Here is a 72,089-nt window from a genome sequence, read left to right as displayed (position 1 = left end):
GAAAATAAAGATCAATATGTGTATGATGAGACTGTTCAGAAAATTTGACTTCAAGGCACTCGTGCTCCTTGACTGGGTGCATTTAATGTAAAAACCCACTGATCTTAGGACATCTCTTCCTCAGGTGTCCCAGGTGATTCCATCACAGACAATAACCTCATATGAATAAATGACTTGACAACAGCCCCTCTGCCCATTGAGTTTTCTCAACCAATATTTTTTATCACTTTCCATCAATGTTTGGATTCTTTGAGGAATCCAGCCTATAACAAATGTGTCGTAGACGCTCTAACAAGAAAAGAACAGATGCAAGTTTAGTGAATATTGAGTTTTAAACTCGTCCTGCGGTGATTTGTGGCTGTGTCACTGCAAATATTTTTCAATGTCATTGCCTAAGCCCTGGCTGTCACTAACATGGTCAGCTGGGGAATAGAAGGCCTAACACTATGATCTTGGTATTAATGGGAGCTGTTGAGAGTGGCAAAGGTGATAAAGTATTGTTTAGTTATTGGTGCCATACTTTTGCTGCAGGACATTATTATAAAACATTGTGGTTTTTGTCAGATTTCAATCACCTCTCCAATAGCATACTTAGAAACTTACTGCAAAAAATATCTTTGAGGGTTTTGGGATTTTTTTTTTGTCTTTTTGTTGTCTTTTTTAATTTGGTTTCTTTGCTTTTAAACTGCAACTGGAACTAAGTAAACTTAACATCTTAAAGAAAAAAAAAAAAAAGATTTCAGACTTTCTCTGAAGTCCAGTTTATTTTCAGTTTAGTTGGAGTTATTTTTATGCAAATGCTTTAGATTGAAGGCTTAACTCAGACTGGGAGAAAAAAAATTGAATCCCTGCGATCTGGGCTGGATTGGCAGCTACTAAAGGCAATACAGATCAGCTCCTGCTCCAGACCTCTGGATATCTGGTAGTCCATCCTTCCTCCTGCTGTGCATGTATATTTTATACTAATGTTAATGGGAGTTATGTGTGGATATTCAGCAGAGAGAGCACACCCCATTTGGTAGGTAAATTTATGTGTCGCTCTTTTTCATTATTCCCCAGACCGGTACAAGGAGAAATAGAGATATAAGATTTATAAAGCTTCTACAATATCCTGTTTTGCCAAATTGTATTCCAGCAAGGGCATGACAGGATTACTTGCCTCACCCTTGACACCAGAGGAACACAAATTAATGGCTCATTGTCACTGTCATTAGGAGTAGCCCTGCATGTTTTTAAGTTATAATTTAAAACACCTGAAACCCAAGCTTTTATTGATAGCCAAGATTGCTCCATTTTAAACCTTTTGATGAATACATTCACTGCTACTTTAAATGAGGCACAGTCCCTCTTTATAAAAAGAGGATATAAAATTAGATTATGAGAGTTTATATAGCTTTTAAATATCAAGCTGTCAGGGCTTGTGCAGGTAGAAATATTATAATCGAAGAATGCTGAAGAAAGAGTTTATATTAGAGGGAGGGTTTTTGAGAAAATTCATACCAAGTAGAATATAATGGAGACAGTTTTTTGCCAGTGCTTTGGCTCTGCTGACCTCCATTTGCAGCAGAGATTAGCCTGATAAAGCCGACACAACCTCAATAAAACACTAACAATGGAAAGAAGTAAATAGAAATCATATTAAGCAGCAGCAATATTGCATGAATTGAAACAAAAATTTAGGTATAATAGCCTTGGTGGGTTTTAATATTGTTCCCAATCGCATCACAATATGAATCGTATCATAGTGATTCTAAATAACATTTATCATCTTTAAATCTTCTCTCCTAGAAGATGACTCACATTATTTGAGAGGGTTTTTTTGAAGAGTTCATACATAATTAAATGTGCTGGAAGCAAAGGGGACAAAATGCCTTGAGAAACAGCAACTTTTTGTTATATGTTCAATTAAATGCAACAATTACATATTTATTGTTATTTTGCTACCTTGCAGAAGTTAAATGAATAGAATAATAGAAAGGTATTACAGGACAGGACTCAAATAAATCCAGATAGGAAATTTTATTCAGTTTTCAATTACTGTAGCATTGCTAAATTCTGAGCACAATCTGTAGACCATGACAAAACGAAAAGATTGGTCAAAAATGCATTTATAGGGGATTAGAGGCTAAATATAACAGAAAGATGGTTCAATTCATTTTGTCAGAATATTATCTGTCCAAAGGACTATATCTTCATTTACAAGGGAAATGTTTAATCCATCACATGGATGGATTTTGCTTTTCAGGGGACTCTGGGGTTCAAATTGCAGGGCTCCACTTCTCAGTGCACCAGGACAGGCTTGAAATGGTCATGGAAGACTCCAGACTCAAAGGGGAGAGGTAGGAGACAATGCCAAACCCCAAAATTTTTACCATCCTAGCTCCAAAGGGGTGCTGGTGGCGACATGTTCACTCCCACCCATGTGAAAAGATCCCATGGCTGGGAAAACGCCAGTCTGTGTCCCCCTGAATAAAGGAGAGGTCTTTATTCACCCACAGAGCCACTTAGGAGGATTTAAATGCAAATGTTGACATTGAGGGCAAGGTCTTGGAAGTGAAGCAGGAGTTTGAGTTGTTTTAGGGTGTGTCTGAGTCAGGGCCTTTCAGACAGGATGCCCAAAAAATCCCTCTCTCTTATCTTGTGGGAAGCACCTTGCACAGGAGTCTGACTTCAGGACAGAGGTGCTGTGGAAGAGGTTTTACAGCAACTTCTGTGAGCCAGAGAGAAGTTTGAGAAGAGGATCCATGTTTACCCCTGAAAGAATTTTCTATCATGGTCATTGACATAGAAATCAAGAAAGAGAGAAGGATAAATAAGAGAAATTTGCAACTGCCTGTTCCAATAAGCACTTTGTTTATCTCTCCTGACCAATGAGTAAACTTGAGTTTTTAAAAAATGTATAGAAAACATGCATGCTAGAATAAAAACTGGTTTGAAGCCTTCTGGAAATGGAGTGTGCTGCTTTGTATTGTCTCCATCTCAATTATGACAGTCATGCATGTGGAGCCCAAACAGGGAAAGGAATTAAAGTCCAGAGGATGGATAAGGAATGAGGCTCTGGATAAGGAATGAGGCTCTGTGTGTCCTGCTGGCCAATGCACCTTCCAGTTCTGCAGGGGGGTTTGGTGGGTTGCAGCCAGGGGAACGTTCCCATTTTGTCCAGAAAGCCTGGCTGGTGCCTCATGCACAGCTCTGGGTGCTCTTGATGGCAGGGTGTCAGCAGGAGTTTGCAGATGGGCTCTGGTTTGAATACTCTGGACATCAATAGTGGCCTGGGGATAGCTGACATGAATTGAAAAATGAGAAATGTAGGATATTTATCCATTTAATATCATGAAGTCTGATACTGATGATACCTAACCAAGATCAAACAGACAGTGCAGTCTGTCACCTACAATTTATCACCTTTCACAGACTAGATCTAGCTGGCTAAATATCCAACTTTATTAATTAAAGGGTTAATTCAGAGGTCCTAAATAGGGGCCTATCTTTAGACTTTGTTTCTCTCTGTTTGTTCCAGGACATGGCAAAAAGGGTCATAAAAGTCATCTATAGGAAAAAACAGAGCAGCATTTGTGTACTGCACAATGATGTTTTGAAAATACAAATTGTAGGCATTCTTGACTGGTCAAAGAGTGGCCAGGTAGCATCCAGCAAGAAAAATTATATTGAAATATATAAGCACAGCTTTTTTTTTTTTTTGGTATTTTATGGTATATTTTAGTCTATTTTATGTTAGGGCATACACATGATGATTTTATATTTTAAGAGATGTAAGGACAGATTAATATATTTGGAACAGAGGTTAATAAAATGCAACAACTCAGTGAAGTGAACAATTAGATGGAATGAATAAAACTAATTAAGAATTAGTAATCAGCAATGAGAATAAGCTAACTCACTCAGATGGGTAATTAGCAAAAAGTGAATTTGCGATTTTTTATGTTTAATTTAGGTCTCTATAAAGTGCATTTTACATATCTAAAAATGAGTATCATATTTTTTATCCATGACTGTTCACAGACTATTATTTAAGCTGCTTCTTTCTGGCATCATGGCAAAAAATTAGAATACAGAAAAGGAAGGGCAGAAGAAAATATGCCCCAGGTATGGCAAGAAGAGATGAAACAGTCCATTGAAGAGAATGCAGAAGGAAGAGCAAATGAAAAGGAGAATGGCAAGTGACCAGCATGGCAAAATCCAGCCATGGACAAGCTGCAAAAGTCTTTCAGGAGATCAAGGAGGAACAAGACCAAAGAGTGATGAGAAAATTAAGTTTTTGTCATCAGAGTCTTCAGAGAAGAGGAAAGGGCATTTCTCGGAGCAACGTCATGAGTGGATTTTCCTTTGGCCCACACAAGAGCTAAAAAAGCAGCTGCTACCTCTGTGAGTACACAAGACATTTTCTCTGGGACTCTGAGGTGGTCAGTAGCCAGAATTAATCTGTTCTTTGGAGGGGCATCACCTGCCAGTAGCTTTCTGTCTAGGAATCAATGCAATTGCCAAATTGTGTTCTGGTAGGGGATAGAAAGAACAATTGCTCATTCCCAATCCTGTTCACTGTGAGCAGCCCTGAATGGTGACTGGTCAAACCAGCTGAAATCCTCCTGGTTTGGGAGCAGAAAAGAACCCTGGCATGGCCAAGGGAATAACCTCTGCTTGGTTTTGGGTCCTCCACCCTCAAGCTGCTGAGTAGCAGTGGGAAGCTACCACGGCCCCATCAGGAAATTTGGGATGTCCCAGGGATGACCTTTTGAAAATTAATTTGTTGGTCTTTACTGGGCTGAGCTGAGAATTGGGGGGGTGGGAGCTCACAGCAGGTGTGGGCTCAGCAAACACACGTGGTGCCCACTTTCATTCAGACACTCTGATTTAATGCTTCACTCTTTTCAATGGAAACCAGGCACCACCAGGACAGTGAAAGTGGCAGGCTGCTGTCCTGCCTTCTGCTTTTGTCAAGGAAAAAAAAAAAGAGGAAAAATATAGCACATAGGAACAATTTATTTCTCCTATAAGAACAATGAACAAGCTGTCTATTTTTGCCACAATTAAATAGTTCTTATTTTCATTAAATTTTCCTGGTATTGATATCTTTGGGCTCTTAGGAAAAAAAAAAAACGCTTTTTTAACCTTGTGACTTTAAATCTCTGTTATTTGTACTCAAAGTATAACTGTACACTATTTTTAAGGTTATTTGAGACATTGTAGCAGCAGAAATTAAATATACTACTAACTTTTAACGTCTTCTATCTAATTTGGACACCTAAGCTGACCATTTCTGGTGTATGCATCAGTTCATTAATACCGGAAAATATGCTATCAAACAGACGATCAAATTTCATGTAAAATAAGCTCCAGCATTAAAACTGTTCCTGGTATTTTATGTGTAACTCTGTGGGTAGATATATTTCTTGCTACCAGAGCAAAACTGATTTGTGTGATGGTTCCCCATCACGAAATCACTTGGAAGGTTGTGAGATAAAATGTCGCTTAGGATAATGTAATTGGCCTTAAGGTACAGGAGTTGAATTATTTTCAGTGATTTATAATCTGGAAATTAAAGACTCACTCATTTTCTAATTTAATTCCATCTTCAATGGAAAAATGTTCACTCTGAACTAAATTGGCGAGTAATGTTGCTAATTCAAATGCAGATGCAATTTCGATTCTGGTAGCAGTTTGCTGTGATTGACGAGTCCCCAATGGATCATAATGATTCTTATCTCCCAATCTCACAAATTCTCTAGCAGTTGTGATAATAACTTCAGCTAAGGAGAAAAGGCAAAAAATAAATTCTCTGCTGCACTGTCAATTCAGGCTTTGCTTTTTTCCTGACGTGGAATGGGGTTTATTTCAAATCTATTGCATGTTGGAGACAAATATGAATCCTCATTGCTAAATTCTGTGTCATCGTAAAACTGCAGTATAATTGTTTACTGATATTCTTGTCTCTTCCTTTTAAATATTTCTAAAAGCCATATCAGATTTCTCATTGTTAATTAGCTGAAGTTATATTTAGGGCAATTTGTTGGTAGGTGCAAAACATTGAGGACACACCCAGCAGTTTGGTACCACAAGCAATATTTCACATTTTAAAGTACTTATTCTATTTCAAAACATACTAATTTGTCTTTTATTTTCTTAATTATGACACTAGAACTTGGCACAAGTTATGGTGATGCCATGACTATAAAAATGGAATTTTCTTTGCCAAAGACAGGCTTGGAGTGGTTACAGATTTATTTCTATTTCCACAATGAACTCCCTTTGATGGGACAGTGAATCAGATAAAAGAAATGTGAGGCCTTGAAAAGTAAATGGTAGAAAGACTACAGAAAGAAGTAACTTGTAAGGGAATAATATAGCTAATTTCAGGACATGATGGGGAACATGAGGAAGGTTACTTCTTCTCATGCATATCTTAACATTTTTGAGGATTTATTATTTCAAAGTCTTAATGATTTAATGGTCTTAATAATCTAACTCCTATAAAAGCCAGTGCCTGATATCTTTATTTCAGAAGAAAAATCTCTCTTTCTGGGGCAAATCCTGCTCTCCTCCTGCTCACCCACTTCAGCTGGGTTTGCTCTTCTGAGAGAAGCTGGCAGAGGAGAGGGTGAATACAGCATAATTAAGAATGAGGCAATTAGACTCTCAGCAGACCTGACACATTCTCACAATGGAAAAATGTGAAGTTACAAGAAAATTCTTCCCTTGGAAAGTGAAACCCAAAGAAGGGGTAAGTGGAAAGTCTTGTGAGAAGTTTTCACCTGTGGTTGGGGACGGAGGTGCAGGTGAGAGGTTGCCCCAGCAGGTAGCACTGCCTGGGTGACCTGGGACAGCCACCAATCCAGCCAGGTGCAACCTCTCCTTCTGTGGGATCAGACCCATCCCACGTCCCTCAGCACTGGAAAGGTCTTGGAGAAACAGCCTAACAAAGGGAAGAACTGCCCAGCTACACATGCCCAGCCAACGTGACCTACCCATCTCTTATTTGCAGGAATGTATTTTTTATTAAATATTTGCAACAATAGGTTTCATGATTAAATTCCTTGTCTTTCCAGTGCAATAAAAGTTAAAATACAAGGGAAACCAAAATACAGTTAAAACACAATTTTTCTACTGAAGGACTAGGAAGACACTGAGGATATTTGACTTGAACCAAATAATCCACTTTACTGGAAAGAGTGTGGATCTTGATCCATTGCACACCAAACTCAGCAGAGGTGAAAACACCACATTTATTTGGGTTTTGTTTGCAATGGTCAGGCTGAGAGCTAAAATGATGGAGCTCTACCAGCTTTGCACCCTCTGGGCCAGGTTGTTTGTGTCATTAAAGTATTGACAGTGCTGAGGATCAGTGGAAGTGGAATATTGCTGAAAGATCAAAGAGTGCCCCTTTGAACACACTTTATTGCCTTTTTCATCTTATCAGCACTTGCCATTATTAACCTGAGGATTTCTGTCTGAGTGGGCTGTGGAGGCAGGGGATATCAGGGGGAAGCAGTGGCAGGAGGAGGACAGCTAAGGTGTGGAAGAGATAAGGTGATGTGTCCTTCCCTTTCACCCACACACATTACATGTGTTCATATAAATAAATACCCCAATATAATATAAATACCCCAATAAAAGTCACAGAGAGCAGAAAGTCCTCTTGGAGAAAAACAGCAAATAGTGGGATCTGCCCAACGAATGGCATTGGCTGTGACCTGAGAGAGAATAAACCAGCACAACCTGATGTTATCTGTCCATTTGCCTTGCACTGTGAGGAGAGACTGTGCCATGGAAAATAAGTCTGGAACCCTGTGAGGAGCTTTTAGTGCATAATGGAAAAATACTGCCTCAGTTTAAGGAAAAAAAAAAAGAAAAAAGTACCCAGCAGTGGATTTCAACACCCAGTGCAGCTGGTTTGGGTGGAATTGCATGCCAGATGTCTTTCTTTCATTCAAGGGTTGTAAGTTTTCCAGAATAAGATAAATATGTATGTTCTCCCTGCATTTTATGGAAATCTTCCTGCTTTATTTTTTTTTCAAGGAAAAATATAACTCCTAAATTGGAGCTTGGAATTATTCCCCTTGATCTATGAACTTGGCAGTAGAGGCAGAGCTGCTGTTCTTGCCCATGACAAGGATTTTCTTCATCGTACTCAAAAAACTTCTGAAACTTTTTTTTTTTTTTAATTAGCTGCTAAATGAATGGAAGCATCCAAAAAAAAATACAATTTTTACCGTCATATTCAGAATGCTGTAAAAGTAGGGAACAAGTCTAGATAAAACAGCAGAAACCACAGAGGACATGAGACTCAGTCTCTTCGCTGGCTCTCCCTTATGGATGGTACAGATTTCATGGGGCAGACCTGCTGGATGGGACCAAGGTAGGGCCATGCCCTGTGTCAGGAGACCACCAGGACATGGATGCACCTATTACAGACTGGATAATTTCCCTTCTTTACCTCCTTCATTGCCACTTCAGCCACTGAAAACAACACCTGCTCCTGAGCAGCCCCTTCCAGGATTGTCCTCTGGTGCTGGAAGGACACCTGGACCAGGGGTGTCCAGCCAAAGCCACCTGAACTCATAACTCTGAGGTCTGCTCCTAAGTGAGAGCTTTGAGGTACCACCACCAGCATAACCTCGGAGGTCAAACAAGGTGTGGATCTGATTTAAGCTGGGTTTAAATGAAGCAAAAAATCCCAGAGATTTCTGTTTGAGACTGGTCACCCTCGTATCTAACAGCCCCAGTGCCAGGGAGACAGAGAACATCATGGTCAAGTGGGAGAAGGGATTTTTTGGTAAATTTTGTGGGTGCAGAGGTGGGGACTTACACTGAGCATTGGCACTCAGTAATTCCAACAGCTGAATGCCTTTAAAATATACTGCTGTGCTCATAATGGCTTGCCAGTGTTTCACATTAACCTTTAGACTATTTGAATTTAACTCTGTAAGTAAGCTAGATAGCTTTCTAAAATGGTAGATAATATAACAAAAAAGGCGCAGACGTGGATGAAGATATGTGAGCAAAGCAGTTATTAAAATTAGAATGATTGATGCTATTATATTCTGAGGTGTCCTACATGGGCAGATCTAAGTGGCTGTTCTCTTCAATATGCATATGCAGCTGCTAATTGGGGGGCAATTAGTAGGTAAACTAACCCAAACTACACAAATAAACACAGGGCAACAGGAAAGAAAAGGCTGCTGTTTGATACTCCACAGTGTGCTGGAAGAATCCATGGGCTCCAGGGCCTAAATTTGTTAATAAAATCAAGGAGTTAAGTTTCCTTGTCCGAGACTCACATGCAAAACAGGAATATAAGCATGTTCAGCAATGAACTCGTTTGTGGCAGCATGTCAGACACCACAGACCTTCTGAGGGGATCAAAAGGCTCCACTAAAAAAAGCTGCCAAGAAATCAACTCAGGTTTCATGCTGCTGGGTTATTTTGTACCCTCTACATGTGTTAGTGGTTCTGGATGTCCTTTGAAAAGTTAAGGACTTTCTGCTCAGTAAGTGGTTAGCTGGGAATATCATTGCATCACATCATAACCCACTCCACCTGCACATCTTTAAACCAGTTTGGCCATGGCAGTGGAAGCAGAATTGGGAGATACAGGGGCACATCCTCCTGATCCATGACCAGAACTCCCTTTTATGCACTAGCATGGAGAGGAGAATCCATCACAGAGAGCTGGGGACCATCTCAGACTCACACAGCAGCACGCTGACACTTCTCTCATGCAAAATAGGAACTTGCTTTCCTCCTAATTCCCTGATGAAATCCCTGCCAGCCCAGAAACTCACAAAACTCACGCCCACGCACCAGGAATGATGTGTGGGAGCAGCAACTGGCAGAATTACAGTGATGAGAAGCAGAAATTGCAATTATTTGGAGGTGGACTTATCTGTGAGGAAGCTGGAGGTCACCTCCTTATTTACACAAGAGGACAGAAATTGCCACCTGACAGAAAAGATAAAATAGAGAAAATGAGGCATAAAAGTTATCTAGTTTACTTATTAGCACTATATGTAATTGGATGGAAGTAGCAGGTTTCAAAAATTTGTCTTACTGTAATGACCATAATTTTTTAGAGATCGAAAATGAATCTGACTAGAAAATACCATTAAACTACCAACTTGCTTAAAATTTAAAGGGTAATTCACATATAATGCTTTTATTTAATAGCCCAATTTACAAAACGTCTAAAATTAATGCAGATCTTTTCAGGACAAAATCAGCTGTAACTGCACCAACTAATTTTTGCTCATTTGAACTGAATTATTAATAAGAGAGAAATATACCATATGTTCCCAAAAGAGCTGGATACATTTATTTCAAATAAAATTGCCGTGTTTGGTGGAATATAAGAGGTTTAAATGCTTTCAGAGAAATGGGTTACTTATATACTGATTTAATAGAGTATAAATCAGACTGCATAATTAGGGACACAGCTGTTTCCTAACCTAAAGCTGCCAGCTTTTGTTGGTTAAGTTCCTTTATCACCTGCATGGCTTTAATCAGCAATAATTTGTTCTTCTTGTGGAGCAATACAAGTTAATCAATAATTTTGCTGTTTGTACTATACTGGAAAAGGGCTTTTATGGCAGGTTTAGCTTAAACTGGGCACACGTTCTCCTGGCCTATTCACTTGATTTATTTAATTTTAGGATGATCCTGATGGTAATTAAAAAATGAAAGCATTTTTGGTAGCTAAACCTCTGCCTGCACAGGGTACAGAGATATATTGGGTTAACTTTTTAATGCATGTTCCTAAGTTTGCACTACATTCACATTTGGGCATAAATCCCAAATCCTTCTGTAAGCTAAAATTCCATGGAAACTTCTCCCTTTTTAGCATACCTGGAAATTTCCATTCTATCTGCTCCCAGAAACAACAACAAAAAAAAAGGGATAATGACAATTTCTCTTCTATTCAGTTTGTTTTAAAGAGTTCCTTGACCAGATATCAAAACAAGAAGACTCTGTGCATAATTGATCTACAACTGGAATTTACTCTTAACCAACACATCTGGTGACAGCACCACATTGCTGGGCCATGGCTTCATTCCTAGAAGGTCAACAAGGGAAAGATTTTTATAAGTGAGTATATTTACGTCTGGTTTTCACTCATTTTGTGCTGCAATGTGAATTTAGGTGAGCAAAACTGTTCAAACTGATCTATGCATTATCTTCAAATGGGTTATCTGGAGGATTATACTTTTTAAAACCCACATCCATGATACAAAAAGATGGGAGACTTTCCAGTCCTTTGACATCCAGATGAGCCAAATACCCAGGGAAGAGTGATGCAGCTCAGATGAGCATGAAAGAAGCAAAGTTTCATTTGTAAATATTTTTGTTTTCCTACAGAGCTATTCACATCTCATATTTCTCCTCTTCTCAAGAAAGTTTTAAACCCTAATTCAAATCCCATCAAGTTCCCTTTGGCTTTAGAATCTTGGGATTAGGGGGAAGACTATGGGTAGGTCTGCTTTGAGCTGAGATTTATATAATACATAAAATAGATTTATAATATATTCATATAAATCCTAACCTCTAAAAATATCCAGACACATATATATGTATATTCTTAGCTGTTTGAACATTGGATATGGTAATTTTAAAAGTCTTGAAGGAAAAATGGTAGAATGTGATATTTCTAAATCAAATTCTTAGTGTTGGCTACTTTCAGCTACTTGTTGAATATTATAAAAAAGCAGCATATGGTACCGATTTAAACAAATTATATCTGAATATTGTTATTTACATCCCAGTTTTCTCTAACTAATGCAAGCCCATAAATTCACCTCTGCAAAAGGGGATGAATTTCCCAGTCTGCTGCAGCACCATGGAGGCTCCAGTAGCACCACCTTCAAGTAAGAGGATCTTCCTTAACTGCACATGTAACTGTATTTTTATTTAGGGGTGGGGGAAAGAGATGGAAAGGGCTGTGAGTGATTCCTGACACCAGGTTTATAATTTAAATAGTTATATTTGAAGTGCATCTGCTCCTTCCAGCCTTTCCCCTTGTCTTCCACAGGGTTACACGCAGATAATCACATTCCTTCATTTTAGTGCCAGAATATTCTTTTAAAACCCCAAAGAGACAATATGCAACTTAAAGTAGAAAATTGGCTTCACTCACAAATTATGCATTAAAGAGACTTTGTATCTCACTATATGTCTTGCTCAGAGGGAACTTCCACGTTCGTAGATTCCAGCTGTGCGAGGCATAAAAATTTTATGCTGTAACTTTTACAGACTAAGAAGGACTTTCTCCACAGTTTCAGTCATTTGAGGGAACTGTCACTAAAGAGCAAGCTCTGTCTGACACCTTCTAATTATCTCTCTGTCCCCGAGGAGAAGGATAATGCCACCAACGGGGACAATCTGGAACTTCTCACCAGCTGACTGAGAAATGTCCCAGTTATAACCCAAAAATGTCCCTTCCACTCAGGGCCAAAGTCAAATACATAAATGCCAACCATTGTAGAAGTAAAGAAAACAAGTTTTGCAGTGTTTTTCTTTCCTCTGAGAGCTCACATCACCACTCTCTGGAGATTTCCCTATCTTGTTTAGATCTGCGGTTTCCTATAGAGAACTGCCTTCACTGGCTTGATGCTGATGTAGAAACCATGGAAATGTTGTGTCCAAACTCGTTCTCCACATGCTCCAAAACACAGGTATGGCCACACACATGTGAGCCATCCATTGTGTGGTCCATGGACACCAGCAGATGCTCCAGGAGCATCACTCTGCCATCAAACACACATCTGAATTCCCCTAAAAATCCTTTCCCTGGGAAATTGTTGAAGTTTTGGTCAACAGAGTGAGTCCTCAGCTCTCCCATGGTTGAAATACATGAATTTTAGTTAATTTTCCTGTTAAGCTGTTCCTTCTCCCTGAATGTTCTTGCAGCCCTCTTTCAGACTATTTTATTCAGATTTCCTAGAATGGTTTGGGTTGGAAGAGACCTTAAAGATAATCTCCTTCCAACCTGCCATTTGCAGGGACACCTTTCACTTGGAGGGCCAAACCCACCTCAGCAGCCTTGTGTAATGCTTATATTTTCACCATTAAGAGTTAAAACACCCCAAAACTCCTTCCTAAATTTGAGTGTCCAGAGATACTCTCCTCTGCTGACTTGGGACTCCCCTCTGCCCCTTCCTCATGGAAGGCATGATCTCCATGATTTTATCTATAATTAATTTTAATTTTTCCCTTACTGTTCCAAGAAGCATAGTTAAAAGTAATGGAAAAGTTACTTGGGATTATTTGGTTTATAATGTTTATCACATTGCCACACAATATATGTTATAGGTTTAAATCAATATATGCAAGTAAAGAACCAGCAATTAAACAACTGCTGCTTTCTATGCACAAAAAATGTGATTTTTCTCCTTCGTATCTAACATCAACTGCAAATATATGTGTAGCTGTGGAGGCTTGGCCCTTAAGTCTTAATTTTGAAATGCTGAAAAAAAATGAGAAGGGCTTGTAAACAAGATATATTTGGCAATTCCTCCAGTGTACTTTGATCTATGTAATATAGGTCAGCTCTCAGTGCTTCATTCTACATTCTCCCAAATATCTAATTGCCTAATTATTGCATTATTTCACAGCCAGTTGGCTGAAAGGGTTTGTATGGGAGTGTGGCAGAATAAGAGAGCTGTCAGTCTTTGGTTATGGTCCTATAGTTCTAATTCAAGAATTAAATATCTGTCTTTTCTAAAAGTCATTACATGATTTATTGGAAAATTGGTAGAAACAGCCCTGGGGGGGTTGTGCTCAAAATCTGGTTTAGAAGAGTGGCTGCTAGCTATGACTTTTGATTTTCTTGTCTCAAAATGAATAGCACTGCCTGTTTCTATGCAAATTAAATGTTTGAATGTATTTTTTAAAGATAGATTATAATTGTTAATTTAATTGTATTTCTTATGCAGAGAGGTGATTTGTGTTTTGCTCTTTATTTCTAGAGGAAACCCCTTTTGCTACTGATTCCCCAGAAGTGCAGGACTGCTTTTTTTCTGTTGTTTGATAGCTCTAAAATGTCCTGCAGAAATTGTAGGTCAAGAATTACAGCCATGGTAAATCATGCCTCATGAATGAGAAGTCAGCTGTGATTTCTCTGGGGTTTTTTTGGTCTGTCTTTAAAATGAGAGTAATATTCAGAAGAAAATAAAGGCTTCTTTAACATATATTGGCATAAATATGAACCATTCCCATATATGCATATTTGTGACATTCCAGCTATGTTGACATCTCGAATTCAGGCTGCATCTGCCAAAGAAGATGCTCTATAAAAAAGCCTCAAGAAAAAAAAATATTTTATCTAGAGCAACTCCCAGCAATGATATTTAAAAATGTAATTAAATTTCCTTTCTGGGTATAAAAAGGATCACTGCCCATCATGAACGCAGAGGTGCCTCCATCCTCTCTCCCCTTGATTGTTAAGAAGCTACTTGGGAAGTTTTTTGCTTTATGCAGCTTTCAATGATTTCATGGCCCAAACACAACTTTTTTTTTAATGATTCCCCCCTTTTCCTGTGGTTTAGGACCAAGACAGGAATAGGAGGCTCAGACATCCTCTGAGCACTGGAGCTGGGGACAAGGGATGGGTGTTGGCTGCTTCTCTGGGGGCCCAGTAGCCCCCAACTCCTTTGGTGTGGACCAGCAACTTCATCACCAGAATTTCTTCTCTCTGCCTTTCTGCTGACCCATCTACCTCTGTTTCTGAAATAACTGGTCCACTTTTGTAATGCCAAGGGGCATAAAAGGGTTCCCCTGTGCTGCCATCCCCAGAAGAGCTGCAGGAGGTCGGTGAGGACTGGCTTCTTTGTGGCTTCGTTCACCTCCTTCCTTCCAGGAACTGCCTCCCACTTCATGGGAGCTGGAGGCTCACAAAAATCAATAACTTTCCACCAAAGTGTCTGTCAAAAACAATCATGATCATGGCTGGAGAGAAAAAGTCACAAAAATACAGGTCTAAAAGCAGACAAGGGGTTAACTCTCCTATTTATGCATCTGATAATTTATAAGAATTATTTGCATTTATTGTCAGCCGCTGGACTCACGTAATAGCCCTAAAGCTGCAAAGGGCAAATAAGAGGCACATGAGATGCAGCTGGATGGATACAATAGATTGAACATCTCCAAAGAACTCCCATTAGAGTCCAGTGGGTCAATAATCCACAAACCAAGAAGGATTTACATGATGGGCCATAAAAGCTGCTTCGGAGCCATTTTATCAAGGCAGGATCTGGCTTTAAAACTATGGTCATGTGCAGGTCCTGCTGCCTTTCATGATGCCACTTTAGTTTACAGCAAAACAAAGAAATGGTATAAAATTAGTAAAAGGATGGTAACAGGATCACAATAGGTTATTTCCTTGATTTCACAAAATAACTCTCCAAGACCCATTGTATTTCCTGCAATGAAATGGAAAACTTAGAAAAGGCAAACTCTGTAGACTGTGAGCTATGAATAAGATGCACCTTTATTGAGAATAACAGAGATAAAAATATATTTTATACATTATTTTGACATGGTATGCTCAGTGAAGACCTAGGGAAATAGTGTGACCTATTTCCAAGTGTAGGCAAACTGGATTAATCTGTGGCAAGAGGACGTAGACGAGATGCTACTGTACCCTCTCCTTCAATTTATTTGCTCAAGGGACCCAGAAATTAACTTCAGCTTGCTTAAACACAGAGCAGCCTCAAAACTCCTCTAATTTATGGCCATGAGGAGTTCCTGTGTATCAGCTTCATTCCTTTCTCTGACAGAGGATTGTACTTTTGCAGACAGAAACTTGCATCCATGGAAGCAATTGGGGGCAAAATAAGGGGGAACCCCCAATTTTATTGACCATTTGTGCCAGAACAGTGGTATTAAACGGACATGGAAAACACCAGGCTTTATCTCCTTTCCCACAAAAAGTTCACAGATTTAAAAAAAAAAAAAATCTCTGCAAGCACAACACATAACAAGAAGATCATTGCAGCTATGTGGTAAATCTGCAAAAGACTTAAACATTAAAAATTAATCTCAAGACTTTATTATTCCTTTGTAACTCAGCACTGCAATGATCTTTGTGTAGTGGAGGGCTCTGCAGTGCTCATATGTGCTCTCATGCCTCGGCAGAATGCCATGAATTAAGGATGGAGCGTAAACCTCGCCTTTGAATTTCCTGGCTTTTGTTGGTTTGTGTCATAAACTCAACATTATTCAAATCTCGGGTTTTGTATTTAATATTATTAAACGCCTCCTCATCAATGCCAAGTCTGTAATTGGTCACAGTGAATAGGTGATTAGACAGATAAAGTGCAATTGTGATTGCAAAAACTATCACCAGGTTTGCCGAGGACAATAATTATGTAGCTTATAATGTTTGAAAATATTGCCTAAATCTCCTTCCCACATGTTGTTTGTGATGGAAAACAATTAGACAAAGGATTCTTTTTCTAAGCTGCCTCTGATTCAGATTTGCCTGATGAATGGTCTTTATACTGAACCCAAAGCATTTGTTCCAAGTAAATTATATGTCATTGCAAATGCAAAAGGTCTGCTTCACAATGTTTATTGGGATAAATTAAATCTTCTAAAGATGGTAAACAGAAGGCCTCAATAATGATTCACTTCTGTATAGTTTAAACTGAAAAGGATGTTGCAGTTAGAAGGATGGAGATGAGGCAAACAACACTCCCTGCTTTGTATTAACAACATAAGAGGTACAATAGGGAAATTTAATTTGATACTGATCTACATGAGGCATAACACAGCAACACAGTTTCAAATGCTACTTTTCTAATGGCAGCCTTTGAATTGCAAATTTCCACCAAACCCACCTGATTCATTACTTGAATGTGTTCCCAATCCAGTCAAGGAGTTTCTCTCCCTGCTTCCACAGGGGCAGGAGCAGGCTCTCCCTCCTTACCATCTCAGGAGGGGGGTACAAAACCCGAGGGATGCTTTCCTTGGGAAAGCCTGGAGCCTGCAAGGTGACAGGCACACAGGCAGCTTGCTCAACAGAAAAAAAGGAGATGCTTCTGCCTTTGCTGCAGCAGCCAAATTTCTCCTCGCAGGGAAAGGTCAGATCCTAGAATAGTCCGCAGCCCTTTCGGAAGCGTTCGCCTTGTGCTGGGAAAGGACGCTGCTCAAAGTTGGCAGTGCTTTGAAAACGTTTTGTGGCTTCTGTGGGCCCTCCAAAGACCCACGAAAAGACATGGCAATCTTTCCTTTCATGCTCTCAGGCTCCCGATGGAAAGGTGCCGCGAGGATGGCAGAGCCCTCGGGAGCAGAGGAGCCCTTGGCAGGCGGTGCGCACACCACGGCCCCAGGAGCACTGGGGAATCTCCAGGCCTTTCTCACTGGGTGTGAGAGGGCTGGGGTTCAGCCACTCCACCTGTGAAAGGACCCAAAGGACTGTCTGGGAAGCCATACTCTCCTCGAGCCTGAAGGGAATATATGGGAACTTTAATGGGTGCCAGTTAATTAGTTTACAACCGAGCTTAAAACAATTTCTGTGCGTGTTTGTCAGGTCTTTTAGTCCCTCCATTAGCTCACTCTTTCAACCAGTATGTGTCTAAATTTCCAGCTCACTGAAATCTTCTTTACAGGTGATTAAAAATTGTCCTATGGACTATTAAAATGCTCCAGAGAAAATTACTGGCTGGTACTCAACCACTTTGTTGTCTCTGTTTTTAGAATATTTGTTTCTTTTAGCCCAAGTTCTGCATTTCAGGTGTTTGGACTGCTTGCAACATCCCTTGAAAGGTTTCACCACCTACTTACTGTTCATTAGTATTCAGAGTCACAGGAACACCTTTAACTCCCATTCATGCACACACTCCCAGACAAAAGCTCTATTAATGGGACTTCACACCTGATCTCAAACACATTGGTAATTAAACATCCATAAATGTTGAAAAATAAACAAAGGTTTGCTTGTTACTTGGAGGTGGCAAACAATTTCCTATTTGCTTCTAGGACACACTCCCCATCCTCCATACACCCCGAATATTCTGCCACCTGAGAGGACTGTCAGGAAGTCAGAGGGGGAGTTTGAAATTTCCCAGCTGTTCAGCAGGGGCAGGGCAAAGGGGATGTGCAGCAGAGCAGGTACAGAGATCTGTGCTCACAAAAAACATCAGCAGGACAGACAAGGAGCTTCAGTACTTAAGGTAATGCCAGTGAAATGTAGATAAGCACATATTGCATCTTCACCCCTGAGGAAGGCACAGACAATATAGACAAGATGGGAACACTCTCCTTTAGTGCTTCCAATAGTTTGTAAATAAAAAAATACCTTTGTGAACTCCAGGTTTCCCCCTGCTTAGCAGATGGCCAAAGGAAGCAATTACAGTGTGTACTAAACCCACAGAGTTTTCTTCACAAAACAATTCACTAAAATCCTTTATATGAGAACAAGCTTTCATTAATGACCTCTTTGAATTTTACTGGTGAGCCCAGTTATTATTATACATGGGTATTGTTAGAAATGTAAATGTAAAGAGATAAGGAAATTTTCAGGCAAAACTATATTTAATTCCAAAGAAAAGCTGCTCATTTCTAATGGCCTTGTTTGCATGGATATCTGATGGTAAGGCTAGGGGAGGGTCACAGCAGATAACACCTATCAGGATCATTGAATGAAAAACAAATATTTATTTTCTCTTTGTCTCTTTGGGACTCATTTGCATTAAAACTGCAGCTTTCCCAGAGACTGTTAGTGGAAAAAAGCCACCCTAATTTATGCATTTAATATTAGGAAGGCTCTTTGAGATTAAGGTTATATAAAAGCTGATTCTACTCCACACCTTTCTCTCTCCACAAAGAACACGAAGCTGAGATGAACGGTTCAGGTCCTCCGTTTGTTGTATACCTCAAATTTGCATTTTATTGCACCTATGTATTTTTATAACTGTATTATAGATCCTATTGTCACACTTGGTTTCTTTCCTGATTTCCAGCTGCTATTCCACAAAGCTATTTGTCACTTATTTTAACCTTGAGCATGCAAAACTCCTCACACGCTTAAAATTAAGCAAGAGCTTACGTGAAGAGACATTTAATGCTTTCAGGCAGTGTTGCCTCACTACCTGAAGCTGTTTTGCATTATTTCCAGTGCCCTCCCTGATCTTTGGCTCTGCAAAAACCTTTTTGTTGTCACCCTTAATGCCATGAGAGTCCTTCCAGAAACTAAACAAATGGGTGTGGATGCATTTCACATTGAATAATTTATATTTGCTGAAGTCTGTTAAATTCGCTGTCATCGTGGAATCACAGAATGGTTTGGGCTGGAAGGGACCTTAAAACTCATCCAGTTCCACCCTCTGCCATGGGCAGGGACACCTTCCACTACCCCAGGCTGCTCCAAACCCCAATATTCAACCTGGCCTTGGGCACTGCCAGGGATCCAGGGGCAGCCACAGCTGCTCTGGGCACCCTGTGCCAGGGCCTGCCCACCCTCACAGGGAACAATTCCTTCCTAAAATACAATCCAAAACTTCTTTTTTTTTCCATTTACAAGTCATGCTTGAAGCTTTTGTGAGGGCAATAACTCCCTCAGGCACATTTTGCACCAGGGATGCTCCCACCCTCACAGGGCATCCAGAGCCTGTCCCAGTCGTTGTGTCCTTGCTTTCCTCCTGTGACAGAATGCAAATACCCAAGGGATCGTTAAAAACCAGGGTGATTATCCAGGATACTTTGCATGCCTTTTTATATCTGTGTTTGTCCCACTGTAAAACTACAAAATATGATCCCTCCTTTTTTATTGCCTGCTCCGTGTGAATCAGCACGTTGCAAAAGCCAGTTGTTTTTCAAACTTGTTTTAAAATTGCTTTAAAAGCTGCAGAAGCATATATTTCTTTTAAGCAAGTAGCAGATTTACTTTTAAGGGAGACAAGTTTAAAAAAAAGCTAGAATTGAAGTAATGTAGGAGGTGGGATCTCTTGATGGAGTTTTATATGGAATAGCATTTCACATCAAAATAATTACATTTCTATGCTGATTAATGATTAACCAGGTTCTTTGTTATTCCTTTCTGAATGCCAGCTTCAGTCCTGAGATAGACTCACTCTGGAGTCAATAGGAGAAGTCATGTGAACATCAAAAACCAGAAGTTATCTCTGTCATTAACCTTGAGAAGCACCATTGATTACTGGCACTAAGTAAGATCTAATGGCTGCAGAGAAACAACTGCTTCAAAAACAATTTTCAAGGCATATTTGAAAATGAGTTAGATGAAGCTACAAAAATGTGGCATTGATATGATTTGGTACAGCTAACTCAGAATTGCTTTGTGATGCAGTTCAGCTAGATTTAGTGGGATGACAAAGAAGGGAAAATCTCCATGTTGCCTTGTTTTCTAATCAAAATTAGCATCTGCCTATGATGCAGAAATTAATAGAAGCAGAGAGGCATGTGAGTGCAATGCTGATGCTCTAACAGGATCATTTTAATCCTGCACTATTCACTTTAACTCCTCTGGAACCCAGGTATATTTGAAAATGTGATCTTATGCTTACAACCTGACAGGGAAAAATAAATACATGTTTTCTGTGGGCTTGGGAGATATAAAAACATACTTTGAAAGATATTTCCATCCCACTTTTTGGGATGAAAGGAATTTGCAAGCCTTGGCAATTCCAGCTGCCCATATTCTCATCAGTTCTTAAAACTAGAGATATTTTAGAGATGTCCTTCAGTAGGTTAAACACGAGTAATTTGAGTCTTTTTGAATGAGTCTTTTTGTACTTTTTGGGAAGTACAAAACTGGCTTTTGTGAGGGGTTCTGCACCATTTAGGACAGAGAATTTGGCCCCAAACTGCCTTGGTCCTTTAGGTACCTTGGGAGAGAAAATCTCCAGAGCAGACCAGATAAAAAATAAAACTTGAAATTGAGTCATATGCTGTTGAAATGCTGTGAAAAGATAATTAAATAAAGGATGTTGTACTGAAATAAATGATAATGTAAAATTGTTCTACTCTGGTGCTTGGCCAGCAGCAAATTGCAGAAATTTAAGGCCTAAGCTGATGGCCTCAGGTAAACTCAGGTAAACATTCAAATATACAAAGATTTTACCTAAGCAAATACTGTAGTGGTGTCCAGTCTGTGGTAAACTTGCACGAGACAGACTTTAGCCAAATGCACTCAGCTCTGCCTATTTTATTAAGATGTGACCCTTCTCCTGCTGCAAGCTCATCTCTTACACCATGATTTGCAGCAATTAATTGGTCTCCTCTAGCTGACTAGCAAATCCATATACTACTGTAATTACCTGAATGTAAAATATTTAGGAAATATCTATCATGCTCTTGGAAGGCTCAGGTCATTGAAAGAAAGCCAATGAAATTGCAAACAGGATGAAGGGATTGGCTACCAGGTACCTTTCCTCCCCCCTCCCCATCCTCTTGGCTCTTAGCATTTGTCTCTAGGGCATGACCAAATAGTGGCCATGTGTCATAAAGACATTTATCATGTAATTACAGCTTTAAGATCAGTTTCTGTTGATGTGAGATGATTACTTTGTATTTCACGCCTTTCAGGTTCCCAGCTGGGATTCAGAGGTTTAAAGACATGGGGTATATATTTTTTAAATTTATGAGATAGCCATTAATTTAATTAATTGGACCATAAGAGTTCAGTCAGTGACCAAATAAGAATCCCGAGAAACAGAGAGAACCAGATGTTTTATGAAGTTTCGATGTTTTTGACGTGGATAACTTGGCAAAGCAAAGGCCTTTGTTTCCTCCTCAAGGAAAGAACATCTCTGTGGAGTACGAAAAATGACACATCAAAGTCATTGCCTGTGAACCCTGACACTGGAATAAGAACACTCTTCAAATGAGGCTGTTTTAGGCCTGGCTTAAATTGTATTGTTCTTACGTGCTAGCAATAGCCCAGTGCCATTCCTATGTGGCTTACATCAATATTGCACTCTAAAATCTGGGCTCAGGCCTGTAACTGTGATTCCTCTACTTAATTTTGGGACTTTCTGTTGTGTGTTTAGGTGATTTTGTGTTTTCAAATCCATATCTGATTTGAATTATTGTGAGAAGGTCCCTGTCACCAAGGTGATCACAAAGCTGCGTTTCCAATGTTGTCAATGTTCACTACATTTCCATGAGCTTTCCTGAAGATGGATTTCCATTGAGCTCCCAGTTCTTCTGATATTGGGGTCAGCTTTTTTGACATCCTCACAACCGTTTAAATTAGTATATACCATTTTTAAAGGCTTCGTTGAAACCATTTAAGATTTTAGTGGAAAGGGTTTTAGCTTTTTTTCCATTATCTCCTCACCTGAGATGCAGCAGGAAATCCAGGACTGCAGCTGTGTCTGAGTTACAGCCAGACAAAATATTTTATGCTTGTCCACTTTTACCAGTTAAAGAATTCAACCTGGCTCCTTTCCAGAGAGACCCCCAAATCTCAACATTTACCACAAACAGCTAAAACCATAAATTTTTACATTAAGGATAGAGCGAGATGGAATTTCATCTCACGGCACAGCCCTCAGCAGCCAAGGCCTGCCTTGTGCTGAAGGGTGATTTGCTGCTCCCTGGCCCTGGCACGCTTGCATGGGTGATCAGACTGGCAGGAATCCAGAGCAATGGATCATGAATTAAGTCCAAAGGCTTCTTGCTGAGGTGGTGTTTGCTGGCAGAACTCCTCAGCATCAATGGGCTCCTGTGGATGCCACCAAGGCACTCACCTGTCATGCTGCCAGCCCTGTGGTCACAGCCACCAATGTCATCCACATGAAAATAAGAAATCACATCCAGTTATGATGCACTGATCCAGCAGCACATCTCTAATTTTTTTTTTTTCTTTGCACTTGCCTAATGGAAGTTATTGTGGAAGCATTAAGGCAGAGGCAGCTACCAAAACTTAAATCAGCAGCTCTATTTGTCTCTTCTGTTGAAAGATAAAAACGCAAATCTGGCTGAGGGCTGTAAAAGGATGAGCAAGCAGGCAGGTGGGATTTACACTGGGAGGAAAACAACAGCAGAAGTGTCGTGACAGCAGAGGAATTATACCTGGTTTGGTCTGAGGGCACAGGCCCAGCCCTGGCTGTCCCAAGATCACTGCACACTGCCAGCCAAGCTGTTCTCATGCTTAATTTACAGCTCACAAGGTTCATGCACTGTCTAATGAAAAATCTCAGTGGGAACTTGCGGGAGAACACAGAACAGTGACCGAATTATTCACATTTCTGCAAGGAATGGAGAGCTCCTTTGGCCCAGAGATGCCCTGATGATGGCTGGCACCAAAGGCTGATATCAGGGGCTTTGTGATCCTTGGGTTTCTTTTGCATTGGAATGTTTTGCTTAACGTGACACAGTGCTCACCTTTTGCATAACTCAGTGTCACATTTGCAGTAGATCAGCAGTTAGAGAGGTTGGAGAAGCTCCCCTGGCAGCTGGATCCTAATCCTGATGCTGAATGTTGCCTGGTGTGTGCAGTCACTACAAGTTATGTGTTGGAAAAACAATAGGAATTGCCTTGGTTGTTAATGATGTTTACTTCTTTTTAAATAAAAAATAACATTTTAAAACCCCCAATCTATAAATGTCTATTTAGTTTGACACAGGCTTAGCAGAAAATAGGATTTTGCTATGCCAATAAATATTGTTTGCCCTTTTCTTTGGTGCATGCTTGCCTTTCAGGTAAATTTATCTCCATGCATCTTCACTTTAAAATTATAATAAAAGATCCTGAAGCCTCTGTGTCTTAGGAGTGTGTGTAACTAAGAACAACTCTCTTGCAAACCAATTTCCATGCTCTTTTAGAAGCTGATACAGAAACATTCCACACAGTTAATATTTAATACCAACATTCCATGAAAAATTCAGCTGCTAATAAATGGGATTTATTTATTTTCTACCATTTAAATTGCCACTGCTGTGGTTCTAAAACTGTTGATGGATAGATTATCTGAAGTGGAAACAAATACTCATTTGTTATGGGCTGGTTTGTGTTTATGAAAGGTGTTTAGGTTTAGAAGTGAGCTCAAGCTTATAAAGGAACATGAACATCATGGAAACATCAGTCCCGAGCTCCTGCTTGTTCTGCAAGGGATAGAAATCAGTACAGGAAGGAAAGACTCCTCAGTAAAAGAGGCAATTCTCACAATTACTGCTCACACAGACAAATTCATGCCAGTAAACCCTTCAGTGCTGCAGCTTGGGGCCTCTGCTGCTCCTTCCTTACATCCTGGCATGGCACAAAATGGATTTGAGCACGCAACACCCCACAATTTCTTCTTTCTGTGCCTGAATAAAAGATGCATATTTGAATTCTGTACTTCTTATTACAACAGAAGGAAATATTCCAGCTGGATGCCCACGTGCTCTGGACTGCTGTGTTCTTCCAAAGGCAATTACACTGTCCACTTAGAAAAAAGGTGTTATAATTCTTCCACATTTTCTATAGCATCAAGATTCACACTTGCCCTTTGAAAGCTTGCATTTGCTTCTGTGTGTCAGACCCAGGCAGGTACCAGGCTGGCATTTCCTCACTCTAGATTTTCAGAGAAAATCTCCGTGTAATTGTCATACTCTCATATTTTCTTTTTTTGTTTTCTCTCTCTCTCTTTTTTTTTTTTTTTTTTTTTAAGTATAAAAATAACAGAGAAAGAGAGGCATCAAAAGCAATTTTTCATTCCCACATGTGTGTGGTAAAACCCAGATGTCAGGCTTTTTGTGGCGATGTGATTCATATCACTTCAGTGTGGGATGTTAGCTCTGCATTTAGTCTTGCCTGGACTGTAACGAAGGACACCAATTACTCTGGTGATTCCAGCTAAAAGCTGCAGGAGAGGCATTAGAATACAGGAAATGTATAGGGGAATGCAATTTCAAAGTGGATGAAAAATGTGTGAGTGGATGAACATTCAGGGAGGTAATTACTGCTCAGGTTTAGTCCTGAATTTTCTTCTGCCTTACTCTAGGAAGAGCCTAATGGCCAGACCTGAGTTTTTAATGGCAACATTTGGGCAAAAAGTATGGCTATTAGGTGAGCAAATATAGCACTTTATCCTGGAGGAGCGGAGATCACCTTCGGTGTCAAAAGTGAAGGCGAATCAATTCAGCTCTGTGAGCTGTGAAAGTTTGCAGCGGGAAATCCTGGAATGGTCTCACTCCGGAGGGAGGGGAGGGAAGAGGGTGTCTGAGCCTGGCAGGTGCTCAGCAGAAAACACATGCTCAGAGACAGTCAAATCCATTGGTTCCAGCCGTCCTGGGGAAGTTTTTCCACATTCCCAACAGCAGGGAGAGAGAATCCATAATTTATGCAAACCCGAGTAATTCTGATCAAAAGAAGTACAAATCCCAACAAAATATGAGCTCCATTTTCATCACCATGTGGAATGTGTTTCACAACGAGCCAGTTCCTTAGATGAAAAATAAGAATTGTAGCACTGGGTGTCTCCTTCAGGTAAAGTGAACATTCCACTTTCTGAAGAAATCAGTTTCAATTAATCTACACTACTAATCTACACAATTAACAGGTTCAGGTTTATTTCTCAAATAAGGTCACTAAATGGGTGGAGAAAGAACAACATCATTTTTTTATCCCAAGGCCTTCCTGGGAAAAGCAGAGGAGCTGCCCCTAGTTTTCCCTGTGGAGGGAAAATTTATATTTAATCTTTGAACCATCTTCCACCTTTCATAGACCTGTTCTAGTGGATCTACACTGTCTGCACTGATCAAACATTGGAGCTGCTCCTTTCTGCATGGCATTATTCAGGCATGCACTGAACCACCCAGTTCAGCTCTCTCTGTTAGGGAATGGGGTACAAATTCAATGAAGCAGAGGGAAAACTTCATCTTGGTCTCACAGATCTAAAATATTTGCTCAAAGGAGGATAGTAAGCTCTGCATCTTCTGTGAAAAACTCCTGTTTTACTTATTTCTAAAATAAGTAATAAAGGCATATCAAAATCAACGTGGCTCAAGTAAACTTTTTCACTTTACATAAAACCAGAAAATATCTTTTTAAGTCTTACTTTTAAGTGGGAAAAAATTAAGAGTGGAATGGAGAGATCAATACCTGCTGTGGCTCTCCTCAGCTCTAGTTCTACAAATCAGCCCAAACCCATCTGCTTTCTGCACTGCCTTGATTGCTTGCAAAGCTTTTTTATGGCCAGTTTGGACCCCAAATGGCAGCTACTGCTGCAGGCTTGAGGCTAACACGAGGAACAAAGCAGAGAGTGATGGACAGCACTCTGAGCCTCCCATCTGATGTGCAGGATGAAACCAGAGCTTGGCTCCAGCTGGGACAGAAGTGGGACAGGAGCAGGGGGAACCCCGCTGGGACATGGATTTTGCGTGGGGAGAGGCAGGAGCTCTCTTTCAGGTGTGAAGCAGGAGGAGCCACACTCCTGAGATCTGCTGCCCCATGGGAAGTCCAAAAAGTTTGGATCACCCAGATAAGTCCATCCAGATGTGCAGCTAGTTTTTAATTTTACTGTATTTTTCAACAGGGAGATCTGATACAGTGACAAACAAACCTACAGGCATCACATCAGCAATTTCAGGGATATTTATTTCTCTGGTTATTTACCTTTTATTTCTATGAGCAGGCATTTGATCCTTCAAACAATCCCAATCCAAATGTCCTTAAAGTGAACTGATGTACTGTATTTAATAGCCTGGTGACTTCTTGGATTAGACTGATCGAGCCAGTGATGAATAGGGTAAGTATAGTTAACAGCCATTCTTAAACAACTTTGAGTGTCATTAATTTTGTTATAGGACAGATTAATCTGAAATGTCAGGACTTGCTGTACTAGACCTAAAATTGTATTTTCAAACCAATTTTAACAGATTGTATTTCACTCTTGACACAAAATTCATTTACTCGCCTTAGATTGCAGCTTTTATTGTAATTGTATCAAATTAAATCAGGGCATTAGAACCACGGAAAACTAAGTTGAAGTTATAGGAGGGTAGTTGCACTAAATTTCTTTCTATTTTCCTTTTAATGCATTTTTCTCCTTAAAACAAGCCCAAATACATGGACATTGCTACAGGTTAAGAAGAGGTTATAACAGACTTTTGTAGGTATGTAAATCATATGTAAATCATAGCCAGACAGAGGACTACACCTACTCTGTGTGTTGTCTTATCTACAGAACAGAACACTTGCTTTTCTTTAGCAAATTTAATGTTTGTTTTGATTAAAGTCACAAATTAGATACTAAAGCCGGTTTGTTAAATTCAATTTCAAACATACAAACAAAGAGCTATGGCAAAACCAAACAGAAATTAATTCAGACCCCAGGAAGGCACCAAACAGCATGATTAGCTCTCCTGAAACCTTTGAAATGCAGTTTAAGGATGAGTTTCTGGGCCTTTGAAAAGGGCTATTCTCCCTCACCCTCCAAGTAATACATTGCAGATAACAAATAGCTAAATCAATAATCTGCTCATAGGCAAACTCTGCAGCAAAATGTGTTTGGACAGAAGCATTTCTGGAATAATTCTGAATTATGAATAAATTCGTAAAAGTACCAGTCAGTTCACAGATAATTCATGAACTGAAATAAGGGCAAAATTTGTCGAATAAATTATTCACTACAAATAGTTCCTAAGCTCTCCAAAGTACTATCACACTTCATTTATCTCTTGCCTTAGGGGTAGATAAAAATACTCAGAAAAAATTATAACTAACCTGAATTTTTATCTAAAAAATTTAAGCTAGGACATCTTCTTTTGCAGTATTTTTAAGGGCAAGAAATGTGCTCAGCTCCAGCTTTTATTCCCCTCCACAGAAACTGTATTTTTTATCAGAAGTCTCTGGTTTTTATCTCACAATCAGAGACAATGTGGTCAAGAAAGAGCAGTAGATGCAGCTGCAAATTTTGTGCACCAAATTAGTGAGTATCTAAAGGATTTTCAAGATTTGCATTCAGAAAGGAATTTCCTTGGAATCAGATAATCCTGGAATGGCTTGGACTGGAAGACACCAAAGGTTCCTCATTAGAGGGGCATCAGAACATGTAATTCCTGGTAGAAATATCAGGAGTATAAAAAATGGATTTTCTACTCCATGTTGACCCAAACCAACATTTTGTCTGCTGTAAAAGAAAAAAGAGAAAAAATATTCAGGAAAAGTCCAAACTGGACAAGAAGGAATAAAGGATCTTTCCAGATGTAGGCAGATGTTGGAAAACTGGTGTATCAAAAACTTACAGAAATATGAAGTATTTGTGATGCTGCCCTGACTATTCAGGATGAGTCCTGGCAGGATGACATGGCTCAGGATTATTTCATGGAAGAAAGCTGCTACAGCAAGAACCAGTTTGGGTTTGTGATCTTCTGACCTTACACCTGACAACTTTAACTCTTTGTGTCAAAGGAGGGAAACGAGGCAGTGAAATTCAGAGAGTGAGCAAAATGACTCTGAGCTGTGCTTCCAGGACAGATTTCAAACCCAAAGGAACCTCAAAACCAAAACAAAACAGAAGAAAAGAAAAAGAAAACAGAACCCCACACAATTCAGACTTTGCACATGGGGCAGGTTATCCTGGGTTTTCCTCTTGGTCCCCCTGGGAGCACCCAGGGAAGTGCATGAACATACAGAAAAGTTTTGCCTCTTTCTCTGAGGTCACATTAAATTATAGCAACCCCAATCTGCAGCCTTTCAAAATGCCACCAGGCCAATGGTCCCTGACAGAGCCCAGCAGCATTCTCCAGGGGAGCAGCTTGGTAGGCATTTAACCGAGTGCCCGGCTCTCCTTGCTTCACCAAACAAAAACTAAATTAGACGGGTCAAACATTGTTGATCTAATCTCACTGTGAACTGAAAACAGAGGAGCTCTGCTGCCACCAGAGCAGAGCAGAGCCTGCTGTGACCCCACCATGAACTGGAGGGGATGGGAGATCTCCAGCAGGTGCAGTCGGGAGGACTCAATGTCGCATTCAAGTTTATTCTTTGTACGGTTCTGAGAATGGCGGGATTGTGTTTTGAATCCAATACCCCGGGGCTTTCACTTGCTTTCTCACAATTACCTGTGTGAGAAGAAGGTGGGGGGGGGACGGGGGGAGCTGAGGGAAAAAGGAAAAAAGAGATAATTCTTTTGTGGCATAGCAGGAATGGTCAAGGGCAGTTCAGATTAAAGACCATGATTGGCAAAGGCTGCAGAGAGGCCAAGCCAACAAAATAAAAAATAGAACCATCTTGTTTAATAGAAACAAATTGCTCTCCACTTCTCCCTGACACAGATAGTGGGGCCATTTGTACCTGCTGCCCTTTGTTGGGAACAACAGCAAGGAAATGTACTCGTCCTGAGCGGAATAAAATTCTTTTTGTTGCGTTTGACTATCTCGGCCCACAGAACAAGCAGGGCAGTTAAGTAGTTGAGCTTCCTTGTACATTTGTTTGATTAAAGGTCTGTAACACTGGCTCAGGTAGAAACAGCTCAGCTGCATGGAGCAGCAATGAATGAAAGGCTTGTTAGGGAGCAGCCAGCGAGACACGGCGGAGCTGCCTTCGGAATTACCTCTGAATAGGAGCTTGTTGTTTTGCTTGTTCCCCTCGGCATGGAAGGACAAAACTGTACATTTGAAATGACATGTGATGAGATCTGGGCTGGTTTGCATGTGTATATTGGGAAAACTGCTAAAAACCAAGGCTGGCTCTTTTGCAAGTCAAGGCATGAAAACAAATCTCCTTCAGATGTCCCCGAGTGCTCCAGGTAACATTAGCATTTCCAAAGGTCGGAGTGGAGAGTGTTAGAGCATATTTATGAACTGACCAAATAGAAGACTTTAATTTTGATCATAAATGGGCTGGAGAAGATCCAACCAGCTGCCTAAATGATAAAAAAAAAATAAACCCAGAGTTTATTTGTGTTATTTTCTAATCTTATAGGGACATGGCTATGAGTGGCAAATCTCTTACAGTGTGAAAACCATTCCAGCTTTAGCAATACCAGTCTCCCAGTTCAGCAATAGCTGCTCCAGCTGCCTCCACCTCCATCAGCTCCCACCAGGTAAAACTCAGTTGTCAGCACACAAGAAGTTCATCTATTTTGTTTAACTGATGCTGTAGTGAGTATATAAATGTATGTATATACATACACATGGCACATGTACATATATACATGACTTCTCTGATGCTCTTTAAGTGTTGCCTGGATCCTTCTCTCAGTTTTGCTGTGTAAATGGACTAAGTAAGAAATTGCCAGTCAAATATCTGATGTCACAACTAACAGGCAAAACAACTCCTTGCAACATGTAGGTTACAAAACAAAGCTTTAAAAAATATTTCTTTAAACATATTCTATGCTATTTTAGGAGGAAAAATGAATACATGATGCACACTTGAAATCTGGAAAACTAAAAACTTAATCTGAAAAAGTTATATTAGTAAATCAGCTCCATGTGCATAAAGAAAGTACAGTATAGATCCAGACAAATGTCTTGCACAATTTAAGATTCATCTAAATCAAGGTTTTTTTTTGGTCAGATTTACAAGGTTTAGTTATTATTACTGTTAAAACAGAGGAAGGCTTTCCTTCAACATTTTATTTGGCAGTTCTTCCTTTGGTTTGTCAACAAAAACTGGACAATTTTCTATTTTTTCATATCTGTATTTCTGTGAATTATAGGCACAAAAAGAACAGAATCCATAAATCACCATGGACTGTAATATTGTAATTCTGGAATTTCTGGTCTGCTGCAATAGGATATGTTAAAAATCACCAGCACCTAATGGGGCAAGGAGCCTTTGGGTCTTTCTGGCATAATGGACATATAAAAAGGGCAGGCAGCACTCCTAAATTTTGCTGTTTCTGGGAATGTGACCTGGAAAGGTGCAGGACTATGTTAAGCAGATGAGTCTGATACTCTGTAAGCGACACAAAAACACTTAATAACAAAAAATTTTTGGTTCTGTGAAGAGAAAGCAACTAAACCACTAAAGAAGGAGGACACATGGGAATGGGACAACATTTTCCAAAGGACAGATATTCCTAATGCCCTTAGGGCTCTGATCCCCATCTGAAGGTGCCTCCCTGGATGTCAGCTCTGGAGCAAACTGCTCTGAAGGGGATTTTACATTTTGAATGCATCCTTGTGAGACTGTCCTCTCTTTCCTTCACCTAAACTCTGAGTCCTTGTGCTCTTCAGTCCCTTCTGGAAAATATCTGTAGCATCAACCTTTCCTTTTTCTCAGGAGCATTGCCTTCATTTCACTGAATATACATTTTTTCATTCTAATTTCTGGATAGGAAAGGCCTTCCTTCAAATTATACCACAAATGCAAACTAGAAGACTACACAGGAAGGAAAGCAGGAGATAACTTTGGCATGTTTAGCTGCTCCTTGCACCTGCAGCAAGATTGTGTCGTGGGGGAAATTTGGAAGAAAATAGAGGGATGCCAAAAAAGGGGTAGTGGCATCTGTTAAAGCCCCTGTTAAAGAAACAAATCTCTCTTAGATTTGCCCTCCAAATCGATGCCCATTTTGAGCTGATTTCATGTTTACAGAGCCTGATTGAAGAGCCCCTACCACTGCCAGAGCAAATTTCATTGGAATACAATGCTGCCTTAATGAAGCAAGGCATACAGCTAATGGTGATTTGGTTGGGCTCAGAAATGGATAATTTGTTATCAAATCCTTTAATAGCTCATGCTTGAAGCTTCTGTCATTACTTGTTGCTCCTCTCAATCTTTATTATGACAAACCCTTTAAAAATGCCTAGGTAGAAAGAAGTGCCCATTAATCCTTTCAAGGAAAGGCCGCCGGTACCAGATTAAGTCAAGCTGGCATCTGAAACTATTCTTTTCTTTATGACACATAGTAAGTGGTGGGTAATCCACATCTTAATCTCCTTGTTGCACAGCTTGGTTTATGGTAACTGATACTCCTGTGACTGCTGCAGACTCCTATTGTGTTACCCTGGGCAGGCAGCTCTTCTTCCTGTTTTTTCCCCTGGAATGTCTGATAAAGGCACCCTTGAAGTTGACCACAGTCTCTTGAGAAAGTGCTTTTCAGAGAAAATGTGATTTCTTTAAAGTTGTATTGAAGTTACTTGTGGGTTCCCCCCCAAGCAAAGCCTCGGAGAGTATTTCTGCTCTCCTCCAAGACATGGATTTCATTGCTGCTTTTAAAGGAAAAATTTTAAAAGAAAAACTCTTTTGAATCTTCTATTCCACTCCATAACTTTCTCTGAGCTACGTTTATACTTTATGTCAGTGCTTAAGTATAAGAACATAATTACAGTGCTGCAAGAAGTGAAATAACTTGACCAAAATACAGAAAATATAAACACCAGGCATTTTAACCTGAAATGGTTGTGTTTCATACAACTGTGTAAGTGATGCAATGTTTTAAACAGTTTTTTCCTGACTTGATATTTAAAAAATCCCCCTTTCCCTGCTATGGAAACAGATATTTGCTACAATTGTTACTTTAAAGACGAAGAAAACAAGGCGAGGTGATGTTATAGTTCCTGTCTGGACTTCAGGTCCATTTGCTGTTCCTAAAGTGACTGGAAAAACTGAAGCATTTTAACAAACAGTTGCAAGAAACACCTCTGTCCTTATTTTTGGTATTTTATGACATAATGCCACTAATCTTCCTTTTTCAGAGGATGAACTCCTGATGTGCTCTTTCCAGCATATTCAAATTTTAATAAATTTTATTAATGTGAAAGACATGATAAATAATTCTGGAAAACAGGAAAGCAAATAGAAAGCTCATAGATGAGCTCAGTTTTTGACTTCAGAACAATTCTACTCCCTTGCCTGGGCCTGGAGCTTGGCACAGATCTTCAGACCCATGAGGGCCATGCCAGGGGATGGCAGAATCACAGAATAGTTTGGGTTGGAGTGCAGCAGAGGAGTGTTTCTCTGGCATTTTGGACATCACAGTGAACTTTGTAAGAACTTCTTGACTCCACTGTACAATATTTCTGAAAATTTCTATGAAGGTATGAAAATGCAACGATTTAAGACATCCAAATTCTCAAAAATATTGTTTTTCAAGTAGAGTTATAAATAAAATATTTTACCTTAGAGTTAAACTGAAATGCAATTTTCCATTTGGCTGAATAGAGTGGGGCAAGAGTTTGTGTTTAAATATCTGCTGAACAGTGATAGAGGTATTTATGTAAGCAAAAGGAAGCATTTCAAAAACCCTTCTGAATTGGGCCCCTAAAAGAACCTTCTTAATATTAAATTGCCAGCCTACAGGGAAAAAAAAAAAAAAAGAGACGTATTTTACATCAGATTTTGGAGCTCATAAAGGTTTTTATAAAAACTCAACATCTTGATTTGTGTTCAGCTACTTCAAAGTTCACATATTTCTTATTTGAACTTTGCTAGGTGCAGTAATTTTCTTCTCGCTCAGGCTGGATTGGTTCTGCTTATTCAGATCTCATTAATTACAGGAAACTGGACTCATGCTCACATATCCCCATTCACCCATCCTGCCCTCAGGCCAGTCAATTTATCTGGCATTTAATGAGGAGTTTTAGATTTTGCAAGTTATCAGAAGTGGGCTCTGAAAGTGTTAGCTCGTGAATTCTAAATAAATGGGCTACTCTGGGGCTTGTTTCAAAACAGACAGCACAGCAGCTCCTCAGTCTCTGTTAAATGAGTCCAAAATTCTCTGCAGGGTCATTCCAAAGGTGCTTTTTTGTTGTCATTCTTTGAGAATATTGCCGCTGTCAGCTTTAACCTCTTTCAGCTGTGTGAGGACTTTATACATGCTTTATACTTTATGCATTAATTACCCAGTTTTTGGGTAATTTGATGTATCAGTTTTGTATCCCCACCTCACAAGCTTAAAGGGGGTTCATTTAGCAGCACTTCCAGCAATAACTTAGTGCTACTGTCCGTGCTGGTTATTTCATACCCATCAGGATTAGCCCAGGTCCAGAGCTAAATGAAGGCCATAACAATCTAAAACACACATCAAATGCTCTTTCAGGTGTATATGACGCATCTATTAAGCACATTAGCACCATGATCTTTGAAATAAAATTAATTTCAGTATGAAAAACCAGCCTTTGGATGCCTGGAGTGCCTGGCTCTGTGTCTTCTGAGGTACCCGAGAGCCACCTGTGGAAAGATGCTTGGGATTTCCACATTTTCCACTGTGAACCCCACTCTCATTATTAGCAGACATTTAATTTTCTTATTAGAGACAGGTTCAGAGACTTTTCTCAAATCTCTGGGGAAGGTGAGAGATGCTCAGCATCCATCCCATGGTTTCTCCTCCAGAGACAAGTGAAAACCGCTCGTTTTGGGGAAGGGCAAGTTCTGTGTCCTTCCCTCCATCCTGTGTCAGAGAGCTTTAACCCGAGTGGATTAGAATGAATGCCTTTAATTCCTCACACACCTTCCCAGAGAAATGGTACCACTTTTTTCCTCTAGTAAAACCAATAAGAAAATAGGAAAAATGCTGCAATATTTTAAAAAAGTGTTCAGTGTGAGGTCAAACACTCTACTGTAGTCCACACTGTGGAAACAACAGTGCCTTGCCCAATTCAGTCCAGCTTTTCACAAGATGCTATAACAGAGCAGTTTAGCAGACCTTAACAATTTCCTGTTGTTATATAAGATTAGTTACTGATAAAACAGCCCCTCTGGACCAAAATCCAGCCTGAATCCCTTTTCAAATCATCCAGAATGATAAAAACCTTCTTTTCAGTACTTGTAAATAAGTGCAGAGGGATGTGGTTTATTTTTTTCTGGAAGAAGAGCTGGTTTCACCTCAGCTCGGTGTCCAGAAGAAGATTGCCATCTATAGATAAGTGTCCCCAACTGCATGTCCCTGTGTCTGCTGGGGAGGGCTGGCTGGGATGGCAGGGGGAGGGGGAGATGTGCCGTGCCCTCCTGGCCTGGGATGTCACTGGGAGCACAGCTTGTGCCAATAATGCTAATTCGCTGGATAAAAGTGGCAGCTTAAACATGCAAATGGCTGAATTTTTTTTTTTTTTTTAAATTTTTTTTTCTCTCTAGTAATGCAAAACCACTGACAATAATTGTTGCTGCTCCAGGAATATTTCAAGTAACCTGCAAACCTTCTTTCCATTTATTTGTCTTCTCTTCTTGTGCAGACAATGTGGAAAGTAAAAAAAAACAACCAAAAGAAAACAAAAAAAAAAAAACCTCATGGCGTTTCTGAGCCATGTCCAGTTTAGAGAGCAAAAAGCTGAACAGGTATCACTGGGTTTCAGATGATCTGCAGGTGTAATACTCAGGCAGAAATAACTGTTCCAAAGTTATAAGTTGTTCCATGAAATGAAGGAAAAGAAAAAGGAAGGAAGATAGTTAAATCCACACAAAAACATTGAGCATTTGTACACACACATATACCCAGAGAGAAATTACTATTTGCCATTTTAAAAACACATTGTGGCTTAAAATCAGTATTTGCTTGACCCTTTGCTTTCATTGTATAAAGTGGAAATATTTTCTGCAGGTATTGGCAAGTAAAAGATTTCCCCCAGGACACCGAGTTCTAGAAAAGCTGGCTGGGAGTGGCAGGAGCAGCTTGAACTACAAAGAGAAAAAAAAAATTAAAAAGTATATTTAAAATGCAATGTATTTTGAATGATCTGGTACTAAAAAAATAAGTGACCTTTACTTTCAGCCAATTAGAACTTCTCAGAAAAACTCTCTTTGCCTTTTGGCTATATCTGGAAAATTTCAGAATAAACTACTCCAAACTAGCATTAGTAAAATCCAAAGATGATGATTTCAATGGGACATGAAGAAACCTTGTGTGTGAAGAGAGGCCTTCATACAACTAAGTGTAAAAACTATTTCTAAAAGAGCATTTAAACAGAACAATTTTAATTTTAAAAGTGCCTGTTGCAAGAACCAAGTATCCTTTTACTTGCCTTTGATATGCAGCAGCAATATGTGAAATTTGTGAAATGGTCCAAGCTGAATACAAATCAAATTACTTTGGTCTTGTCAATCTACCAAATCTTTCATCTTTTCCCTGGTCGCCTTTTCTTGCTACATTTCCTTTATCTCTGCTTGCAGTTTTAAGAAGTGAATGGCAAAGAGTCATCTCCAGTTCATCTGAAGATAAAACCCATTAAGCTGTTGTATTCACATTTAATTAATGTTTTCCAACTCTCATTTCCTATTTGTCTCCTGAAAATCTTGCCTAAAGTGCTATATGCCAAATAAAATAACTCAGGTAAGGGATATCTGATCCAAATGTTTCACAGGAGATGACTGGATAAGATAACTCTAAGGAGTTGATCATTTTTATTATTTGTGGACAGCCTTTCTAGCCGAGTTCATTCGCTGCAGACAGACTCTTATCCCTCAGGGATGAATGCTGCAAACTGAGCCTTTCCTTTTATTTTTCAAGCGCTGCCCGGTGCTGATACAATTGCGCTTTTATCTTTATTAATTCCGAGGGTGGGCAGTTACCCCGATAAATCAGGGGCTGGAATGAAATGAAAAGCACCCATTTCTGCAGATCAGGCAGCGCTTCTTTCGTGTTTACAAACATTATTCCAAGCTGCCAGGCTGGGAAAGAGGGGCATTTTCCTTTTGTGGGCACAGCAAGGTGAGGCTCATCCTGGAGGTGACAGAGGACAAGGGGTTGGGGTCGTGTCTCCAGAGCTGGAGCTCCCCACACTGCCAGCCATCAGTGCCATCATCTCCTGGAGCTGGGGCGTGGAATCCTCCTTCTGCCGAGCAGAGCAGAGAATATCTGAGTCATTCCAGGCTGTGTTTGTGCCCTGCTGCTCTGCTGGCACCGAGGCACAAGGGAGAGCATTGAGGCAGCCGGGCAGGGAGATGTGCGGGGCGGGAGAAGAGACACCGGGGATGGAGAGCTGGGATTAGAAGCCAGAGCAGTGGAAGGGGGGCAGCCAGCAGGGGTAATCTCAGTCTGGGATCTAGGTATGGCCCAGATGAAAGAAAAATAGCAGGTCTGGGTTTTATATTGTAATATTTGTCCACAGAGTGGCTCAAACCAAGTGCGTGCTCATAGCAGGGTCCCCCCTGGAATCTCTGGAGTCAAAGGCAGGCAGGGACCAGGGAGAAAATACAAAATGCTGGTGACAACAGCAGGGAGAGTACTGCAGAATGGGCAGGTGACTCATGAAAATAACACAAGGACAAAATATATTTATATACATGTCTCTGCATGCACACGTACAAAGCAAGCATGCTTGCAATGCTGAATATTTATTTTTTTAGCTCTCATTGCCAACTATTTTCACTGTTTTATTGCTATATTTGAGCAAACCACACAGAATTAGGGCACTGTTAGGAAATAATCTGAAATTCCCCCCTCCCCTCCTATAAAATAACCCTTAAATCACCTCAGGCTTCTTCTCTTTAGATTTAGGAATCTTAATTCTTTTGCAAGCAGCAAATGAACAGATTTGAAAATACCCGGTATAATGAGTAACCAGCAAGGATTTTTCACCATCCTCAAACATTTTTCCCCAGGTGATCACTGGTGTTTATATTCTTTATAACACATAATAGATGTGTAGAATTGTTGCTACAGAAATTTTTCACAGCATTAACTTTATCACTTAACCTCTGTGCAGTAGAATCACATAAATTACCATTTGTCCACATTTTATCCATTAAACAAGAAAGACTAGGCCTTTAAAACCCAGTTAAACACTGTCTAAATTATCTGATCTTTAGTTTAATACTGCTTAGATGCTGTAATAAAAAAAAAAAAAAAAACCAGCAAAAAGCCAAACAAAGTTGCTGGGTCAACAAGATGCTTTTCAGGGCACAGGATTTTGATGTAGGGAGTAAATGTACACATTCTATGGTGGTACTTTTTTCACTCCTTAGAGAGGATCATCCCAGATTAAGCTGTGTTTTCTGACCTTGCAGAACTGACAGCATGATTTAATAGCCATTAGAGAAAAATGTCCCCAACTTTCTTCTGCCTTTTGTGATTAAATATTCATTTCTTGGTGGATTTACCCTGCTACACTGCAGCACAGCTAAGCTGAACAAATTGCAATGATGTGTGTGAAATCCCATTATAACCAGTGTTAAATCCTGATTTAACAACTGGAGATTTCTCTGCTGAGCCCCAACACTTCTTAGCCAAGGAAGCAGCATCTTTTAGGAGACATGGGCCACTCTGCTGTCATCAAAGTTTGGCAATGGGATGGAGCAAGCCAGCTGTTCACTGGAGCTGGGTACCTCAATTAGCTCATGTGCAGTTAATTAAGCACAGTAGGTTCTCTGCCCCGTTTATGGCAGTGTGGTGTCCATGAGTGTTGGGTTGTGCCCCTTCCATGCCTGTACAAGACCCCAGCTCCATCCCTGCCCCTCCTGGGGTCTCCTGCTTGCCCAGGCAGCCGGGAGTCAGCGCTGTGCTCGCATGGCTCAGGCGTGCACCAGAATTCCCGCCTCCCGTCGAACAACAAACTCCTGTCAGGTCTTTGGAATCAACAGGGAATTATTGAGAGCTCCACGCGGTGCCGCGAGGTCATTTCAGATGAAGGGATCAGTCAGGATTTCATAAAGTATTTATTTAGCTGACAAAGGAATTCCCAACCTCCCTTTCATGTACGTTTGAGCTGATGCTAAGTTTCCGAGACAAGGCTCCGATTGTGGCTGTCACCAAACAATGACATATTTCTTTTCTTCTCTTAAATTCTCTGTATCATTCTATATAAGAGGGCAATTTGTCTGTCATGCAGCTAAAACAGGGCCCACTCACTGCCCTCATTAAACTGACAGCACAGTTATTAGCAGTAAACGAAGCCAACAGGCAATGAATTTAGCCACTGTTTTATGGCGAGCACCAGTGAGATTTTTTCAGTAATTAATTTGATAAATATATTAATTATGAATTGAGTTGACAGTACAATCAGATTGTCAGCCTTCCAGACAGGCTCTTGTGATAAGTAGCTTTGTGATGAAGTGGTCGGATTTCAGTACCTGTCATCCTCCGGTGTCAGTCTCTTATCACTGTCCCGGCCATTCACTCTGTAATTTCCTGTGTGTTGTAATTAAATGGTGGCTTTCTGATTGGAAGTGACTCCTCAGACTTAATCTCTCATTCTCCCCAAAATATATTGTTTAAAATAAAAAAAGAAGACTCTTTGTTTCAGTGGCTTTTAATGTTAAAAAAGGAGCTTTTAATTTCATGTTTGGTCATTGCCCCTGTGGGTGTTTGGGAGTGTTGCCTTTGCTCCTGGCATCAGATGGGTGAAGTGTCCCTGCTCTGCCACTGGCACAGTGAGTGGTGGCAGGAGGAGATGAAACCATGGGCAAATGTCACTTCTGTTCTCTCTCTCCTCCAGCCCCAAGCAGGGAGCAGCCCAGCACAGTCTGAAGGACTTTGGGAAGGGTCACTGCCTGTACCTCTTGCCAGTTTTTCTTTTTGCTTTTTTTTTTTTTTTTTTTTTTTTTCCTTTAAGAAATTAATTAGGAACAGTGCCTGAGGTCATTTGGCTCAGGAGATACATGTCAAGATAAGATATTTCAAAAACACCTCCTTAATAATTTAATATCAAGTTGGAATTTGGAAGCATGATAGAGAATTGTTTAGAATTGCAAATTTAAGCAACTTAGGAAGAACTCATAGAAAAGGAAACAAGCAGCATCTATGAGGATGAGTTCTTCTGTTGCTGTTTAAGCCCATCAGAAAAAAAACAAACATGGAGAAAATATTTACCAAATGCAGCTGGTGACTCTGCTTCCAGTTGCCTCATGTTGGAGGCACAGGGTGGCCGTGGGATTGGGGACTGCTGCTGGTCCTGTGGAATCCTGGGGTCCAATTGTTCTTTAACCTTGAGCAATGCAGGATGACCCGAGCCAGCAAAAACTTCAGTGTGTGCTGAATTTTAAGCACGTGGACACAAGTTGCTTCATAGAAGTTTTATAATGTATGTGTTTCATTTTATTTTTGTACCATGTCCTGGGCTGCATCAGGAGCAGTGGGACCAGCAGGACAAGGGAGGGGATTCTCCCCTTCTGCTGTGCTGTGTCCATCTCTTGGCTTCCAACATCAGCAGGACGTGGACCTGTTGGAGTGGTCCAGAGGAGACCATGAAGATTCTCCAAGGGCTGGAGCCCCTCTGCTCTGGGACAGGCTGGGAGAGCTGGGGGTGCTCACCTGGAGAGGAGAAGGCTCTGGAGAGACCTCAGAGCCCCTGCCAGTCCCTAAAGGGTCTCCAGGAGAGCAGGAGGGGGACTGGGGACAAGAGATGGAGGGAGAGGACACAGGGAATGGCATCCCACTGCCAGGGAATTGGATACAGATAGATTAGATAGAGTTAGATAAGACAGTTGGATGGGATATTGGGAAGAAATTTCTCCCTGTGAGGGTTCTGAGGCCCTGGCACAGGGTGCCCAGAGCAGCTGTGGCTGCCCCTGGATCCCTGGAAGTGTCCAAGGCCAGGCTGGACAGGGCTTGGAACAGCCTGGGACAGTGGAAGGTGTCCCTGCCATGGCAAGGTTGGAATGAGATGAATTTAAGGTCCCTTCCAGCCTAAACCACACAGTAATTCTATGATTTTTGCATCCATGTGCTGTAATTTTAAGCACAATCACAGGAGTGTTTCTGTGGGGAACTCGTGTCCCTGTGCAGGTGCTGTCCATGTGTCACATTCCTGCCCCAAACCAGGGCACTGCTTTTATCAATCTCCTGTTTTTCACAGGGCACAGCATCACCAGTAACTCACCAAATCATCCCTGAAATGTGGGCTGGTCTCTGCTGGAGATGGCACAGCTTGTCCCAGCTCTGCCCCCCACACACTGCACCCTTGGATCTCCAGGTCCCCCTGAGCATTTCTCCTTGAGGAAGTTCAAGTCCTTTGCTAAAGCTGCACAAAGGGACTCAAGGCTATGTTATAAAATGACACGTAAATGAGACCCCCATCCTGACAGTCAAAGTGAAGCCCAAAAAAAGTCACCCAGAGCTGAAACAGGGACCTACTGCCAGGATCTGCATTCTATCCTACAGCCCCAAGCCCTGCAATGAAGCATTCCGAACAGTCTTTTTGAACTTCTCAACAGGGACAGTCTTTATGGATTATTTAAACATAAAAATATACAGCTTTCTGGAAAAGAACCATTTTAGCCCTTGGGGACTCATAGGAGCTGTGGTGTTGTAGAAAGATCTATAATTGAGCATGCTAATACTGATATGCTATTGTTTGAGAGGAATTTTGCCAGGCATGAGCCCAAAATGGAAATTACGTCTTAAAAGGATCAACTTAGAGACTCTATTCTATCATTTTAGTGATTTGTAGATGCTTCCAAACTACAATCCAAAGCAAGCATCTACTCCCTACTGGTGGAGACATTACTACTCACTATTAAAGATGTTTTAAATTTTGCCAACTATTTTGTTCCAGCCAATTCCCATAATCACGTCAAAAACATATTTTAAACAAACCACTTTCTTTATGAAGCATTTCTCCCTAAATCTGATAACCCAAAATGAGCTCATTGCTTACTAAAACCACAAAAAAAAACTTAGCTAATGCTAATTAAAGTGGTTTTAATTGTCTTTTAAAATCAGTATGTACCTATACTCTGTTACTTTGAGTAAAACATGTAATGTCTTTGCCTACATGCAAATCTTCCATAATAGAATTGCAATTTCTCAGTAAGCATTGAATTTTCTTGTTACTGGCTGTGTTTGGAGTTTTATGGCCAATGCTCTTGAATTCTCACATAGCATAAGGCAGTACTTTCAATAAAAAATTTATGTGATGGTTCAAAAATGGTAAGAAAAAAAATAATGGCATCTGACACATTTGTAAGGGTGATTAGGTGTCTCTCTCAGCAAGCTGAATAATTTTCTTCTAACGGCTTTTTCCATGTATTAAATAATGTCAAGTTCCATATTCTCACTTCCTTACTTTTGGGGCTGCCACTGATACAAGTTATTCCTGAGACAAACTACTGATGAACTGCACACCCTTAGATGAATCCAGATTTTTTTTTCTTTATTTCTGGTATTTTTTTTTCTCTTAAACACAAGCTTTAACTGCAGATCAAGATTTGCTTTCTGGTAAATGAAAAAAGTGACTTATTCCTTAGAATGAGACTGGGGCAGGCCCATAAGGAAATACATCTTTATCACATCTGAAAAATTCGAAACCAAACTGATTATGTGCCACTTGATAAAGTGCTGGAGAAGAATTATAGGTGAATTATAGATGCAGCATATCCCCAGTATTCCTGTCCCCACTAAAGCCAACCTGAGCTCTGCAGCAGCAGCAGCAGCTCCCAAAGCTCCGGGTGCAGCGTGGCACTGCCAGCAGCCCAAGTTGTGAGGAGATGGTAACTATTCAGCAAGGAAAATGCTCAGCATTTCCTGAGCGAGTCTTTAATCCTAGTTTGAAGTCATTGCTGCCATTGTAAGGTCCAAGTGGAAACTGTGGTGCTTTTGTGCATCTGTCAGACGCCGCTGCTTATTATGGAATCAGGAATGATAAATATGCCGAGTGCTTTGATGTGAGTATCAGCCTGAGCTCCTCCAGTGCTCAGGTAGAAAGCAGCTGAAGCTATTGTTTTCATCCTGCATGAAAGGTTGAACAGATGCTTGAAAATAAATAGGACCTGATAAAATGATAAAAATCCTGGGATAAAGAGTGTGGCCTCTGTTCTCAGCTCCTGCTGTGCACCCAGGCCAAACCCGAACAGTCGATACACAACCCAAAGGCCTGCGCAGTAACAGCAACATGCAGCCACAAGAGTAATAAAATCCACATTGTCTGTCCAGATTTACTGCTGATCTTCATCTTCAGATGGCCGAGAGCAGAGAGGCTTTGCAACATCAGCTCCATCACCCTCACGGGTGAGGGTGCGGGGCTTCCCTCTGAAGAGAAGGATTACAGCCAGGCCAGCCCCAGAGTTCAGCTCCTGATGAGACACAGACCTGTCAGGTCCTTTGTGGCCATAATTAAGGATTCAAAAGAGTCTTGAGGCACCCAAAGAGAAGTGACCTAAATTTTTTTCTATTTTTGTCTGCATAGGTCCAAGTGGGGATGGAGACAGTCCCCTCAAGCAGCTCTGAGTCAGGCAGAGCAAAGATCAGAGAAAAATAACCATGTTATAACCATGCAGAGAGGTCTCTCTCTCTGGGGAGCATCAGAAGTTCTGCTTCTCAAATATTTGATCCTTCTACAAGGCTGTCTGCACTTCTCTTTCTTTTATTTTCCACATCTTCATTTATGCTCTCTGACAAGCAATGGAGCAGCCAGTGCCTTCCAGAAGTCCTTGTGGTGAGGCAGGGACAGCAGTTACCCATCCTCATCCTGCTGAATGGGCCACTTACCATCACCATTCCTTATTAATTAAAGGCATTAACAGCAAATCTCCACGATTTTGCCTCTTGGCTAGAGCAAAGTGTACAGTCTGAATGCAAAGTGTACAGTTGGATTGTCTTTAATAATGCTTTCAAAGAGACATGCAAGGTGTGAGGAGATGCTAAAACAGCCCTGTAGAAGCAGCCTCACCTCCTGTTGCTTCTGTGCTCGTGTTTCTTAAAGCAGACTGTGAGTTTCCTGAAGTATAAATTCTGTTTTCTCATTCCATCAACAGCTGAAATGCCTATCTGTTTGCCTAAAACCCTTAACAAATGCTTTCCAGCTTGTGGGTAATAGCTCAGTGGCAGTTCTGACCGCAAAAAATGATTTCTCAAACATGTTATGCCACCTGATTTTTACCTTATAGGTCCTAAAATTGCTGTCTCCTGCATTATTTGTAATCTGTGGGACATTATATCAGCATCCAATTCACCCACACCTCTTTGCCATGGGAGTTTTTTCCTGGGGAGAACAGTGGAAGTGCAGGTGGAGAACCATCCATCTCCACCTTGCTGGTGGTTACCAGCAGCATGTCCCCAGAAATCCTGTGAGCTCTTATCAGGGGGCTTTGGAATGAAATTGCAGACCAGTGGCACCACAGGGAGGAAAGAAAAAAAAAAAAAGAGCATAAAATGAAAAGATTTTTTCATTCTTTATTACTAGCCATAAGCAAATTAATGTAATTGTCTCATTAAAATGAATGCACTTTAGTTCTTATCATTTTCTAATGAGGTTTTATTTCCTGAGGAGATTGGCTGAATGTTCCACTCCACTATGGAGCAAATAGGAAAACAAGAGGCAAAGAATAGGAAACTCAGGGAGGAAAAGGTAAGTCAGAAGATCTGTAAAGAAAAAAAAAATATATCACCCTGAGGTACTGGTCCACAAAAATGCTTTACAATAGCTGAACACAAAATCAATTCAAAAATACAGTAGATCACAGGCCATAAATAACATGTCCAATCAGAAAAGTGTGAGGGGAAAATGACAAAAGGAGAGAACATTCTCTTGAAGGGGCAGTGAGGAGGTGGGGTGAGGAGAGCTGGCTTGAATAACTCCTCTACTGAGCCAAATCCCAGGATGGAGAGAGGGAAGGCCACTGACACCCCCTGTTCTTGCCTAATCTGCTCCAAAAAAATGATAATCTCACTGTACATCCAGCAGTGAGTAATATATGCAAGGGTTCTTCAGTCATGGTAAACTAAAATGCACTTAATGAGAACTATCAAGGGTTAGGTTTTAAATACCATAGCAAATAAAACTCACTGCAGTCATGGTTTATTGATCCTCTGAGAAACAGGAAAGTATTATTTAGCATGGGCAGCCAGCTGAGCAGAGCACAAAGTGTTTGCCTGAAGAAAAAAAGGCTTTTCATGGGTGCTCACAGCAAACCACAACCATCCTACGTGAAGAGTTAATGAATTCTTTGCTTCATTCCAAGGTCAGGGTTAAATGTGTGAGATGGTTATGTTGCCCTGATTTTTAAAAGTGTTAAGTTTTCTTTTATAGTTTTTTTGAAAGTTTTAAAGTTCTTATAAAACTTCTTTAGCCTTTTGATAATGTTTACATATTTCTACTGGAGTTCTCATGCACTGTTCATGTAAATAAAATGATGGTTTTGCATTCTTCTTTGTGGGAGGAGAGAACTGATGGACTGTTGGTTTGACCAGTGTGGTTGGAGAGGTGTTAATTCCATCCTCCAATCCATGGTCACCTCTAGAATTCTATAAATACCAGATGTTCAAACAAAACTCTCTTTTTTTTTCTCTTTTGAACTTACCAAGCTTCTGTATACTCATTTTGTGTCCAATAGCCCCAATGGTATTTCTTGTTGGGACTCAGATGTTTATTAGTTCTCACCTATGTTACAGTCTCACAAGTTCTACAGAACTTCACTTTAACTAAAAATGGAGCCCCATCTCTCTCTCTACAAGGCCTTTTAAAGATAAACTGCCCAATTAAGAAATGACACCTTAATTATTTTTACTTTTAACCCAATAACCAACCACCCATGCCCACAAGGTGGACTTTTTTTTATCCAATTACACAAAACCACCCAAACCCATGGAGAAGAAGGTGAAGGTGAAGAAGAAGGTGAAGAAGAAGGATCAGCCACCACCCTGAAAACTCCATCTTGCTTTATATATATTACTGTATTCTAAACCCTTAAACTCTGAGTTTCCCACCCTGTGACATCACACACTTCTATCCAAACTCCACACCCACAATCCCAGTTCTACCATTCCATTTTGGAAGCTTCTCCATGGGCCCAGGTCAATGCAGTGCTCTCCTGGGGGTCAGTGCCTGGCAGCACAGAAAGTCTGAAAGAGTGCTGCAGTTTCGGGTTCAGCTCTGCAGCTTCACATCTCTTACCTGCAATATTGAAACAAACCCCACCTTTCACCTTCACTGGGAGGTTGGAAAGGCTCTTCAGTGCCAGGTGAGTACAAGAAGTACCCAAGTTAACAGGTTTCTACATGATCAGACTGATTATAGACATAGAAATATCTAGTTGTAGATATATGTTTTTTAAGGTATTAGGAAATTCTGAGCAACAGTACCATTGGAAATTTGGCCCTGTGGAGATAAATGTCAGGTTTTAATTGCTTAGAGGCAAAACTCTTCAGTCAGGCAGAAGCTCAGTGAAGTATTGAAGCAGTTTTATTTCACAGCATTTGTATAACTTTTGGTTTGAGTAGTTCAGGCAATTGATGAGAGTGCTTGTGTGACTCCAAGGTCTGTACTCCAAACCCTCCTGCTGACACAAAGTGCTTGGGGAATATACAGTTACATGTGGGAAACATTGCCTATCATGAAACAAAATAGGTACAGCATCCCTTATGGAAATGAAGTCCTGGGTTTGGTAGATCCAAGTTTGTAACATCCATTCTTATGTTGACCATGGCTCACTATTTCATTTCTCTAGGATTAATTTTTCCCCAGTTATAAAGTGGCAATAAAGATATTTAGTTCTTAGCACTTTGAGGATCAAAAGAAATTGCTTTTATCTACCAATGCCAGACAATCATATCACTACCAAAATATTCTGGATTTTTTTACTACTAAGCTGCTAACCAGTCAAAAAGGGTTTTTAATCATATAAACAATATGATTACAGCTTTGTATAAAACGAGACACAGACAAAAAGTGATGCTTTGGCCATCTTAGATGCTGTGCAGGTCCTGCCACACGTTGCAGCACCTGGTTCCATCTGCCCTGGTGGAAATCTGTATACTGCAGGAAAAGTGAGAGCAGCTTAGGTCAAATAAGAGTTGATTAACTACCACCAGGAATCCAGACAGATTAAAGACTGTAGTCACATCTTGTTTCTTGTGTTCTTTTTGCCAGCTTTAAGGTGTGAGAACCAGAGGGGACTGGCTGTCACAGTGGGTGACAATTCTCCTGAATTTCCCAGGTTTGAATAAGCAACTGCACTGAACTAAAATTCTGAACCTTCCGAGGTTCATCCATCACTTTTACTAAATTACCTCTTCATTCTCTTTTCTGCTAAGAATCTAATTTTTATAGCACTGTAGAGAATTTTTATAGCACTGTACTTTATCTTGTCACAGTATTTTTTGTCATTATTTTCATCTCAGTGAGCTCTGCAATGATACTAAATAGACTGTGAGAGCCTGGCTGTAAGATAATGAGGGAGGTGCACATCTGCAAATGTTAATAGGTTACCCTCCAAGCCTTTTGCCTGGGAAGTCAGGGCTTGGACAGGATTTGTACCTTCTTGGGCAACACACAGAGAAATTGTCTATATTTTTCTTTTTATCCAAAAAAACAGGTCAGATCAGATCTCTCTCTCTCTCTCTCTTTTTATTTTTTTCTTTTTTTTTTTTCTTTTATTTCTTTTTCTGTCAAGGTAGCACCTACAGGGTGCTGTTACTAAGTTCTTTGTGATATAGAGAAAGCTGAAATGAGCTGATAAAGCTTTCAGAATTAGGTGGGTTCATTTCCCAGGCAAATCTAAAGAAGAAATGCTCCTAAGTTGTGTGTTGGTTGCATGTCTGGGGTCAGGACCACACTTGTTACAGTCCCAGGGCCACAGAAATCCTCAGTCCCAAACTACATTCTATTTAAAACATCTGACAAGAGATAGGAAAAAGGGATGAATTGAGTTGCGTGAAGCCACATATCATAGAATCCCAAAATAATTAAGGTTGGAAAAAGCCTCTGAGATCATCAAGTTGAGCCATTAATCCAGCACTGGCAGGTCCACCTCTAAACCATGACCCTGTTAGACACCTCCCCCCTGCCTGTGTGTGGAATTAGCTTCCTTATGAGTCTGTGCTTGGAGGAAAGCTCAGGTTCTTGTTGCTGCATAGCTGGTTTGGAAAATATATTTACCCAGCCCTGCCAAGTCCTTGATTGCCTTGCTCATCACCTGAGAAAAAGTGTTTTACAGAAAAGGGGAGGAGACCAAGGGGCAGCAGAAATAGTCTCTGTCTTTTTTCCCCCTCATCCAGTTTTCTTCCTAACCTGATGTTAGGCCCTGCAAAACGATGGTTGTCTAAAATGAGACCAAATAAATGTGTGTAGAGGTCAGGGGTGGCAAATTTAGCTAAAGATTTTAGTTTTGCTAAATGCTCGCCCAGCCTAACTCATATATTTCATTCACCTGAATATACAATCCTGTGCAGAAAGCCTAGAGGCAGAAAAGTCATTTAGACTTCCATACCCATAAAAATTCGCTCTATTAATGCACTCTTTCACGAGACTGCAAGATCTTCACCCCCTATTACAGCTCCTGCATCCTCCCTCTGGTAGCAGGGAGTGGATGTGGAAGTGCCCTGATGGTGCAGGGATGGGAGGCAGAGCAATCTGTGCTCATGGCATGGGCTGAGCCTGGCTGGACACCAAAGCTGCTCCATCACTCCCCTCCTCAGCAGGACAGGGGAAAAAAAACATAATGAGAGGCTTGTGGGTCAAGGTGAAGGCAGGAAAAGATCATTCACCAATTATTGTCACAGGAAAAACACTCCCCAAGACTCTGCTTGGAGAAATTAATTTAATTTATTGCCAATCAGATCAGAGTAGGGTAATGAGAAATAAACACAACTCTTAAAAACACCCTCTCCCACCCTTTCCCTTCTTCCTGAGCTCAACTCAAGCCCTGATTTCTCTGCCTCCTCACCCTCAGGGAACAGGGAGTGGGAGCTGTGGACAGTTCATCACTTGTCTCTGCTGCTTCTTCCTCCTCAGGGAAGGGTTCCTCACACTCTTCCTCTGCTGCAGGATGGGTTTTCTCCCGTGGAAAATGGTTCTCCATGGACTTCTCCACTGTGAATGTTTTTATGGGAAGTTTTTCAGCGTGGGTCCCTTCTATGGGGTCAGTCCTTTGGGAACAGACTGCTCCAGTGCAGCTTCCCACAGGGTCACAGCTCCACCACTTGGACATCGTTCCCAGACCCTTTTCTGAGGCTTGCATTCCCCACAGGAAAGCTGCACAGCTCAGCACGTTCACTCCCTACATCTGCTTTGCACGAAGAAGCATCAGCACCAGGACAGGGCTTGAGTCAGCCTGCTTAGGGATCAAAATAACCTCCTGCAGTGTCAGGAGAAATGTATAAACAAGGGAGCCTTTACCCACGGTTATTCATGTCCTTCTTCTCACACTCATCCAAACTGCCAGGGAAACACTGAATTTTGGACCTTGCTTATTACTATTTTTTTTTTTTTAACAAATCACTTTCAAAACTTTATCCAGATGGGCACTTTCATTGATTGCTTTAATTGAAGTACTCAGGGCTACTGTGTTCTTCCAGAGCCACATTTGTTATTTATTTTACTGGTACTCAGTTGAAAAGGCTGCTGTCACTGACTTGTAACATTGCTGCTGCACACGTGTCCGTGCTGGTGTCTGTAATTGTCCTGTTTCTCAAATGTACTCCCTCTATTTAAATCCTCCAGCCCCTGTTTCTTGTCTTACCTGCTGGAGAGAGAGAGAGGAGCCAGGGAGGGTGGAGGTGATGACAGTGGGGTTTTTTATCTCTAAATCTCTGGGGGGATAAGGTTGCATGGTTTGCAATTAGACAAGCAGGTACTGTGGCAGAGGACATAATTTCCTTCAGCAGGTTATCATTTAAAAAAAAAAAAAATCAGGAACCTTTTAATATACAGTATATCTCACAGAATCTAGCCTGGCTTTCTCTTAGCCAGCTTAAAAGACTGAGCTTAATGGCCTTTAACTGCTCTGACAAAACCAAGGGTTTAAGCTGGGCTTGTTTATTCCTTCTCATCCACCTTGCAGCTTTGCTGCAAACACCTTGCTTGGAGCAGCCTGGGACAGTGGAAGGTGTCCCTGTCCATGGCAGGGGGTGGCCCTGGATGAGCTTTAGGTTTCTTCCAACCCAGACCATTCTATAATTCTCTTTATCAGGGATAAACCCTCAGTTTAGGCAGCATTATCTGTGTTATGGTCACCAGATGCAGCCCAGCTTTGTGTGACTGGAGCTTATATTTTGTTGTAGAACAAAACCAGACACACCTATTAAAAGGCCTGTGGGATAGATGACACTGAAATGCTTTTTTTTTTTTTCTTGCTCCAAGTTGGTGTTTCTAAAAAGATGGCAAGAGATTTAGGTCTTTGGAAAGATGTTGCTTGTGAAATCCTCAGTATTTTTATAACAGAAGAAGCTACAGGATGGACTGGAGCCATGGACTAGGGCATAGATCACTGCCTGGACCATTTGGTTTTTTGTTTATCATCCTTCTGAGTGTACAATTATTTTCTTCAGTTGTATATTTAGAATTTCTATAGCTCTCACTGCAATGGGAAAACAACATTCAAGAGCTGTTTGTTGCAGCCTGGAGATGAGAAGAGACTGCTCAGTGGGAAAATGTTATTTCCATGCCCTCTGTGCAAGTATTATGTGCATCACTGCTCAGGAAAGCTTTCTGATAATAACCAGGGTTGGACTTGATGACCTTTAGAGGTCCTTCCAAGCCATTCCATGCTTCTGTCAACCAAACCCATGTCTTATCAGAAGCTTTTTCTCTAGCAGAGGGAGACATTTGATTTTGTATGACTCTTTTTTAAATTAAGAAATTCTAGCATGGGACTTTTCTACTTTATTCAATCTCTTCAGAGTAAATTGAAATTAAGACTCTATGTTTATATATAATTTTTTTTTTTTTTTGGATCAACAAGCCTATGAGGTTGATTTTTTCTCTTTTTTTTTTTTTTTTTTTTGGTAGCAATAGGAGATGAGGAGTTCATTTTTAATGCCTTTCCTCATAATACAGAAACACCAACATCAATCCTCCAAGCTCTCATTTGGTGAGGTTTGTACTCAACACAAAATCCCTGCCTAGGTTAGACTTTTTCCAGCAGTGAGGAGTTTAGTCCTGCAGCCCTATAACACTGCAATGCCAGCAAAAAAGTTTTATCTTAATTTCCTGATGCCAGCTCGACGATGTGACAAGAGTTATAAAGGACCATTTATCTTGTCAGAGAGAAGGGACCATCAGCACCAGACCCCAGAGAATGATCATCAAGCTCTGCCTGAAAAATTATGTGCCTCAAAAAGCCTGATCCCAAACCAGCAATCTCAGAGCAATACCCATATATTAACTGTAGGAGCTGCACTGGATGGATCACTGGAATATAATCAGAAGGACAGGCTTTGAAATTCAGAGGAATTTTAACTGGTGTCCTCTAGCATCAAGCTGCAACTTCCCTTTGGAGCCACTGGTGTCTTATTTCTGAGCATGAGATATGCAGAGCTAGCTGGGAAAAAAAAAAAAAAAAAAAAAAAAAAAGGCCAAAATGAAAATTATTAAAAAAAAAAACCAACTATTTTACAAATTATTTCTTTTTTTTTTAAAAAAAACTTTGTTTTCAATACACTTCCTATCCTGAAAATCTGTAGTAGAGAAAAAAAATTCTGTGGTTTCTTCCCTTCAGTCACCAAACTAGTTTTTTGCAGAGAAGCCATGAAGAAAGCAAAATAGTGCCCCTTACTCCCTGCTCTACTCAGCAGGCTCAAACTATGGAATGAAAGTGGGGGAAAAAGTTATTTTTCAACACTGTGAACAAATGGCAGAAATGTAGAATTCAGTAGTAGTATTGAGAAAAATAGAGACATGAATTAGATAAAGAGCTCTAAATCAGTATTTTTATTTCTAAGAGGGATTTTAGGTGTTTCTTTGGACATTTAGTGCACAAATAGAACATTTGTTGCTAGAAACTATTAGGGAAGGAACATAAAAATTATCTAATATGCCTAATCTGTGGTACCTTTGCACACAACAATTCAGACCCCTGAATCCATCCTTGTCTGTCCTTTTTGCCATTCTGGGACATCCCAGAGTGTCTCCGGAGGATGTTTCTGCAGGGATTCCTGCACCCCATCCCAGCCCTGTGTGGAGATCTCTGCAGCACCCTTGGCATCATTATTTACCCTGTCTGGAATTTTTGGTATTTAATATGATTTATTGGATTAAGACTTCCCCAGGTACTCTCATTCCATGGGATGCCCTATGACAAGTTCCTGGAAACATTTAAATTCTCTTTTAATTTTCTCCCTTGCAGAGGTAAATTTTTCTGTTATATTAACTTTTATATAATTTTCTTGTGTTCTTGTGTTTGTGCCCTTTAGGTGTTAGGTTTCTATATATCAACTTAAAGTGCTTTTATGATTCATTTTGTTTCTCAGGTGTTTGGTTGTTACATCTCTTAAACCTCCCATTTAACAAAGTGAAATTCATGGCTGCAAACATTTAAACTGATACTGCGTGGTGCTCAGGAGATGGGAATTTATTGGGAACAATATTTTCCCCCCATTTAATTCCATGCAAAACTTTTACAATCAAGACTGGAAGCTAAATAAAATTAAATTGGCATAAATGGCACCTCCTTGTCTGTGCCAGTGCACAGGAAAACGGGAAATTGGGCCATGAACTTTTGGCTGGAGTATTATTTGCAGACCAAGTGAACCATTCCCAACTGTTTCCGAAATCAAGGCTACAAAAGTAGGAACTGCTCGTACACAGCCAGGACAGAACAATTGATTCAAATTGTCAGGACTTAACTCATGTTTCAGGATTGCTTTGAAATTTTTTCACTCTTGGTAATTTAATTCTTTTGCAGTTCTCTCTCACTGGATTGAGAGAATTGTACTCCTCTACCCCTCATTTTACCCCCCTCCCTCCACCTTTTTTTTACATGGGAGATATAATTTATTCCTGTTTCAGTGAATTTGCCACAAGAAAGAATCCAATTCTTTCAAGATTTTTTTTTAAATCTCCTCAGAGAGTGAAAGTAGCATTTGCTGAAATTAAGGTGCTTTTTGCCAGAAATGTGATGCTAATCCTCTTAGTTTTAATGGTTTTGAAATGGTTTGTATAAGAAGGTAAACAGAGTAGTTGATTAATAGGAAGGAAGTCAATTGGCCATGTTGCAAGTGTTATACGCTCGACTGTACAATAGTTCTTTATTTCTGCAGAGCGAGGCACAGACTGGTGTCCTTTTGAAAGTTCTTAGGTGAAAACTGATATCTCTCCTTATACTGTACAATTCAGAAGAGTTTGATTCCAGCACCAGAAAAAGCAAGCAGTGCACTTTCGAAATAGAAGTCAAACAAATATCACTGATAAGACACTGACGTGACACCAGTTATCTCCCCTTTTTATTGAAAATAGGCACATATAATGAGGTGCTTCACATTTTAAAGTCTTAAATCTTAGAAAGCTCCAGGCCTAGATGGTTTTGATTTTGGCTTATTAAAATTGCAGTGTGGGGGTGGGGGGAGGGCAGGCGATGGAGTGACTCACTTATCCCTGTTATTTAACCTTTCACTGGCCAAGGGGATTTTTGTCTGCACTTTATTCCAAAGAGTTGTTCATCCCTGATTTACTTCCCAGTGTTTCCTGCCCGAGCTCGGATGCCAAGACCTGCTCAAGGCAGGCAGGTGCCCCTTCCCCATCAATAATTCACCCCTGGGTCTCCCAGAGCTCGGGCACTATTTGCATGTAAAGTGAGAGGAGCCGGCAGTTACCTGAATTCTTTTGTCTGGCACAATAGCAGAACTCTCAGTTGTAATCCATCAATTAACACTTACAATTAAGAGCTGCGACAAAAGTGTGAAGTGGTTGAAGGTCTGAGGCAATGGGTAACCCAAGAGCTTCAAAGGAAGTCCTGGTGGGTGCAGTTACAAAAAATGGCTGGGACAGAATTTCAGGGTTTAAATAGGGAAGAAGACGAAGTAAATTTGAGAAGTAACAGAGGTAGAAGTTGAAGCTGCTGTGGCCACAGGGAAGGAGTTTGCAGGTGTTTCCCAGGGCTCAGGGGGAAACACTCAGATCCCTCAGCTCCATAGCAGATCTGCCTTCAGCCTCTTCCAAACAGATCCTTTACTGGGAAACGCAGTGAAATTTTACAGCAAAATTTAAAATCGTGCAAGAGCTGTCTGAGGACAGTCATGAGCAGCCTGGTCTAGTGGAAGGTGTTCCTGACCATGGCAGGGGGGTTTGAACTGATGGATTTTAAGGTCCCTCCCAACCCAACCCATTCCGTTCTTTTGCAGCTTTGTCCTGACTAAACAGGTTCCTTCTCTAAAGCTACCTCTGAAGACCCTTGCTAGCTGAAGCAATTAATCAAAATTATCTAATTTGAAAAGGTAACTTAAATATAAGCTTGTGGAAACAAGTGCTTTCTGTCTTCTGGGGGTCTGATGGCAGATGAAAATGACTTAAGAAAGGACAAGGTTAATTGAAGAATAAACCCACAGAAGTAATACAGGCCTTCTGGGTTTGTGTCAGGACCAGACATGACAGACCGAAGTCTTCACACGTGCAGAGTTCTTCCAGCAGCCAAACTCAAGCTCTGATAATTTTTTTTAGATTGGGACAAAACCCAGACATATGGTGTTATATTTAGGGTGAGACAAGGGCATGGGGAGTCCCAGAACACAGTGCAGCCCTCTCCATAAGCAGCTCTGAGTGATGGGAAGCTCTCCAGAAGGCGTTTGACCTGCTGGGTTTCAGTGCTGCCTGTCCCTGCTCCATCCCACAAACACCTTTCTTTTTGGCTTTGAGTGAAGAACAATTTTTACAAAGCATTAATTTATGACTCCATCTCATCTTGCAGCTCTCATTTAGTGAACCCCATGCATGGTATAAATAATTAACTCTCCTTTATATTGAGCCACAAGTAACAGAATTATCTAAGAGATTCTGAAAGCTATATTTGCCTCTCAATAACTAATTTGTTTTTGACTCGGCTTTAGGATCTAATAGTTTTATAGATTCATTGTATGGGAATTCAGTGATAGAAATAGTAGGTAAACAAATATTCTATTCTTCTCCTGCATAGTCCTGGTGAAATCCCACAATTTCTAGAGGAATACAATTAAACACAAAACAATCAGTGCATAACATGTGCTAACAAACCCATTTGTGCTCTGAAATCTAACTATTACCTCTTCTAACACTTTTAAATTTTCCTTCCAAGTTGACTACACTTCTCAATTGCAGTAGCGCCACTCAAGAACAATTTCATTAGATTAAATGGTCTGGTAGTCAATGCAATTGTAATCAATAGCTGTAACTCCTAGAAAATAGCTGGGTTCAAACTCTCAGTCTTCCCTGCTCTGTTTTTTGATTGACTCCAGAAGTGCTGTAAAGCCAAAGCAGAATTTCTGTAAAGTATATTTTAAAGGACCTCCAAGCCTTCCAGTTCTACAAAGCTGCCAACCCTTCTCATCTGAGCAAAGAGAAGACTTTTTTAGCTGAGGGTAGAGTTCAATGTCTGACTGATGGCTGGCAGAGGGAAATGGCAAAACCCATCCTGTCTCTGTCTGTACACAACACTCAGCTGCAATATCCCTGTTTTTTTTGTTCCCTGGGGCAGGATGCTGCTTCTCCTCCTCCCTGCCATTCCCCCAGCCTCAGATCTGAAAAAACCCAAACCAAGGAAGGTACTGCAGACACTGCTCCATGGATGGCATCTGCAAAAATTTCCCTGCCATTCCTGAATACTTGAGGTTGGAATTCCACATTAATGAATCACAGAATTATAGACTGTTAAGGCTGCTGAGGTCATCGTGTCCACCACCAGCAGCACCACCTAACCCTGTGCCCAAGTGCCATACCCACACCTTTTTTTGAACACTTCCAGGAATGATGATTCCACTTCCCTGAAAAACCTGTTGCAATGATTTTTGTGAAGAAATTTTACCTCATACCTAATCTAAACCTTCCCTGGTGCAATTTGAGGACATTTCCTCAATGCCCCCTTTTTCCTTTTTACATTGAAGATCTGCTGTATTTGTCGAAATTATTTCAGTTTTACCCTTTCCTTCTGATCCTTTAGAGGCCTTAAAGACAAAGTGCAACCCTTCTGTCTGACATATGCAGGTATTTGCCCTGCACTTGACATTTTCCAGCCATGCTGCATGAATGACTAAGCAGTGATCCATGTAAGTCGTGTCACCTGGAGCCTGTTGGGATCCCTTTTACCTTTCACACAGGAGGTGAAAAGGATAATCCTTCCCCTTCTTCCTTTCTCCTGAAAGATAAATCACTCTATTTGTACTGCTTGAAAAGTTAAAACACTTTTATTTAGGGCTGCTACTTCAGAGCAAGCACCTCTGAAATACCAAGGCACTTTGGGAAGCATATGTTGAAATGAGAGCAGATATTCTCAACACCACTGCACGTGGATTTATTACAGCTCTTGCCTTGCAGTCTTAACAGCTGATGTATTTGTATTTTTCATGACACCTCCAGCAGATGATAGGGTATGTGCTGCAGTTTTCCTTATATGCTTAGGAAATATAAGAGTGAAAGAAAGGAATGAAGGAAACAGAGGAAAATGAAGGAATGAAAGAAAAAGGCCACTTGCTTTAGTAGAATGCATGTATCTTATAATTCTTTTTCCTTTAGAACTAAACTCTATAAAGTCATTGTGGGAAATGGATTTGTAAAGAATTTTCAAAACTTAATAGAGAGTTCACACAATTTTGTGGTTTTTAAACCCCTACAACCTAAACTTCCTTCTCTTTTAATAATTCCAAAAACTAACCTCTTATTATCATCAACTTAAACCACTATTTTTTCAACATTCCACTACATCCAAAACATAGTCCTCATTTTACCTTTTCAATTGCAACCATCAATTAAAAAAAAATTACAAAAATATCTCTAATCAATTTTACCACAAAAGCCAAAAAATTCACCTACTTTTTATCAATATTTATGACACAAACTTTATCTCCAACCCAACAAAAACACCCACAATCAAAAAATTTACATTACATAAATAATTCACTCATTACAACACCAACTCAAAAAAAAAAAAAAAACAAAAAACAAAAACCCAAACTCAAAGCAACATCATCTCTCAGTTGCTTATCTCTATAACCATCTCTATAAAAACTAAGAAAACCAACAAGTCACTAATTAAAATTTCTGAAGGGGCAGAATTGATGAGCAGAACTCCACTGAAGGTGCTCCAGATCCCCTCATCCCATACTAAACCAAAAACAGCCTGGTCCAATGCCTGGCTGCTGTGAAAGCGCCTGCCTTGTCCCTTTATAAGGCACCACGTCTCTGCTGAGTATTTATTAGTGATTTTTATTACATATTTTAGATTTTAGAAAAGGTTCCAGACCCATAAATAGTGTCAGTCAGGGAGTGTGGCTGGGTCAGTGGAACAAGCGACAGACAGAAGAGCTGGCTCCTCCTTTTCCATCAAGTGAGACATTTTCTGCTCCTGCCTTGCCCATCAGTGTTGTAGTTGAGATGGTCACAATGCAAAGCAGGCACACTCCATTTTCAGAAGGATTTAAACCTAAAAAATGTTATTCTAACATGCATGCTTTTCATACATTCTTACAGAACTCATAATTTTACACTTTACTCATTAGTCAGGAAAGACAAGCAAAGTGCTCATTGGAACAGGCAGTTGCAGGTTTCTCTTATTTATCCTTCTTTCTTTCTTGGTTTCTATGTCAACAACCTTGGTAGGGAATTCTTCCAGGGGTAAACATGGATCCTCTTCTCAAACTCCTTTCTGGCTCACAGAAGTTGCTGTAAAACCTCTTCCACACATCAGTTCCGTGCAGACAGGTCAGGCTGAGAAGCACCAGCACAGCAGATCCTTTAGCACAGGCTTTTGTGCCGGTCCTGAGTTCCCAGCAAGAAGAGTTCTGGCAGAATAAACCCCCAGTGTTGGCAGCCAGAGCCCTGCACATCCCCTCAGCTGGCAGAGGGGTCCAGGGCAGCGTGGCAGCAGCTCCTGCCCCTTGTGCTGATGCTGTGGCCGGGTTCTCCTGCAGCTCCAGGGCTGTCAGAAGCTCTGTCGATTAAAGCCTGCCCTGCTGGATAATTCCCTGAGTGCTGGGAGATGCTTGTTCTCACTGGGGTGTAACAAGAGTAATTATAATAATGACTCGCCCAATTCCTCACCACCGCAGTTTCTCTTAGCAACAGGCTTGAGCAGCAAGAGAAATGTGATCAAAGTTGAAAGAGAATTCTCTTTGATGCAAAGGAGTTTTTGTTGCTGTTTTGGTTAGGGAGGGCGGGCAGGAGAGGCTGTCAATGCAGCCAGCTAATGACAAGCAGGGGATAAAGCTCCACGGGGATTAGCAAAGCCTGAATGCAAGTCAAGTGCTCTGATTCTGTAATTTCAACCAAGAAGCAAAGCAACCTACAGGCTTTTTAGTGTTTAGGTGGCCACAAAGAAGCTTTGCTGTCATCTCTGAAACACTTCCTCAATAAGAAATTTCCTGGAACACCAAGGTCTTATTTCTTGTGGGGGGTTAAGTCATTGCATTATCTCCTCAGGTGAAAATTCATTATGTTCATCTTCGGTGTGTGTCGAACAGCCTCTTCCTGTACAACAGGCTGCCCATCTCCCTTAGGCTGTAACAGCATCAAGTGGTGTTCAGTGCTACTTATCTTGCTCACCTGCCAATTAGCTATAAACTGTAAGAAGCATTGTACCCAAAAAGGAAAAAAAAAACAAAAACAAAAAAAAAAAAAAAAAAAAAAAAAAAAAACAAACCAACCAACCAGCAAGCTGGATCAGTTTCAAGTTTAATTAGCCCAAAAGAATTCAATATATTATTGCCTCAAACAAAAGAAAAAACCATCTGAACCTTTAATCCTCTTTGAAGATGCTTCTTACTGATATATCCCATCACATATTTTTAACACTGGTGATACTACTTAGAGAAATTGTATCCCATGTTCAGTTAAGCCAGGAAATGCATTTGATTCTCCTATAAAATTTTCACAGCAGCTTAGTAAATACAACCTCTTTACCCCTTGTAAACCATCCCATCCATGGTACTTGGTGAAAAGCTATGTAATAAATGGAATAGCTGCAAATTAATTTAATCTCTTTGCATGTCTGGTGTATAAAATATTTACCTTGCATGTATGAATTTGTTATTCCATCACTGCCTTTTTTCTAAAGAAGGTCCTTCAAGGGTTTCCACAGTGCCTTGTGACTCTGAGATTAAACCTGACCCCTGGGGAGGGAGCACGGGTGAGATTCACCCCACAGGGATGAGGGGACAGCCAGGCCCTGAGGATAATCCTGTCTCAGGATCTTGCCTCAGGGGGGGTTGGGGAGCACCCACAGGAAGAAAATTACTTTAATTCAGTGTACTTTAAGAGAAAATGCTTGACCCAGTAGAAACAGAAACGCTGCGTGGTCGAAAGAAGGAGGGCAAAGAATAGGGGGTTTATCCTCAAGGAATCTAACTGGCCAAAGGCTCCCTAGGGCGATTTCCTTACTCACAAGCTTGTGGGGTGTCTTTGTGCTATGGCCAGGACACTTGAGCCAGGCCCCCTCTGGCTCTGTGGGGTTTGGCTGCAGGAGGGGTGGGTGGCACCTCTGTGTGTGCCTGGGGCACCTGTTTGGGATCCCACGGGATCTGTATCTTCTGCAGTTCTGTATCTCCTGCTCTCCTGAAGGGCAGGAGGTCCTGGTGTGAATAGGGATGGGGCTGGAGGCTGCAGGACACACCCAGACATGGCCTCATCTGGGAACAATGAGGGGGCTGAGGGGGCCAAGGGCTCTGACCCCTCCCCTGCTACTGAACACTGTCATTACCTCAAAAGAACCCTCCAAATGTCTTCAAAGTTTGGATTAATTATTTGTTTTCCACACAAGTGCAGCAGTTTGATTTGCTTTCCCTTTGAATCAGCTCAGGTACTAATCTGGTATTTAGAGACTGGAGCTCACTGCAAGTTATTAAAAAGCTTCCTCTCTGCTTTCCCCATCATTGAAAAAGTGCTGAGTCTGTTTTATTTTAAAACTGAGCAGGTTCTTTTTGATCATCAGATTTACAAAACAAGACTGTTTCCAACACAAACTGCTTCAGGAGTAAAGGCCCTTACTGAATGACATACTTTCATTTAGACTCCATTTTTAAAAACACTGAACTCTTGAAACTTACATTCCTCAGCAGATCTACTACCCAAAAAAAGAGAGCAATTAAAACCACAAGCTGTCATGTCAAGTTTTAAAATGTGGCATTTGGAAATGGAACATGCACTTTTACACAATCTATTTGCTTTCTGTTTTATTATGCAGTGCTGTAAAGCGCAGCATCATTTTCGACAAGGACACACTTACAGCATTTTAACTCTTCCTTGATCTCTGAGTGTTACAAACACATTCAGAGCTGCATTTAAGTTGCTAAAACTGCTCAGAGTCCCTGATTGAACCGTTCTGAGCAAGGTGGCTGCGGAGTGAACTCCAGCCCGATAATAAACCTGCACTTTTGCACTACTCTGAGCCCAAATGCACAGTGCCAAGATTTGCTATTACCATTATCCAGTGGTGGGGTCACTTGTGCAGCGTTGGACAGCCCAAAGATCAGAGCTGCAGACGAGTCTCCTTCTAAAGGGCATTTGCTCCAGGCTGGTGACAGAATTCATGCAGAGGAGCTGCTGATGACGGTGCAGAAATTGGGCTGGGAGATAAAAGGAAAGCGCTGAAAAGTGGTTTTCAGACACTTTTCCGTGGTTTAAGGCAGCCCTCTAGAGACAGGAGAGAGCAGTGCTGGGAGTGCGAGGGAAGAAAAAAAATTCTTTTTTTCAGTTTTGTCTGTCCTTATTTTTATTATCTTTTTTTCTTCTGTACGTGTTTTTCTTACTGGTTTGTTTGTTCATGGTTTCATTTTCTTTTAATACAAGGCTTCTCCACTTAAAAATTAATTTCCACAAATGTAGTGGCAAGAATGGCTTCCCACTGCCGGAGGGCAGGGCTGGATGGGATTTTGGGAAGGAATTCTTCTCTGTGAGAGAGGCCCTGGTCCAGAGCAGCTGTGGGTGCCCCTGGGTCCCTGGAAGTGTCCCAGGCCAGGCTGGACAGAGCTTAGAGCAGCCTGGGATAGTGGAAGGTGTCCCTGCCATGGCAGGGGTGGCACTGGATGGGATTTAAGCTCCCTTTAACCCAAACTATTCTACGTTTCTGAGAGATTTTTATTCCACAATTACTGTTTCTTTATAGCACTCCCAGCACTTTGAATACCCTGTTAAATGTGTGGTACCTGTAAAACAGGTGGAGTGTTGGAGCCCTGGATGCTGAGAATTTTAGCCTTTCTGTGCTGACAGACTCTGATACCCAGGAGAACACTGCATTTGACCTGAGGCCATGGAGAAGACTCCCAAAATTGATTGATAGCACTAAGAATATGGGTGTGTTGTTTGATTGGAAATGTGTAATACCACAGGGTAGAAAACTTCGAGTTTAGGGTTTTAGAATATAGAATATATTAATACATATAGAGAGAGCAAGATGGGGGTTTTAGGGTGGAAGCTGGTCCATCTTCACCCTCTTCTTCATGGGTTTGGGTGGTATTTTGTAATTGGACAGAAAAGTCCACATTGTGGGCTTCAAGTGATTAGTTATTGAGTTAAAAGTGAAAATAATTTAGGTATTACTTCTTAGATAGTTTAACCTTAAAAAACCTTGTAGGAAAAGATAGTTAGCCATTTTGTAGCTTGTTAGTAGGATGCTGTAGAACTCACAACTTGTAATATAGGTAAGAAATAACAAACATCTGAGTTTAACAGTAAACACCAAATGCTGTCTTTAGTGCTTCAATCCCAACATTGACAGAGGCAAAAAAGAAGCTGAGAACCAGCAGTGGAGCTCCAGCATAGCCATGCCTTGCCCAGGTGGAAGGGAATTGCTGCTCTGAGAATGGGCTAAAGCTGGGCTGCAGCTCTGGGAATGAACTCTCCAGAGCACATGGAAACCCACAGGGATGCCAAATTATTTCAGTGTAGTTTGGGTTGGATTTAAAACATGCACCAGTTTAATTCTGCCCCCGAACTGAAATTTGCACTTGAAGAGTTTCCTGTAGGATACTGGCACCTGGTGAGCTCTCAGGTCTGGGATGTATCCCAGCTATGGGCAGATCTCCAGCACACCAACTTTAACTTGCCCACCTCTGTCTCAAACCCCTATCTGAAAGCTTTGCAGACCATCTGCTCAGGCCTCAAAAATCCAGAGCTCCTGGCAAGTGAGGGAAGTTTGAGATGGAGGGTCTCTGTGGGATCTCTCTCCTGAGTTCCCATCTGCTGCAGCTGCCACGGGAGATTTCCCCATCTGGCTCAGCCTGCTCCAAACAGCTCCCTGCCCTGGGGGCTGTGATGTGTGACCCTGAGAAAACAGGTTCTGCACCAAGAAAATGTGCAAATGTCAGATCTGGAACTTGGGTCTAGGTTTTTGTGATCAGCAGTTTTCAGGCAAAATGTCAGAAAAGCCCTGTAAGAATCAGCCCATCCTGGCTTCTCTTCCCCACCCCAAAGAAGAATAATGCTCACATCTGTTTGATTTCACAATAAAATGCAAAGTGAGTTAATCTTGTATGTTTGTATGTTCTCTTCAAGCTATATTTTGAAGGAAAATGCATTCTTCTTTGTAGGAAGTGTAGATGAGCAAAAATGGCACAGTGTCAAAAATACACAGTGACTCCCATACAATACCTGTTGCTTAAACCAGGTTTTTGAAAAACCAACCAGTTTGCTGGAGAATCATATCAATCTTTATTTTAGTGCAAGTTGATGCTGAATATTCACCCCACAGAGCTTTTTTGGGGGGGAAGGGGATGGAGGAAACCAATTCTATAATTGATAGCAGAGTTTGTGTGTTGTTCTTTTATGTGTTTTTTTTTTAATATATTTTTTCTCTTTGGCAGCAGCCACTCTTTTTCTTTTCAAAAGAAGATCCAAGGCACTGCTGAGTACCAGGCCATTGGGTCTAACCCACTGTGATGGACACAAGCTGGAATTTTCATAGAATCACAGAATCATTTAGGATGGAAAAGTCCTCTGAGATCAAGTCCAAGCTGTGCCTCATCCCCACCTTGTCACCCAGCCCAGAGCACTGAGTGCCACGTCCAGTCATTCCTTGGACACCTCCCAGTGCAAATCCTTCAATCTGAACAGCCCACTCTTGTTTTATGGACTCAGCTCTGTTTGAAAAGTAGGAAAACAATATAAAAGAGCCTTTTTGGGATGGCATTTTGTGTGTGCCTTTCAGAGCCAATGCCCTTCACTCAGAACTGCAGATGTTGTACCATGTGCATCCAGATGGGTGGCATAAACAAGGCTCTTTTCTTTTTTTTTTTTTATGATTTGGAAAACAAATATAATTTCTAAATTGTTGCAGGATTGTTTACTTTGGTCCACATCTGACAGAAATTACAGTCGCTGAGCTGAGCAGAAATTAAACCAGAAGTATTTATATGTCACCTGGGATAGCAGAGCAAGCTGTGATTTCTGACCTCTTGAAGCAGCTAGGGAGCATCTGATAAAAACAAAAGGCAAGATTAAACTAAGAAAAAGGGGATCCTCTTTCCTGTGGGTGGTCAGTCTGGGACCTGGACCCCAAAGTGTTTGGGCAGATTGATGTTAAAACCAAAAATTGTCATTGAGATACATAATCTCTGTATCTGACTGAAGAAATCTCCAAGTCACTGATCAGCAGATGAGGGGTTGCTCTGAAACCTTTCACTGTAAGATGTTCTGGTCTTACTTAAGCCTCTGCTGTGGCTCTCTGCTAGAGAGTAGGTAATGAGATCAATAAATGTTGCCCAGATGAAGTGCAGCTGTTCATTTGTTCACATTCACCGAGGAAGGCCAGAAATATTCAGCATCACACAGAAACAGCTCCTGTCATCCCCAAAACTTCAGACAGACAAGTTCAGCAAGGTGTGCAAGCCCCAGGGGTGCTCATGTCTGGATTTCTGGCAAGCACTTGTACACCTGGATGTGCACCTTGAGGAATTGTAAGTGTAGGTCCTTACCATGCAGATTACCATATTTAAATCTATGGTTTCACTGAGTCAGGATGCCTTTTGGTCACGTCTTTATACCCCAGGAGGGTATGAAACAGCAAAGCTGCACAAACTTCCTTACCAAAGCCTCTTTCTCTTGCCAGCCTTTGATATTTTCCTTCTTGGCTCTTGATTTTTAAATTTTTTTTTATATTGACCCCTAAAATGCAAGTTATCAGTGAAATTACAGTTATTGCAGCATCTCTATTCCATGGGCAGGGAGCCTGAGCAACTGGCAACCTGAAATAACAACCCTGAGCAATTTGGTTGTGCTTTTTTTGATGCTCTTGTTTTCACCTCCCCCAACCCTGTGCTGGCATGATAAGCGTAATCATTTTCTCCCTCGGACTGTATTTAGGCCATATGCAGGAATTTGATCCAACACTCCCCATTTGCTAAGGATAAGAAATGGCTTTAATGCTGCACACCGACATGTGAATCCCATCAATTTTTCCCTGTTTCATTTCTTCCAATCACCCAACCAATTGGCTTGAGCAAGCAATTCAGGGGAAAAAAAAAATAAATGTAATAGAGTTCCCTCTTTTGAGAAAGGTACTTCTGTCCAATTGCTTTCATCTTGAGAATACAGCTCTGAGGTCTGTTTCTAGGGATGTCCTCCAGCAGGCAGCATGAATTGCAAAATCAGTCACACAAATGGCCTCCCATATATAAAAATAACCAATATATCAACAGGGCTGAAGCCAAGCAGCTGTTAAAATAACTACCAGATCAGTAGCACTAAACTTACAACAGACAGATGCATCTGAAAAGGGAAAGTGCACGGCTTTTTTAGTTTGATTTATGTTGTTGCTTCATTTTTTATTCAAGATACGAACATTCTGAAAAGCAAATGCTAAGACTATGAGGAGATTGCCATAACAAAAGGAAACACAGTGTAAGTGTAAAATTACTGGGGGAATATTCCCGTTTCTAATGAGGCAGGGTACTGTGGCTGAGGAAAAAATTGGGATAAACTTTGTGGTGGAAAAGCCTTTTTGGATGGGTTCTGTCACCCCTGCTTGTGCTCCACAGAGTTTTGTGTCTTCCTTGCTGCTGCCTTACCCTGCAGGAGACAGTAACTCCCTTTCAGGCTGAGCTGTATTTACCCATATTCATGTTCCTAAAATTTTCCAAGTGGTTTTTTTTTTTTTTTTTGAGAGTTCCAGCAGGAGGATGGAGGGGTCTGAGACAGGGAGGTAATAAGATAATGTGCACAAATAAAAGCAGGGTTATGGCCCTCTGACAGGGACACCTTCCAGTAGACCAGGTTGTTCCAAACCCTGTCCACCGTGGCCTGGAACATTTCCAGGATGAAGGCAAATAATGTGAATTTCTGTTACATAATTATATAAAATGAGAATAACCTTTTCTGTTTATGAGTAATGGGATTTAATGAGAGAGTAGTTGCTGAAAGATATAATTGATCTGTCTTAGAAGAGAGACTCGTTAGCAAAATTCATGCTGACTTCAGCAAGGCCAGAATTTTACCTATTAATTGATTTAAAAATGCAAATATATTCTCTTATCTAAAGACAATTACTTTATTAATTGCTGCTACCTAGTTAAAACTCATAGAGGGAACCCCTTTAGGTAAGATACATGTGCAAGTGAATACAATTCTGGCTACAAAAACAGTTGAGAAAATTCAGATTTAGTATATCTACAAAGCCCGAAGTGTTTGAGTTGGGCCCAGGGTTAAGTATAAAGAGATATTGAATCAATATATTCCACAGATTCCATTCAGACTGAATGGGGAAGGTTCATTTTGAACTCTAACGACTCCTCACAAAGCCCTGCGTTGATTCAGTGCTTTGGAAGCCCTGAAGGTGAATTTCCTGTAGCTCTAATATTAATTTGAGCATGTTTTCTGCTGTGCTGGCAGCTGCCAGGCTTACAGGAGACTGATAATTCATTTTATCAGATGGTTTTCAAGGGGTAAAACAGGTGCACCAGACTTCACAGCCAGTGCCTGGATACCCCACAGGCATCTGTCAGAGGAGAAATTTCCTCCCAGGGTTTTGATAGCTTTATTTGTGTGAAATGTGTCAGCAGTGTTTACGTGATAATTAGGAATGTTTGCTTAGCAATTGGCAGTGTTTAATGAGGTATGTTGGTAAGGAGGGTGGCTTTTTAGGCTCTGGCTTTGAAGATGCTGTGCTGCAGTGTTGAACAGGGAATCATACACTTATAGAGTTATTTAGGTTGCAAAAGACCAAGGGGAAAAAAAGGTGAGTCCAATGGTTCCCCCAGCACTGACCCACGTCCCCAAGTGCCACATCCACACATCCCTCCAGGGATGGGGACTCCACCACTGCCTTGGGCCTGTTCCAGTGCTTGACAAATATTTTGGTGAAGAAATTTTCCCTGATACCCAAACTAAACCTCTCTTGTCTCAATTTGAGGCCATTTCCTCTTCTCCTGTCACCTGTTAGAAACCAGCTGTCACCGGGCTGTCCCCTCCTGGCAGGAGCTGTGCAGAGCCACAAGGTCCCCCCTGATCCTCCTTTGCTCCAGGCGGAGCCCCTTCCCAGCTCCCCCAGCCCCTCCTGGGGCTCCAGAGCCTTTCCCAGCTCTGTTCCCTTCCCTGGACACGCTCCAGCCCCTCAATTCCTCGTCATGAGGGTCCCAAACTGTCCCCATCACTGGAGGTCCCTCAGCAGTGCCAGCACAGGTGACAGCCACTGCCCTGGTCCTGCTGCCACACTGCTCTTCACGGGCACACGAGCTCCTCAGAGGAGGATGATGGTTTGGGAGAGATGCAGGATTTGCTGTTTGACTCCAGCTCTGTCAGGGCATCCCTGGAGTTCCCCTTCCCTGCCGGGCTCTGCCAGAATTTGCACAAAGCTCCCAAGCTCCCAAGTACTTTCCAAAGGGTTGGTTGACATTTCACCCCTATTCTCTAGTTCCAGCCCTTCCAGCATCTCCCTCTTCCACATTTTCCGCGTCCCCCTCCGCCTGCCCGGCCAACGCCACGCGAGGGCGGCCTCGGGCTGCGCATCCCGGGAAAAGCAGGCTGGGATCACCTCCCGAACCTGCATCCCGGGAAAAGCGGGCTGGCATCACCTCCCGAACCCGCATCCCGGGAAAAGCGGGCTGGGATCACCTTCTGAACCCGCATCCCGGGAAAAGCGGGCTGGGATCATCTCCTGGCTCCTCCATCCCGGGAAAAGAGGGCTGGGATCACCTTCTGAACCCGCATCCCGGGAAAAGCGGGCTGGGATCATCTCCTGGCTCCTCCATCCCGGGAAAAGAGGGCTGGGATCACCTCCCGAACCCGCATCCCGGGAAAAGCGGGCTGGGATCATCTCCTGGCTCCTCCATCCCGGGAAAAGCGGGCTGGGATCACCCCCTGCCGCTCCGCATCCCGGGAAAAGCGGGCTGGGATCCCCTCCGGCCCCTCCGCATCCCGGGAAAAGCGGGCTGGGATCCCCTGCGGCCCCTGCATCCCAGCCCCACATCCTGGCCCCATATCCCTGAAAAAGTGAAACTCTTTGCAGAACTCTCTGAATTGCAGATCCTTTAAGAATTCATCATGAATGTAATGGGATTTCCAAATTGCCCGCATTATACCTGTTTTTAATGTCTTTTGTGCTTCACCACGACTTTGTAAAAAACTCATGCCAGCCGCTTTGATTTTGTGGGTGATTTACAGCAATTCACCCTCCAGGGACTGCTTTGTTCCTGGGGTTACAATCTTTCACCGGTTCTTGTCTGCTCTTTATTGCTTCCGTGCAATTATTTCTCTGGTACAAGGGGATAACTGAGTGAGATATAACCATATGAATGTTCCTCTGATTACTGTAACACACTGAGGAGGATTTCTCAGCATTAGGAAATTCTCTGGCAAATTCCAGCAGAAACAAAGAGAATTTAAATATTTTACAACTGAGTAGCTGTGGCCATAAATATACACCCATGCAAAGAGTCAGAGAGCTGGGAAAGAGCAGGGCCCTACAGCTAAAATTACCCACATCCTACATTTAGTGGATCTGGAGGCTTTTCTTGGGAATTCAGCCCCGAGGCAGATAACTGATGGTGGCAGAGGGAAGAGCTGCAGTGTCAGCTCACAACTGTCCCACCATCCCTGTACATAAACACACCCCACACAATGGATCTCTCCTTTCCAGCCTTCTGGATGTGAGGCAGCACCATTATTTTTTAAAATTTTCTTCTTGATTCAGACTTGCTGATAACATTTTTTTCCCCTCCAGCAAATATCCAAAACTTTTCCTTGTTTACACACAAAAGTCAAGCCATACCTCGTTTCTTTACTTCTTGATTCTCCTTATGAGTACCAGTTTGGGCTGAGAATTTCCAGGTGAAAAAAAACCCAGTCTTTCCTAAAGAAAATGAAAGAAAATGCATTGAAATCAGGGTTTTTTTTTTTTTTTTTTTTTTGGGTGGTTTTTTTTTTTGGGGGGGTATTTTTTTTGAGGTTTTTTCTTTTTTTTTTCTTGATGTTTTTTTAATAGCAACATGTGTGTGGGTTGGGTTTTTTTTTTCCCCAGCAGTAACAGACCAAAGCAACTGAGCATCCATCTCCTTTATCCACAGGATGTCAGTGAAATCCCCTGTAAGACAGAGGCAGCATCTCTCCCTTGAGCAGTTATTTGTATCCAATAGCTTCCTGATTAAATAATTTACTGGGACTTTGCATATTTATAGTTTCTTAATGAGATCAGTCATGAGAGTTAACGATGTGCTGTCAAGACCAGCTGGGAGGTTTGAGAACATGTGTTGGACACACTTTCTCCTCTGGCTGTACAAATGTGTCCCCAGCCCCAGCAGGTGACATGGCAGTGGCTTCAGTGACTTTCTAGAGGGAAGGAAATATAGAATACCCAAAAGAACATCAAATAAAGTCTCTTTTTCACAGGCAACCTGTGGAAAAAAAAATGGCTGTTTTTACAAAAAAAAACCATATTCTTGAGATCCTGCAAAGGTGTACCGAGAGAAATTGCTGCAAAACAAAAGCAACAGGCAAGAGCTGTGATTCCACTTCTCCTTATGAGTGCTGAGATTTTCTCCCAATCAGGAGAAATCATCACACTGCTCCAGTGTGATGTTTGCCACAGGCAAACATGAAAACCACATTAAACAGGATGGATGTCACCATGGATGTCAACCATCACCTGCTGTGCTTTTCCCCACCCCACAACAGCAGGTGATGGTTTGAGGAGCTTTAAAATCCCCAAACTGATGTGCTGAGAGGTAGAGCTTCCCCAGCCACTGCAGCTCATAGGTTTTATCTCTGGTGGCAAGATTTGCTTGCCCAGATATGTCCTTAATTTCATGTTTGCTGAAAGCAAAGGGATCAGAGAGATCAGTCCTGGCATCTCTGTTATTCAAGAGAATGCCAATTAATCCAAATAGCCACATGCTGATTATTCTCCTTGTTACTATTACTCTGCATCATTTCCAAATCTTCTTGGACGTTTGCAGGCACTCTCTGCTGTTATGGATCTTAATTAGGCAGTTTCAAGTTCAAGTTTTAGTGTGTTTTTTCTCAGCAAGTGGGTGGCAAGCAGGTAATATTTGGGGCTATTAGAGAGGATCCCCCCCTCCAGATCACAGAATCACAGAATTATAGAATTATTATAGAATTGTAGAATGGCCTGGCTTGGGAAGGATCTCAGAGCTCATTTAGTTCCAGCCCCCTTAGGTATCTTCCAAGGTAGGATTTCAGCAGCACCTCCAGGTCCATGTGAAGACCCTGCAGCAGCTTCATTTCCAAAGCTGTACAGATAAATGGTGGAAAACAAAAAGAAAACATGGCTTCGTCTAGATCCTCACAGAAAAACATCAGGAGAGATAGGAATAGAGTCTTGAGGCAGGAAACTTTATTGTGAGAACATCTCTGGGTGAGGAACCTCACAGCAGGGGAGACCTGAGCCAGAAAATTATTATAATATTAAATATTTGTGTCCAATAACGTGCAGAGGAGATTCCTGTGGGAGTTCCCCTCCAGGGTCACTACCAAGGTGTTGTCATTACTTTTGTTTCTGTTTGTCCCTTTCACCTGCTCCTGGGTAAAAAAAAAAACCTCTTTAGATAAAAGGTGTTATAAAGTGTACACAACCTTTTGCCTGATCATATTGACCACGTAAACTGAGCTTCTTATGAAGATTTTCAAGTTACCTAAATTTAGAGTGCACTGAAAAACATGTTAAAAAAAAAAAAAATTACACAGTGATGAAGCACCCTGTGGAAAATGTGGGTGGGAAAAGAGGCCTGGGATTATCAGAGCTGAAATCCAAAGTCTCTGCAGGCCAAGGCTCATTTGTGTCCCCCGGAATCCTGGCGTGGTCCTTGGGAAGTGGCACCACATGGAGCCCAAGGTTGACATAGATGGAAAATTGCATTTCCAGGAGCAACACAGCTGCCTTTGTGGGCTTTAATCAACAAAGTGAAGAGCTGTAACTGAAGGGGAAATAATTACTAATGATGATGTTGAGAATGATAATAATAATAGCAACAATAATAATAAAAAGACACTTGGGGTGATCAAAGGCAAGGAGACTTTTCTGGATGTGACAGAGGAAATTCAGCCCAACCTCCCAGTATAGCTGTGAGGGGAAATTTTTTGAGCTATTGGCATCTTTTTGATATGTGCTGAGTTGTGCAAGGCCCAAGAGTCCTTTGTCCTGGATTAGACATATTATTAAAAAATAATAAATACATAAAGCATAATTTCTTTTGGTCAAAACTGCCTCTAATCATGTGTTTAAAAGCTTAGCTGAGAGTCTGAATGTTTTCATTTTCTGACTTGCAATAAGCAAGTTGCTGAAATTAAACACAATAACCTGGTGATTTTAATGAGTTTTTCAACTACAGCTACACAAATACCCAGAGACGAATTAATATTATAAAAAAAAAAAAAAAAAAGTGTCAAAACATCCTGATGAGGCACCAAGCCTAACCAGGAGATTAACTATATTAGAAAGAAGTATTGGGGGAAAAAAAAAATCCCATTTTTTATAAGGAATGGAAAAACGAAAGAATAATCAGAAAAGTGTCCTTATGCTCCATGTCATTAAGGAAGGGAATAAAATGAGAAGTGACAAAAGTTATTTTCTTTAAGGGCTTTGGGAAGGATTTTAATACAAACAGCAAAAGCTTGTTATAGCATGTAACCATGAAAAGGAAAGAAGCTGGATTACCATGCAGGAAGGATATTTTAGAGCTTGGAGATAATCCACATAAGGCCCAAACTTAATGGAAGTTCTGCTTCCTTTCTTTTCAGAGATAAAGAAAACAAGCACAGCAGAAACAAAATAAATTAATAAAGTGAATGAGGATATGAAAATGGAAATTACTTCATCAAACTGCTGCATAAATGCAAACTGTCTGCAACAATTGACAAGCAAAGAAAATGAAAGAAGCTGGTCATGAGAAATGACATCTGACACCATTATTTCTGAGGAATGGATCAAATCAGAGTGTGACAAAATAAATAAAGTAAATAAGGCAAAGCTGGATGTGGCCCTGAGCAACCTGGTCCAGTGGAAGGTGTCCCTGCCCATGGCAGGGGGTGGAACAAGGTGGTCTTTAAGGTCCCCTCCATCCCAAACCAGTCTGGGATCTGACAACAAACCCAGGTGTTTTCTGCATCAAAACTGAAACAGGAAGAAGCAGCAAACTTAATTTTTCCATTAAAGCCTCTGAGGAAAAAAAAAATAAAAAAATCCTATTTTCATGTTAACATGGGTCATAATGGCATAATGCTTGAAATGAAGGAGCAGGCTGCAATATAAGAACTGTAATTTGCTTTGTCATTGGTTGTTGCAGTACACGACGATAGGGACACACATTTGCAGACAGCACCATCCTTATAAATTTTCACACCAAAAAAAAAAATCAGTGGATAGCTTCTTTACACAGCCAAAAAATCTCATTTATTCGTGTATGAAGCAATTTTGGAGTCCAGCAGATCTTTCTTGCACTCAGCCTTGGAAATATTCATGAGTTGTGATTGCAGCCGCGCACACAAATACATGGAAAAGCTTTCATGGAGCTCCTCTGAGTGAGGTTGCTCAAAGTGTGGCTGCACAAAACACAAATGCCAACACCAGTGTTAATAAAAGTGATAAAACTGGGAGCAGTTCCTGCCAGTACAAACACATGGAAATTTTGAGCTGATCTTTCTCACCCTCACTGTAACTGCAGGGAAGGGGAAGATGGGACTCAGTGGAATCGTGGAGTGAGAGATTGCTCATCATGGACATTTAAATTATTCCCCCAGAGGCTGTAATTTCTTAGAGGAATGTGCTCATCCGAGCTCATTTCACACACTAATCATGCCTGTAATTTGTTCTGAAGATTTCTGCCCTTCTTTGATTTGTTTCTGGTCCTGTCAGTCCTCTGGGGTGGCATCTCCTACCACGTGTCCCTCTGGGCACCCAGGGCCTGATGGACAGGAGCAGGGCAGTGCCTGGGGGTGTCAACTTCTCTCTGTGACCAGGGAACAGCTGGAGTGTTGTCAGGGGG

General features: G+C 41.1%; 1 long non-coding RNA gene across 2 annotated transcripts; it reads left to right on the top strand.

Annotated features, from left to right (window-relative positions):
* Nucleotides 1-45,620: 45,620 nt before the first annotated feature.
* On the top strand, nucleotides 45,621-71,218 carry LOC128810828 (uncharacterized). Of its 2 annotated transcripts, none has more exons than XR_008438147.1 (3): nucleotides 45,621-45,730; nucleotides 46,639-46,705; nucleotides 70,846-71,218. It is a non-coding gene; the product is annotated as an uncharacterized LOC128810828 (long non-coding RNA). The 2 variants fall into 2 exon arrangements; XR_008438148.1 differs by lacking the exon at nucleotides 70,846-71,218 and adding an exon at nucleotides 50,497-50,999.
* Nucleotides 71,219-72,089: the final 871 nt, after the last annotated feature.

This window comes from Vidua macroura, chromosome 8 (assembly GCF_024509145.1).
Source record: "Vidua macroura isolate BioBank_ID:100142 chromosome 8, ASM2450914v1, whole genome shotgun sequence".
Lineage (NCBI taxonomy): Eukaryota > Metazoa > Chordata > Aves > Passeriformes > Viduidae > Vidua > Vidua macroura.
This window is presented reverse-complemented; position numbering and strand designations above follow the sequence as displayed.